Here is a 72,089-nt window from a genome sequence, read left to right on the forward strand (position 1 = left end):
CCCTGATTCAGTTCATGAAACTAAAAATAAATGATATCAAACAATTGAAGAATAAATTGATAATTTAAAATCTCTGTTAACATCTAGAATCCTAGTTTTCAAATGATTCTTTTGTTTCATATTCGTGTACAATAAAATATTCTGAATGATTATCTATAGATTTCTTAAAAGATAAATACTAAATTTAATTGCTTTACAGAAACATACTTTTAAACGACTACATTCTACCACACTGTTGACGATCATTCAATATATTTAATACTAACATTTTATCTATATTTACTACATCCTTCAAAATGTTGATCTTATGCATTGCCTAAATACCAATTTGATCCAAACAAGCCGCATTTAAAATTATTGAGACAATAGATATATCTTTTACCAATAAGGACAACAAAATGTTAAACACAGATTTAATTCCTATTTATGTTGAACCAACATTCACGTAATCTGGCAATATTAAATGTTTATTCTATAGCAAGTTTTGAATAGCTGGCACTACCACAATGTCCAAAACATTTCATGTTAACAAACCCTATGGTCAATAAAATTTGGTACTACTTCATATAAACCTTCAACAATCCAAATTTTATAATCAAAAGAAAGTGACCTGTTATCTATTTGTTCAAATGTCCGAGCTCTGTACCGTAACCTTGGCTCACAAAGAGCTTTGCTTTGTGGCTCTTGTTTGGAATAAAATCCCAAAAAGTTACATGCCAACATACTGCACTCTCTTGCTTGACGTGCAAGCATGAGCGCTCACAAAGCTAAGCTCTGTGGGTACTCATCCTTGTGCACCAAGTAGCTATATTAAATAGTTTCCTGTGAAATCTTTGATAACAATTTTTTTATTTTATTTTAAAAATTTAAAATTTAAATCAACCCAAAATATAATCACACATATACATGAAACATAGGGGTGTGTGAGGTCTCAGAACTTCACATACTCCTCTGACTCATATATATACATACTGAATGACTAACCATATATTAAAGACAGTAATATATTAAAATTTTCACCAAATGCATTCCATTCGTTTCAAATTAATATTGTAGAATAGAGAGAGATTAAGGTAAGGAACTGCCCCCTACCTAAGTAAGAGAAGATGGAATTCTTTGCAACCACGCTTGCTGCCAACATCTCAAACCAGAACAATATCCACACTTCCACAAATACCAATGATGACCTACTCGAGAGCAAATACAAAAAATGCCTGATGATAATCGACAACCATCTTCTGGTGAATAACTCTACCATGCTTAGCTTCAAAAAGAAGTATTCCAAACCAAAAAGCTGAGATTCCTGCTACACCTTACAGGTGTTAATCAAAACTAGAGAAAAATGACCCAAAATTTGGCCAAGTCTCAACAAAATTTCCAACTCCGTATGAACTGGTCAACCACCAACAAATGCCTTAATTACTAATTAAAGCTAAGCTTTATGAAACTGCCACTTACCCTTGCCGTGCATATGGCAATTCCAATTTCACCACCAAAAGACTTGGTATATTATGCTTAACATGTGAAGTCCTTTAGGATTTAAGGGTTATAAATCCCCTTTTTTTAATACTATATATATATATATATATATATATATATATATATATATAAAATATGTTATCATCACAGTTGCGTTGTGATAACAGCTGCAGACTTTAAACAAAAACCCCCATTTAAAAGCAATTGACATAAGAGAATAAACTTAGGGTATATATTTAGTCCCTTAAACAAAAAATGCACACACACACAAATATATATATATATATATATATATATATATATATATATATATATATATATATATATATATATATATATGAATATATGACATACCAACATATTGAGAGGAAATACCAAGTACATGGATTCAAAATCTTTACACATTGTAAATTAAATTCAACACAAGCCAAAGGATTTTTATCATGAATAAAACTTACTAAAGTTCTGCAAATGTTCAATATAAAGCATATTAACATTAATACTGTTACATTGAATTTAAATCATGATAATCATAATCAGTATGCTGATATGAAATAAAATATGGAAGCTACAACCATAAAATCTATGCTTAAATTAAAAACTTTTCAATAGTTAAACCAATCATATTTTACCTGAAGTCTAAACAAAACAATATTGTTTAAACTTGAAACATCAGATATTAATTCCAAATACATCAGAAAATTGTCAGATTCATAAGTGTGTCTTCCAAAGCTCAAAATAGAGTATTTTTGAAACAGAAAAGCTTGCTTAGCACCAATCACATGTCCCAAGGACATTAATAAAACCAAGTTCTACAGAAATAAAACATGACGTCTGAAAGGAAATTATAAAAACAAAGTTCTAATATGCAGAAAAATCGAAGTAGTGGTCAGGCATGACAATAATTTAGTTCTTCACAAGATAGGTATACATAAAATAATTGATTTGATACTGTAACCCACACTTGATCTGATCAAACATCAAATCTCACATCACATTAGGCTTGCAAAATAGTTTGCATCACATCTACAACATTTAATGACTTCATACAACTTCACAATAACTATGTAATATAAGATCTCTACTTATACCTTGCACAATTACAAAAATATGCTTAGTTAGCCTTCATGTGTTCACACACTTGAAATAATATAAAATAATGTCCATAAATTTGTCTCACCATAACTTAGTATTTATTTCATGATCAAAATAATTCTTAAGGCCGTACAATTCTGTTGACTGATATGCTCTATTCTGCTCTGTTAAATACCCACACTAGTATTTCAATCATATCTTGTGCCATACGATCCGTACACATCTATACACTTAACCACATCATCATGATAGTGTCACAAATATTTCCTTAAATACACATAAGATAACTCTCAATGAGTCATCCATGTGCTTAAGATCTATTCTTTGTAATGTTGCAAACTATTTAACACTTAGACAATTTTCTATCTCTAAATGCATAAATGAAATGTTGAATACATGTCGCAATAAATGAAAACCATCAAGAAATCTATCTGACCATATTGCCAACAATCTCCCCCTTTCGCATTGATGGCAACTTTTTGGTAAAAATGTTAAGTTCCAAAAAGATGTCATACATATCAAAGAAACAAAAATAAAGTAACTACAAAAATTGCCTTCAAAACCTAACAATTTTATTCATCTTTTGATGGATTATACAATCTTTATCACTCCTTTACATTGATACATACATAAGCTCCCCCTTACATAGACATTTATATTTATATAATTTTCTCTACATGATATTCCCCCTTTGACATTGGTGTCAAAACTATATCATAAAACTTGCTGCCTGTTGATGATCAGTTCATCAATTTGGATATACAATCTACAAAATCAGTCTTCAGCCTATCTAAGTCCTTCTTCCAATTTCCTTGGATTGTATTTGATATAATAATGAGTGTACAAAGTTCATAAGATGCCACTTTAACTGAGCTCAAGTTAGTATAGGAAAAATTGTCATAGGATGTCTTATTCGCAAGACATTCCTCCAACTGCCTTTGCAAAATGACAACCTTGGGTGTTAAATATTCTTTGAGAATAGAGAATATCCTTATTACCTTGTATTTGTCAGACTCAATGCCTCTAATAGCATTGTGTATCTTCACAATTTCATTTTTAGATTATTCAATTTAGACATTTGGTTGTTGCAATCTAGTAGTGAGTATCTGAAGCTCACTCATATGGCCTTTGATCTTTGCATCAAAATCTGATAAGTAATTGTAAAGACACTATGCACTATCCATACAACTTCTTACCTTCATCCAATCTCTTCCTTTTCTCCTTTAGACATACATCTAAGGTTTTCATATCATTCCTAAGATTTGTACATATTGTGTCAAATAATGATGCATCGTGTTGTGTCTGCACTTGTGTTGTTGCTACTTTAGCTAAAGTTGTGAACTCCTTATCAAAGGTCTTCACCAACTCTTTTGCCTTAACCTACAAGTCTATATATACTATAGCTATGGAAACTATCTTCTACATCCACTCCAAGATTTTAGCAAGAGTCTTCTCCAAAGACTTTATAGATTTGTTTTTCTCAGACAACTTGGTCAAGGTGCTCATCAACTCTTTCTGATCTTCATCATCAGAAGGAATAGGTACTATTGTTGATGTTCCAACTACTGATACTATTGAAGGTACAATAGCTTTTCTTTCTTCTTTGCCTCAGCCTCTTTCGTCGTATCCTCTTCTTTCTTCCTCTTTTCGTCTTCTTCTTCCTTCTTTTTTCCTTCCTCTTCTTTCTTCTTCTTCTCTTCTGCTTTCTTTTTCTCCTCCTTTTCTTCTTTCTATTTCTTATCTTCTTCTAATTTTTTCTTCTTCTCCTATTCTTCTTTCTTCTTTTGTTTAATTTATTTTCTTTTCTTATCTTCTTCCTCATCATCCAAGCTACTATACACACTGATATTGCCAACAATAGATTGGCCAAATGCTATAAAGGGATTTTCTTTGATATCTACTGTTATGTGCATACTATCAACTTGCATGGATTTAGTACCCATAACAATTTGAGATGGTGAAAGTGCTTGATGTGTCTTCTCTTTGTTTTCTTCTACATATACATACATTGGACTCACAACTTTGGTCTGCACACACACCTTAGGTATCAAGGACATATATTTTACTATAGCCTTCTTTATCTCTTGCCTAACTTCCTCATAATTGCCTCCCATCAGAAGAATTGCTCTTCTTTTGTTCCTTAGCAAGGGCTCAATACCCTTCAAAACTCTATATGATTCCTCTTTTGATCCAACATCACATAAATTGTTTATAGATGTGGTCGTCATGTTTAGATCTTCCTCAAATAATCTTTTCTTCCTATTTACCAACCTATTAAATAGGTCTTTAGGAATCTTATTTTTTATACTCTCAAACCTTTTATTCTTCAAGATCATATTTCTTATAACTACTTTCTCTAATTGTCTTCTATCCCTATTACTATACATACTATAAAATTTATTTAACTGAACAAAATTATCATCATTAATAATCTATATATTCAGATTTTCTACCTTAGGTTTCGATGTTTTCTTGCTTGCTACAATGCTTGCTTCCTGCGCATCTTGTTCAATAGGTTTTTCTTTAGCATCATCATCTAAACTCTCAGAAATATTTATCTGCATGGTCTTTCTCCTCTTTTTGGGTCCACAGGCACTTTTCTTGACCCTTTTCTTCACTTGTTGTGTAGGTTCTTGCTTAAGCTTCACCAATTTACCAGACTTCCTCTTCACACAAGGTGCTTCCACCTCTGCCTAACACCTTGTCTATTAATGTTTAGCTCTTACTAATTACACTTGCACAACTAATGCATAAGGTGCAATAGGAGCTTGTGCACAAGGTTGTGCCACAATTACTCTTTCTAAAGGTCCTACCACAACAATGAGAGTTGCTACCAACACTTTAGTTTGACCACTAGCCTTCATCTCCAATGTAATTCCCTTAATCTCATTAAACTCTTCCCTCATCATGCCAGATTCCTTGAGAATGGAATTTATCTCCTTTTCAACCTTTTTCTTTCTCTCTTTGCTATGAAGTTTACATTGAACTATCCTTGACCTCTCATCATTGGTTCCCCATGTGGGACATTCTGTATCTTGCTCAGATTCGAGTATGATCTGTGCATACCCTTCTATCAACTCTATGCTTATCTCATAGCCCAGAGGCTCAATTAATTTCACTCTGGGAATGAATACTTCCATGTAGGTGTTATTAGTCTCCACCATGAAGCATAAATCATCCTTGTATTTCTCCACCATAGAAGGAGGTATCCTATACCTCAGGTTCATTTCTAATTGAAAACTCTTCATCATTTTATCTATGTCATTATCTCTAACATTTTCAAGCTTTGATCTATTGAATTGACTCACTAAATTCATTGCACGCTTGTTTCTATCCCATTTAATCAATCTAGGAAACTATCTTGTAACGTAGAAACATAAGTAAGTCAATAGGGACTCAAATCTAAACACTGCACTCTTCGTTTTCTTAATCTTTGCAATGTTGTCCAATAATTGCAATCTGATAATGTCACAAAAATTCACTTTCATTCCTTCAACAACCATCACATATGTCACATGAATAAATCTAGCTAGTATAGAGTTAACCCTTGATCCATGGTTCAACTTGAACCCTAATATCTTGGTTAACAATTTTACTCCTTTATCTTGAATGGGATTAACTTTCATGTTCCTTTGGTCAAACTTCATTTTTAGGTTTGTCTCAACCATTTTCCTAACATTCTTCTCATTAATAGGATTGCAACCTTTATTGCTTAATCCCGTGACCTTGTGAATTAGGTCATTGTCAATGACAACACATCACCTAACCAAAACATATCATCATGTACCCTACTCAATATGATTCAAGTCCATTCACGATTATCAAATTCTATATAAAACATATACTTCATCAGATTCAAAATTTCTAGCTGGGAAAACTCATATTTTAGGGATAAAATCATTATTGCACATCTTTCATAAATTTTTATGAATCTCCTCAATACCTATACTCTCAGTTTTGCAACGTATATAACTTTTGATATCTTCTACATGTAACACATTTTCTAAAACTTGCAAAAATGCACCTAAAGGATCATCCAATAAAGAAACAAATGAGTGTTTCTTAAACTCATACCTTGGTTTATCACTAACATCATACACTCTCTGACTAGCCATAGCTCTATAATCTATAAATACTTGAGTAAAATGGATTCAATATTTCGTAAAATACCTCAAATTTGTGATTTAGGGCTTTTGCAACTTTCATCTTCTTAAACTTAACTTAACTCTTCAATTTGCTGTCAAATCACTCTTCAATTTTCTCATGAAACTTCACATGAATAAATGGTACACTTAATATTTCTTACGATCCTTAAATCATTTCAAATCATAGTGCACATTAAATGGATATCTACTGTAGATTCAAAATATTGTCTCTATTTACCAATGACCTTAATATTTTAACAATTTCTACTTATTGCAGTCATATTAAGTCTTACGCACTGGACCATAGCCTCTTCTCTATGCCTTCTACCTTTTTTTTAATTGTGTAACCTCTAACTCACTCTCTAACATTAGTTTTGACCAACCGATGCTCTGTCTTTGGTAGAACAACTCAATTTAGGTAGGATGAACCATAAACAATCTATGGCTTCAACTTCCCATCATGTGCACCAAAGAACTATTCCTCCAACACTGTGCAAGAGCTTTTAGGATTAAAAACTTTCGCAAATTCTTCCTTGAACTCATCAACATGTTCTTCAACTTCTTCTTTCTAAATGTTATGACTTCCATCATCATTCATTATGTTATCTTTGTTGTTGTTCCTTCTATGATTAGGATTCATGTTAAGGTTCCTTCTATCCATTCTAAAGAATTTTACTATGTTTCCAAAGTTATTACATAACTGACATACATGTGCATTCATTGTAGGATTCTCTAGATTGGCACACCCTATCACATCTCTTTAGAAAAAGGGGAAGAAGTATGAGTGGATAGAGCTTTTCAAGAGCTCAAGAGAGCCCTTGTGAGTGCACCGATTCTTGCAGTACCGGATCCTTTTGTGGATTTTGTCAGAAGAGTTTTGATAGAAACAAAAATTAAAAGTTTCTATCAAAACTTTATAGTTTCTATCGAAACAAATTATAGCCTTAGTTTCGGTCAAAACTAAAATATTTTGTTAATTTTGATCGAAACTAAACAAGAAGTTTTGATTGAAACTTTTTCTTAGTTTTGATCGAAACTAAGAAAAATGATGCTTTAAAAAATAGATCGTGCCAAACCCTAAGCCGTGCAAGATAAAAGGGGGCCCAAGCTTTTGTCCAGTCATTATTTCGATCGAAACAAGAAGACTGACTAGCATCCATCCCATCAACTATTCGAAAAAGGTACAAAATACTTGTTTTTTCCCTTCTTATGTTGTTTCAGTTAAAATTTATGTTTTTAGTATTTAAATATATGTTTCTTTGTACATTTTATTGTTTTTTATGTATGCACTTTATATATGTGTGTGTGTGTGTGTGTGTGTGTGTGTGTATACACATGTATAATGTGTATATAAATGCATATATATGTATGATATGTATATGCATATATATATATATATATGTGCATATACACATGATATGTACATATATATATACATACACACACACACATGATATGTATATCTACACATATCACATGTGTGTGTATGCATATATATGTATATATCCTAATGCTATCACTCACCATAATTCCAACCATAACACTAAATCATTTTCCTAATTGTAACATTAATTTTAACCATATCCTAAAACCTAAACCTAACCTAGGTAACTATAACTATATCTCTAACCTAAGGATGACCCTATATATAACTATATCTTCAACCAAAAATCTAATGTTAACATTATGTATGAAACAAATCCTAACCTCAACTCTAGACCCTTCCTATAATATTTATCTTAACCCTTAGGCTAACCTTAACCATAAATAAACCCATATACATTGTGAATTTTAGATGTGTTAGATTGAGAGTTTTGAGCTTATTACCATGATGTTTGATCTTTCCTCAACATATCAAATATTTTTAGATAGATATAGACATTTTCATGATAAACATTGCATGTACTACAAATCTTGGCTTCATTAATGAGTATGATTACATTAAGATGCCCTCTTGATTCAGTCATCACCACTATATTTTTAATATATTTGATATGAAATAAAACTATATAAAATAATAGATAATATATTAATATTACTTTCTTTTATTTCTTTAATATGTACCTTGTGCATTTTGTATGTCTTATTAGATGAGGCAAGGATGTGCTTGCCTCTTTGGATACTTATTGATTGAGAGGGAGTTCAAATTTATGAAATGATATCATTACATTAATGTTTGAGAGTATATATACCACTTTACACCAATTTCATTACTCTTGTCATATTATCTTGTTAGTCTTCTTCACACTAGATTGGATGATCTTTTACATCATGAAAGATTTTGGGAAAGTATAAAGTTTCTTTGTGCTAGGGTGGAAATGTAGTCTAGCAATATTCTCATTCTTATTGTGTTGAGTGAAACAAGTGTTTAGAGGTCCTATCTAGATGGTCTTCTTTGATAAATTTTGATTTCAATATATTCAACCCATTGATCTATTATAAATATGTATATATGCATACTAATTTTAGCCTAGTGGAAGGCTCTTGTAGTATTCTTTATGTGGAATGTGATTCAATTTATCTCTTGTTTGGTCTATTTTTCACTCAAGGTAAAAATTGATGTATTCGATAAGATAGTCAAAATCTTCTAACAATTTTTTAACTATTGTATTCAATAGGTTGGTTGATTTTTTTATTGATTATTGATGTATCATCTCTTATTTGAATATGTAGTCCATTATTGATTTTACTTAATTGTGCTTATTTATTGTTGACTTGCAACTTTGTATGCAACTTGTGTTTGTGTTAGAATTTTAAATCTTGTGTCATGTTAGATCTTATAGTGGGACAAGTAAATGATTGGGTCTTGCCTCCTAGTACCATCCTTGCTCAAGTCTTTTATGTCACTCTACTCATATGTGAAATAGGTGGATGACTACCTGTCACTTTTCTCTTCTTATAGTTCTTGCTTAGACATTTGATCTCACTATGAATCCAATGATGCATGGAGTAAGTAGATGATCTAGGATCCCCTCTTCTTTCTATTATTGTTCTTTCCAAGGCCCACTATATGACTCTGGATCCCATGATGTATAGAGAAAGTAGATGACCAAACTCTCCTCCTTCAATTATTGTTCTTGCTTAGGCCTCTAATGTCATTGTGGATATCCTAATGCACAAAGCAAGAAGATGATACAACCACCTCCTCCAATCATAGTTATTTCTTAGGCCCATAATGTCACTCTAGACTCCATGGTGTATGAAGTAAGTGAGTGATATGATAATCTCCTCTCATTATTATTCTCACTTGATCTTGATGTTATTTTTTATCTTGTTGATAAATGAGGCAAGTTGGGCAACATGACTCCCTCCTCCTTCAACTAGTATTCTTGTTGTAGTCTTAACCTTTTGTACCTTCATATTGTTCTAAATCCTTCTCTATTTAGATTTTAAAGATATTTTTTCATCCATATTATCTAAATATATAATATTATATTTTAATAAGTTTTATTTATATATACCTAATACCTCCCAAAAAACTCTAAATGGTATGACTTGATCCACTTGTGATGATGTATTATCTATATTTGTTGGCACTGAAAAATGTGTGTTGCACCACTCAACCACATCATGAGAATTATTAATGTGATATCCTTTATAGTCCATTTGATACTTTCTTAAAGCACATTTGATACAAGCTCCTGCACCATCATGCTCACCCTTTCCATGTCCACTCTCAAAAAAAACTCCAAATGTGTGGTATATTAAGGTATCAATGATATCTACATAATGCATAAAATGGTCTAGCTGATTTAAATTGTGCTGCACATCCATCTGACCATACAAAATGTTTTTCAAATATTCAAAAAATGTCTTAAAACAATGTTCCACAAAATGTGTGTCATGTTCTTTGTCGTCACTAATGTAAAAGTGATACTCTTTTTTAATGACTCATGCTTGATCTGTACTTTCCACACCATCTAGATCAATTTGTGCATGTTGATAAGACAGTTGAACCATAATAGCAACCTGCTCTGTATAGTAGTATTATGCTTGAAGTTTTTTTTGAGATACGAAAGAGTAATTCTCTGCAAATTCAACAACAGATAGAATTGTTCCGAGTGGGAAAGTTTCTCTTAGTGTTTGAAATTTTTTTGCTTTCCACTTAGCAAAAAATGCATGGTGTATATATGGTTGAATCAATTTATGAAAATTTGACATAAATTCTCCTATTGATATCTCATCCTCTACATATTCTAACCTTGTTGATTCTTTTCTAGCTTTTGTTTCTGACTTTATGTACTTATATCTCTTACATTTTACCATCTTTGTTGTATTAGTATCTTCTTATCTCAAAGGAAATTTAGTCAAGTTACCACATTTTTCACAAGTTCCTCTTATGCAATCTATTTCACCTATTGCACAATCATTTGGTTTGTCAGATAAGATTGATGTTATGAATTGACTTGGTCATTTAGGAAAAGTATTTTGAGAAGTTCCACCACTTTCTTCTATCATCTTTTGAAACCCTTCATAGTACAGATCAAATTCAACATGATATCAACAACAACATGTTTAAAAAGATTTATTTATCTTCACAAAATAGGGCTTCAATCTTTCAAACATTGTTTGTCCAATCTTTATGTTAGGATTTAAATTACAAAATGAGAGATACAATTCATATTGAGTGACATCCAACCAATGTTTTGCATGTTGAATATATTCCTTAGGCCTAATCCTCTGCTTGATGATATCTCTTCTATTTGGTGAAGGATGAGTATTATCAATCCAAAATTGAACAACTAAGTTCTTAACTATTTCCCCAATCCTGTCAGATCGAGGAGCTCTACACATTAGTACCCAATTGCCTTCTAATGTACTATCATTCAAATTGTTTCTCCTTTTCAGATAATGTAGTACTGTCTTTTGACTATACCCAAAATGAGATGATAATGAAGAGATCTATCTATTTTGGAATGTTTTCTTATTTAAAATAGATGTCAGTATCACTCTTCGTGCAATGGATTTATCTGCAGATCTAGTTTTTTTCCCAATGGAATGTAACCCTTCCTTAAAACTTTCAACAATATCTTTTTCTAGTTTAGAAGTCCTTGTCTTTTTTATACTTGTATCTATACCCAATAGTCTCAGTGGCTCTTTTAATTCATCTTTAAGAAGTGAAATTAATAATAGCTAAGTTTTCTCCACTATTGATAGATTCTCAAATTGTGCAATTATGTCTTTAGACTTTTTATTCAATTTCCTCTTCGTAGTATGTGTAGGTTGATTACCATATTCTCTCAATTTTTCCACATCCATTTCAATTAAATGATCTATGTTTCTATGATTAATTTTTCTCTTCAATCTTTGAGCTAGATTAACATTCTCATTTGTTGTTTAATCTCAGGCTGCACAAAAAAAAATGAAACAAAGTCTTAAGATACAATCTCTTTAGGGGACATATATGTATACATATATACATGTTTAACTTGAGTGAAATATTATGTACTTGATTAAATTATCTAACCTTCAGATGGTCCTTCTTTAATATCCATTGCTTCATCTTCAATTTCCTCATGTCCAACATTTTCATCATCTACTAGAGTTGCACGTGCACAATATTACAAATAAAATGAAGTAAATTTATAAGGGGAAATATTTCTCGCTAAATTTAAAAACTAAAGATATAAAGTTTGATAAAGACCTAGAAATCTAGAGAGATCTATATTATATACTTGCAAGAGATGCACATGTACCTGTTTAAACTTGGGATGAACCTTCTCCAATGTCGGTAGGTTGTCCTAGTTGACTACGTCCTAAATAAATTCATTTATTTAAATTTAATCATAATCTAATAAACCTTAATGGACTATAAATTATTAACATAATTGAATAAACAAGGTAATTCCCATGCTAAATAAATTCATAATTTAAATTTATTCCTAATGTAATATTTACCCTAAGGACTAAATATGGACATAATTGAATGAACCCTAATGGCCTAAATATGAACATAATTTCAAATAAATTCTTAATATTAAGTTAATAGTAATTCTAATTTAAGATAAATACCATATTCCTAATTGGATTTAAACCCTAATCCTAACTAAATAAACTAATTAAATACATTGGAAAAAAGATTGTGCATGTGTACCTGATCTAAGATAGTATTCTACCAGCATTTTTCGACAATTTTCATCTTCTTGTTCCTTAGTTCTTCTTCATGCATATTTACTTATTCTTTTATCTTTATTGCCCATGTCATAAATTCTTCCTCCAAAATTTGAAAATAGGTTGAGGTTTGTCAAATATTTCTTTCTTCCCAATTCAAAAGCCAATAACTTGATTTCACATAAATGTAAATTGAAAAAAATGAAACTCATATTTATATAATTTTTTTTTTCTTTAAAAAAACAACCTTATTAGCTGACTAGGGAAAAACCCCTAGGGGCTGATTAGAGAAACACCCCTAGTGGCGGACTATGCAAGATCCCATGCTATCTTTCCTTAGATATTAACCAATAGGGGTAGTCCTTATGCATGATGGACGACCTATTTCCTTCAAGTCTAGGAAGTTGAAGACTCATGAACTCAATTACCCTACTCATGACCTAGAGCTTGCAGCAGTGGTTCATGCTTTAGTGAGGTGGTGGCACTTCCTTCTAGGTCATAGATTTGAGCTTCATTCTAACCACCAAAGCTTGTAGTACATATTTACTCAGCCAAACCTTAATGCTAGGCAAAGAAGGTGGATGGAGTTCCTTTGTGAGTACAATTTTGATGTTCATTACATTAAGGGAAAGGAGAATGTGGTTGTAGATGCTTTAAGTAGACGATGTCATGAGCTTTCATCTGTGACTACTTGCACTGACTTGAGAGAGCGGATCTTACAACACTTACTAACAGATGAGCTTTATGCAAAAGTATGTTAGATAGTGCATTCTCAGAGACACTTGGAAGGGAAGTATTCAAAGAATTCCTTGGAGTTTGATGGACTTTTGCATCATAGAGGACATATGTATGTACCTTCCATTAGGGGTTTGTGCAAGCTCATTATACTTGAGGCTCATAGAGCACCTTATGCAGTGCACCCTGGTGTTAATAAGTTGCATGTAGATCTAAGAAAATTATGTCACTGGCCAGGCATGAGAGTACAAATTGCTAGCATAGTTGCAAAATGCCTCAAGTGTCAGAGGGTGAAGGTAGAGCACCATCATCCTAGTGGGCTTCTTTAGCCTCATGAGATTGTAGAGTGGAAGTGGGATGCTATATCTATGGATTTCATTGTTGGTCTTCCCATGTCATCTTGCCTCCATGATGCCATTTTGGTGACAGTTGACACATTGACCAAGGTTACCCATTTCTCACCCATGCGTACTACATACATAGCACAAGACATAGCTTAGGTGTTCTTGCAGGAAATTGTCAGACTTCATGGCATTCCTCATAAGATCATCTCTGATAGAGACTCATTGTTCACTTCATCCTTCTGGAGAGAGTTGCAGGTAGCTTTGGGCACTAGGCTCAATTTTAGTACAATGTACCATCCTCAGACTGATGGTTAGACTAAGTGAGTGAATCAAGTTTTGGAGGACATGCTACGTATGTAAGTGATGGACCATCAAGTCAAATGGGAGGAATACCTACATCTTGTTGAGTTTTCTTATAACAATGGGCACCATTCCTGAATAGGTATGCCACCTTATGAGGCCTTGTATGGAAGACTGTGTAGGACTCCCTTGAGTTGGGATAGGATCAAGGATCGAGTATCTATTGGTCCTCAGTTAGTAAAGGAGATGGAGCAACAAGTGATCCTGATTAGACAGTGCCTAAGAGAGGCACAAGATAGGTAGAAGAAGTATGCCGATGCAAAGAGGATAGCTCAAGATTTTTAGGTTGGAGATAGAGTTTTCTTGAGGGTGTGACCACACAAGAGTCTGATTCGATTAAAAAATGGCTCTAAGTTGGCACCTTGGTTCATTGGACCATTCAAGATCCTAGAGAGGATAGGACTAGCTGCTTACCATTTAGCTTTGCCACCTAGCCTGTCACACATCCATGATGTGTTTCACATTTTTGTACTTAGAGGATAAATTTATGATGAGTCTCATATTATAGATTGGAATTCTTTGTAGTTGGAGATGGATAGGCAGCTAGCACTAGAGCCTATCCATATTATTGCTCGATGGACCATAGCACTTCGAGGTTGAGAGCTAGACCAGGTTAGGGTCTAGTGGGATTGTTATGATGAGGTCACAACTTCATGGGAGGATGCAACATAAATGTGATCTTAGTACCCTTGTCTTTTTGATGAACTCTAGGAGGAAGTTCATGCCTAGGAGGGTAGGATGTGAGGCCTCACCATGACCTATCTTAGCATAGTGATATTTTATTATTATTATTTTGATACTCATGACTTGATATGTTGAGACACTATCGGATACTTTGAACATATTATATTATTTAATGTTGTATGATGTTTTACTTTCAGATATTTGATTTTGTCATTTAATGTTTTATGAACATGTATACTGATGAAGTAAGTGAATCAAAAGTAGCACTTTGCGTATGCAATTTTGATGATTAAGTATATGAGTAGAACAAGGTTAACAATTGATTATTTGAAATTGGATGTTTTAATTTAGGTGATTTTCCTAATACATTATATAAATATATGCATGTGACTTTCTTGAGCTATTGACATATGCAATGAGTGTGCAGGAAATCTTAGCTGAGAAACCTAATGGAGAAATGAAATTGAACCGCATGTACCATTTGTGGAAACCTTGTTGTTTGTATTTTTATTTGCATCATGAGTTGTATGAATGTATCTTTCCGTGATCAGTAAATGTTAATGTTTCATAACAATGTTCTTATAGTGTCACTTAACACTCGTGAATTATATATGCATTCCAGCATGCTAGTTAGGGTTAACCGAGTAACCTATAGACCTAACTCAGATTAAGTTAGTGACTTTTTTTGCTAATTAGTTTTTAATCAAAATTAATTACCCCTAATCTAGATTAGTGTTATTCTACTTTTTGAAAGTTGTTAGTTTGTCCTAAAGTTTCCTAGCATTTGTTAGGTTCCAAATCAATCCCTAAGGCCTAGAATCATGAAATCTTAATACCCAAGGGGTATGGGTATGGGTTGGGGGAATTTTCCACCCCCCTAGCCCCTTTTGTTGACTTTTATGGTCACTCAAAAATCCAATTTTTTCTTTGTTGCGAAAATTGATTGATTTCATCATGGGTTGGAAACTTTAACTCCACCTTGAGATTAACCTTAGGTCTAGTTGAGTTAGAATCCCCTATAACTTTTGGGAAAGTGGGGGGAGTTATTTATTTTAGAGGTGGTTGAGTTATGATCTTATTTAGAGGCAATTTTGAGGAGGTTTGGGTTGTTCACCCAACCTCTAGTTTTAGAGGGATTTTCAGTATTGAAGGAGAAGAAGAGGAAAGATAGCTCTTCTCAAACTTGTCATTGCCATCACCTTTTTTCTTGAAGGTAGGAATACTTTACCTCATTTTGTTTTCATGTTTGCTTCATATTCTAGTTTCATTTTTTATGTATGTATGTGTGTGTGTTGAGTGTGTTGGGAGGGAATGAAAATAGGTTTTCTTCAATGTTTTTCCTTTGTGTTTGTTTTGAATTTTGAAGTTTTCTTTTTATGGGTGTTTTGGCATTACTCACCCTTGGATATGGTAGAAGTGGCCATTTCGAGAAAGGTCTTCAGTTGGACTCCAACAGTGTAGAGTCTCTTCTCAGGATGAGAAGAGGGAGAGAGGGTAGAGTGTTATGGGCCTCTACCTATTAGCACAAACCACGTATGAATTTTGGCATATAAGAATGGAAGAACAAAAGTTTTTGAGTTATAGCCCTGATTGGGCACCTATTTTGGTGTTGTGCCTGACATCTCCTATTGGAAAAATCCACCTTCTCCCTAGTTTTGGTTCAATGTCAAACCTATTGTGAAAAGCTTGTATGGGAATGAATGTCTAATTTTGTCTCCTTGTTTGTTTGTTTGGCACCTAGTCAGTTTTCGTTCTCTCCATGATCTCAGTGATGCATTGCAAAAATTGAAATGGGTCTCTTGTTAAGGGGCATAAAGGAAATTTAAATTGATTGTTGAAATTCAGTTATGTTTAGGATTGAAATCTTGTGTAAAATGTATTTTAAACTTTTTTGTTGTAGTGGCAATGATGTTGGGTTTTCTTCCTGGTTCTTTCCTGATGGAGCCTTTGAATCAGGGGGTCAATAAAATAATGATTGAGTAGTATCATTATATTCGAGGTTTTCATACTTTCAGTTATATGTATGTGTATCAAAAAAATGAGATAAAATGATGATGTGTGATTATGAAAATTTCAAAGTTTAAATGTTTTAAGGAAAAAAAAAATTATGTTATGTTTGGAACGTTAATTCATTTTGTGATTATAGGGGAATAAGATCAATCTTGCAATGTTGTTAAAATGAATTATTCAATTTCTTGGTTTAAATAAGTATTTAGCAAATTCTACTAGAATGTTAAAAAAAAAAATATTACTCCCTTGTTACAAAATAGATTGCATTGAAAATTCTATACTTACACAAAATTAGGACAAAAAATAAAAATAAAAAAGATTTCCAAGAGCCAAAATAGCCTCTAGATTTTATATGGAAGAAAGTTTTGTTACTTTCTTGCAACAGAGCATCAAAAGATTCCTTGCAATATCCTTTTTTGGTATAATTGTTAAATTATATAATAAAATAAATATAACCAAACTAAACAAAAATATATACATATTAAACTAAAACAAATATCCTATTACCAACTTTTCTTTATGTAATAACTCCACCCTACTTGTTCTAGGTGCCATTGAATTTGTAGGAATATGGAGTTTTAAACTAAAATTTTAGTCAATGTCTTAAATGCAATTAAACTTTGCCCATTTCTTGATTTGACCTGGGCACTCAAATCTCTTTTGTCCTCCACTCTATGGGAATTCCCTACAAGCCAAAAAAAAAAGTCTTTGGTTCATGTGCCATAACTGCCCCTATCAGTCGATTTAGCCAATGTAAATTGCGGGGGGGGGGGGGGGGGGGGGGCGCGTTGGTTTAACATTTGATTTGACATGAGTCTTTTAACAACTCATGTTCCTACCCATGCGAATTTGGGATGGAGCTATTTTAAAAAGTTGATTTACTTTTCAATTATTCTCTTTACAAGTTCTTGGTCTACGTGAAGGAGTCTTGGCCAGCGTGGAGAGTATGTGGGGAAAGCTTTGGCTTTACAAAGGGATGTACGTGTAGGTTAGTATTTAGGATTTAATTTTTGTTTGTTGTTAGTAAAAGAGTTAGTGTTAGGTTAGTTTAGGTTAGAATTTATTTTGAATAAAGTTTTTTTTAAGATTAGAATGTTATTTAGTTTTAGGATTTGTTTTATTAAATATTATTAGTTTTCATTTCAAGATAGTTAGTCATTTAAAATAAGTTTTTAATTTAGTTGTTTAGATAAGCAATTTTTTTAAAATTGCAATTTAATTTAAATATTTCTTTTTAAATAATAAGTAATGAATATGTTTTAATTATTAGCTCACTTTAATATTAAGAATTTAACTTGGTTTTGAATATTTTAGTTTTTTTTAATGTCTTAACAATTTTAATTGATTTATTTTTTAAATTGTAGTTAGTATTTTGTTAATTTAAGTATGTTAGATTAATAAAGAGTTGAATATTAGAATTCGTTAGTTGTAGTGAATGTCTAGATTAGTCAATAATGGTATTATGTTTTATTTAAAATAAATTAGAGTTTTAAACTAAAATTGTAATTAGAATTAAGTTTCATTATGGGCGAAATGTTAAAATTTATTAGTTCTTTTAATTTCAATTGTTACGAAATAAATAGATCTATAATCATTTAAATTATTAATTGAATAATTTAAATATATTGTTCATTGATATATTAAAATGAAATTAAAAAAATGAAGAAATCATTCTAATAACGAATGTTCATATTTAACAATATTTTTCTACCTGTTGATTTTAAACCTTAATGGAGAGTCAAGTCATTGATAGGATTACTCAACATTGTCATGCAATATATTTGTGCTTTAACTATGTTAACTTATCAACTTAGTGGATTTAAGTATTATTAACTTAAAAAATATATAATTAATTTTACATGTGTTTTTGCCCTCTGTATTTTTAGGCATGACATTTTGGTATCACAGCTCGTGTTTCAACACTAGAAACCTTAAACCATTGTGCTTCTGAAACATAAACTAAATGTTAAATTGTGCAGGATGCCTCCCATTACATGTAGCAACTGATGTGGTAGAGGTCATAGTGTGAGAGGTGGTAGAGCGCGACAGGATGATGGATCACCACCACCACCACCACTGAACTTGAATCAGGACATTTTGGATACCCTTTAGACTTTGATTGGTGTAGTCCAATAGAGGGTACTACCTGTACTACAGTCAGGACAATAGATTCCCATAATGGAAGCAGAGGGACCCAGAGGAGGTAGGGTTGGAGACAGAGAGAGGAGTAGGAGTCCCTCACTAAGGCAAGCAGAGGGATAGGGCAAGCATGAGGGTGAGTCGATACATCAGAGAGGACCACCAGTGGATAGACCTCCTAGGCATATAGGAGATGATATCAGGGAGTTGATATGACTCAGGCCACCATTCTTTACCGGTTCCACTAAAGGAATAGTAGCATAGGCCTGGATATAGAGCCTATAGCGGTGCTTTGGATTACATCCTTATGGGAGTAGTTTAAAGGCACGTTTAGCAGTCCATCAGTTGAGAGGAGATGCCTCCAGTTGGTGGCATCAAGAGGAGAATATAGGGGGAGTGCGGATGGATACCCTTACATGGGAGTCATTCTTAGAGAGATTCTAAGAGAGGTACCTATTAGAGCACTTTAGATAGAAGCAGATAGAGGAGTTTCATTCTCTATGTCAGAGGGGTCTTACAGTAGCTCAGTATTAGAGCAAGTTTTTGAAGCTCCTTCCTTATGTTGAATACATGAAGGGCAAGAAACTATGAGTTCATTGCTTTATCATCGGTCTAAATTTCTCACTTTAGGGTCTAGTTCGTTTGGTCTTCCCTACCACCTTCAGACAGGTAGTGGAGATATCACTAGTTGCTGAGGATACTCAAGGTAGACATGAGTTTCAGGATTGGTCTCAGAATTGAAACTCAACCTAGCATAAACCTCCTTGGAAAGGGAATCAAAACTTTACAGCAGGGTCCTCTAAGGGCCAATAGACTTAGCAGTAGAAACCACAATAGTAGCAACAAAAAACTTCACAGGGTTATTAGGGCTTCAAGCCCAAGCAGTGGCAGTCACAGGGTCCCAAATAGGATCAAACGGTACATGCCCCATAGTCATAGTCAGTGAAGACTCAATAGTCTTCTAGGGGTGGATATAATGGATCTAGCAGGTCAAGAGGCCCATAGCAGTCTAGATCATAGGGTGCACGATCTTATACTCGAGGACCATGCTACTCTTGTGGTGGCATGGGTCATATAGCTAGAGAGTGTCCGTAGGGATAAGCATCTGGTGGTCAGAGAGGGGCTTTTTCAGAGCTAACAGTTGGAGACATGGGCAGATCCCATAGAGTTTTTGTAGCAGTTAACAACCACCAGGCTAAGCATCAGGCCACAGTTATCAAAATAAATAGATCTGTAATCATTTAAATTATTAATCAAATAATTTAAATATACTATTCATTGATATATTAAAATGAAATAAAACAAATGTTAAAATCATTCTAATAACAAATGTTCATATTTAATGATATTTTTCTACGCATTGATTATAAACCTTAATGGAGAGTCAAGTCATTGATAGGATTACCCATCGTTGTCATGCAATATATCTATGCTTTAACTATGTTAACTTATCGACTTAGTGGATTTAAGTATTATTAAGTTTAAAAAAATAAAATAATAATAATTAATTTTACATGTGTTTTTGCCCTCGGTATTTTTGGGCATGACAAGCATCTACCTCTGAATTTATGTCTTACTTCTTTTGGTAGATCAACTTGCTCTATTTTCTTAGATTCATCATGTTTAACTGCCAAATCAATTAACTTAATTTCCTTTGATACTTCAATAGAAGTGCTTGATTCTACTTTTCTTAGATCAAATTCCTTAGGGGATTCAGTAACTGGATCTGGTTCTCTCCTAATTTCAACTTTCTTGGCTGATTTCTCTCCAATCAGATATCCAAGTCTTGTCTTGTCATAAGAAGGTCTCTGATAAAATATCTACTGATCTATCTTCTCTTTGTTGGAATAAATTTTCTCTAACTTTTGTTTAGCTTGTGTCAATTCTCCTTTCATAGTAATGTTGTACTTTTCTAACTCAATATGTTCAATCTTAATAGTATCTAATTCATATGTAACTTAACTGGGATCTAAGATCTACATTATTGAGTTTTAGTCCTATTTCACTAATGCCACCATTTTTCTTAAGACTTAACCTAAGCTCAACTATTTTCAGTTCATGTTTCAAAATCTCTTTTTCTTTCTAAAGATCTCCTACTTCATCATTGTCACTAGTCCACACAATTGGTTCCTTACTAAATTTCAAATCATTAATCTCATCTTTTAGTTTGCTAATGTACACTTTAGCATCTTTTATCTATCTTTCAAGGTGTCTCTTTCTTCTATAAGAAGGTCAATCTGCTTAAGAGCTTCTTCAAGATTCTTCTTCAACTATTCCATATTCACTGGGATCTTACTTAAGCTATTAAGCCTCTTCAAAGTAACTGTTCTCTGATATCAATTGTTAGAAATAGATAATACTGAGGGGGAGGGTTTGAATCAATATTCTACAAAATTTTGCACACAACTATATATTGTTAATTACTTTATTACTCAAAACTTAAAGTAAACCAACAATTCTGAATAGTAAATATAACCATGCACATATATAACTCATAACACCATTATTTTTGACTAGGGAAACCTTGTCCAAGGGAAAACCCCAGTAGGGATGATATCCACTAGATGATTCACTAAATAATATGATCCTATTAAGGATATTGACCCTGTTAGGAGTCTATGAAACACATATAGTGTCTCAAGTCCCTGTTAGGAGACTAGGCCTTGTTAGAAGCCTTAACTAGGTTAGGAGTTGGTAGAACAAATACAATGTATGCAAGAATAGCCCATTGACCTAACATGCAATTATAAAATTTCATTCTTCACAAGATAGGTATACATACAATACTTTCTTTGCTATTGTAGCCCATACTTTCTTTGATCAAACATCAAATCTCCTATCACATAAGGCTTGAAAATTAGTTTGCATCACATCTACAACATTTCACAACTTCACACAACTTCACAATAATTGTGCAATATAAGATCTCTAGTTATACCTTGCACCATTAAAAAACTCTACTCAATCAGCCTTCATGTGTTCACATGCTTGACATAATATAAAATAATGTCCATAAAATAGGCTCACCATAACTTGGTAATTATTTTGTAACAAAAATATTTCCTAAGGCTATACAACTTTTTAAACTAATATGCTCTATTTTATTCCCACACTAGTATTTCAATCATATCTTGCATCGTACTATCTGTACACATCTACACACTTAACCACATCTTCATGATAGTGTTATGAAGCTTTTCTTAATATGCATAAGCTAACTCTCAATGAGTCATTCATAATCTTAATATTTGTTCTTTGTACTACTACAAACTATCTAACAATTAGACAATTTTCTATCTCTAAATGCATAAATGAAATGCTGAATACTGTTACCATCAATGACAACCATCAAGACATCTATCTAACCATATTTCCAACACCATAGAACCTTCAAGATGTACTCTTTGTTGAACCAATCCTTTCATAAATTTTAACTGCCTCTCAACTGTCCTTATTGAACTATTTTGTATAGGTCCACACAATTCAATCTACTCAACTTGATTTATGAGGTAGTGTTCTTGAGCATTGAAAAAAGTTGAAGGTAAACACTTTTTCATTTCACACATAAGTTTTGGAATTTTTCTCTTCCAATATATTATATCTTTTTTATCAATGTCTTTAGATGATAACCACCTAAAAGAGATTAAATACACAAGAACATATAAACAAGATTTCAGATTAAAAAATACAATAAATTACATAAAAAGTAAAGCAAGTGATAAATATATGATGCATGAGCATCTTGGGTGTAAGGGTAATCTTGCATCACCCAAAAATATTTTCTTTTTAGTCTTTTTCTATTTTACTAAGGACTAGTAGATAGGGTGGTTACTATTTCTAGGAGCTTACTATTTTTAGTAAGTTTTTCATACGAGCTCAAAATGTTCTAATTTTCTACATGAAGGTTTATTTTAGAATTATAAGCCTACCATAAAAATATCATTTCTCTAGCTTAAGTATCAGAGAAGTTATTACAGATTTTTGGTGGAAAATTTAGGATAAAAATCTTCAGGCTCACCGTTGGAGGCCATAGAGTGCTCAAATGAGGTTTGAAAACTCAATAGAGGGTGCTTGCACAATTTCAAGCCTATAGATAAGGATCTAAGATTTTTGAAAAGTGGTTATAATAGCCAATCAGAGAAACAGTTTGAGAGTTATGGCCTTCCATAGTTGGGTTAAGCAAATTTTTTAAAATAATTGTCAAAGATGTATTTGGCTGACTCTATATGTATTGTTAGGGTCTATCAGCCTTAGGTATTAATTTTGAATGTCTAGAAACTTCTTGGATGACATAAAACTACCTATTTAAGAAAAGCCCAAACATTGTCTAGAACAGCTTTAGGTGTAGTTCGTAGCTTAGTCTTGCAGATTACTATAATGAAGGTACCCATGTGGGTTAGCATTTTGTACATGTGAATTTTTTAATTCCACATTTGTGGCAATAATAATAAGTCCATATTTTTTTCTCACATTTGCTGTTGTTTCTTAGTTTCTGTTATGGGTTTATGGTATTAAGGGTAGCACCCTTCATCAAGTGGTATTAGAGCTAGAGTTCTTGAGTGTGTAGAAAGATCGCCAACTATGAGGAAGTTCACACAAGGATTGTACTTTGGGCTGAGCATGTAGATATATCACCAATTATGAGGTAGTTTGCACTAGGGTTTTAGCAAAAGCATGAAAATGCCTTCACGAAGAGAGTGTGGCAGAAGAGATGTAGGTGTTACACCTGAGGGTTTTAGAGCCCTCCAAAGGAAAATGCAAGCATTGAAAGAACAAATTCATAGAGAAATAAATCTTCCCATAAGAGATGAAAATGAGGATGAGGATGAAGTAGAAGAAAATGCCAAAGCAGAGCTAGTTCTAAACCTAGAAGAAGAGAGGCTCTTTAAGGCCATCTCCAAGATTGGAAAAAGACCTAAGTTTGAAGTTCCCACATTTTTCAAAAATATTAACCTAGAGGAGATGATTGATTGGATCAATGAAATGGAAGAGTACTTTGAGTATGAAGATATTGAGGATCCTAATAGGGTCAAGTTTGTGAAGAGAAGATTGAAGAGACATGCAAAGATCAGGTGGCAGGAGGTTCATTGGAGCAAAATAGAGAGGGAAAGGATAAAATCATCAAATAGGATCTAATGATAGCTAAACTAAAGTGACAATTCATTCTTGTGGATTATAAGGTTGATCTATTGAAGATAATATAAGGGTTAAAGCAAGTGAGAAAATATATTCAAGAGTATACCGAAGAGTAATACTGAGTTATCATTAGAAGCAACCTTCCAAAAGATGATAAGGATAAAGTGACCCGTTATCTTAATGGGTTAAGGCCAAGTATTCACGATGAGCTACATTTGGTTTAGAAAAATAGTATTGAGGAGGCATACTAGTTTTCCCTAAGAGTTGAGGAGAAACTAAGAAAATTTTTTAACAAGAAGAATAGTAGAAGAGATCGTGGTGGAAGATCTAGCGGACGATCTTATGGAGGGCATAATGAGGATTAGAAGAATAAGGATGAGGCTTAATGTAGTAGTTAGAACCAAAGGGGAAACAATTCTAGTCATTTCCATAATTAAAAAAATAGAGATTAGAGAGGAAGAGGCAAAGGATAAGGATGTGGAAGAGGAGGCTTCTGTGGGAAATGTTTTTAATGCAGAGAGGAAGGGCATAGAGAATTTGAATGTTCCTAGCACCAAGGAAGGATAGATCAAAGAATAGAAGGCCAAGATAGAGTTACACATGTTAATAAATATGCCAGATCATCAAATTCTAAAGATGCCAAAAGAGTAGAAGTCCTAATTAACATAAGAGTCTCACTGATTGGTGAGAATGAACCTAATCAAACAAGGAGCTTTTTTTGCACAAGGTGTAGATGTGAAGATAGTGATGTGATCATTGATGGTGGAAGTACAAACAATTTGGTGTTAGAAATGATGGTCACAAAGTTGAAGCTGAAGAGATAGAAACACCTGCATCCATATCATATTGCTTGGGTGCAAGATGACCACAAGGTCATGGTTAATGAGCAATGCTTAGTGAAGTTCAAGATTGGAAGCTACCGAGATGAGGTACTATGTGATATCATACCTATGGACATATATCATATATTGTTGGGTAGGCCATGGTAGTTTGACAGGCATGTCATATATGAAGCAGTTGAAGGATAAATAAGAAAATGTATGTGATATAGCCAAAATATGTTTTGTTGATGGAAATGATTTTCTAAAAGGTACAAAGCATAAGCACATGTGTTTTTCTATAATTCCAAAATATAGTAAAGAAGAAGTAGAGGAGGTACCTACAAAAGTTACATATATGCTGGGAGAGTTTTCTAATATTATATTAGATGCCTGATGGATTGCCCCCAATGAGGAAGATTAGTCACTAGATGGATTTGGTTCTAAGAGCCAGTTTTCCAAACAAGGTAGGGAACTGAATGACACTAGCAGAAAGTGAAGAGTTGAATAGACAAGTTCATGAGTTGTTACAAAAGGGGTTGATTTCAAAGACTCTAAGTCAATGTGTTGTACTAGCCATATTAGTACCAAAGAAGAATGAATAATGGAGGATGTGCATAGATTTTCATATTATCAACAAGATCAAAATCAAGTACATATTTTCATTGCCAAGGATGGATGATATTATGAACTATTTGAGTGGGACTAAGTATTTCACAAAGATAGATTTGAAGAGTGGATACCATCAAATTCACATCGGAGAAGGTGATTAGTGGAAGACTACTTTCAAGATAAAAGAAGGACTATATGAGTGGTTAGTCATGCCTTTTGATCCTACCAATGCATCAAGCACTTTCATGTAGCTCATGAATGAGGTACTAAAGAAGTTTCTGGGTAAGTTTGTCATTGTTTTCCTAGATCATAGTTTTATCATTATTAAGATAGTGGAGGAGCATTTGATTCATATTCACAAGGTGTTTGATAAGTTGAGGGAAGAAAAGTTGCTGATAAACTTGAAGAAGTGTAGTTTTGTAAAGAAGGAGTTGGTGTACCTGAGATTTGGAGTCTCAGTAGAAGGTCTGAAAATGGACTCAGAGAAAGTGAAGGCTATCCTTGGATGACCTACTCTAAGAAGTGTGAAAAAGGTGAGTTCTTTTCATGGACTAGCAATTTTTTATAGAAAGTTCATAAGATGTTTTAGCAATATTTGTGGACCCCTGACTAAAACAATGAGAGGGGATAGGAAAAAATTGAAGTGGATTGTAGGAGCAGATAAGAGTTTTAATATGTTGAAATAGAAAGTTATTGAGCATCCTATTTTAGTACTTCCAGATTTTAACAAGGTGTTTCAAGTAGACTATGATGATAGTGGTAGTGCAATAGGAGCTATTTTAGCCACGAACCTACACTTGTTGCTTATTTTAGTGAGAAATTGAATGACACAAAAATAAAATATTTTATTTATGATAGAGAATTTTATGCTATAGTTCAAGCATTGAACAAGTGGAGACATTATCTTCTTCCTAAGGAGTTTGTTTTGTGTATTGATAATCAAGCTTTGCAATATTTGAATAGTCAAGAAAAATTAAACCAAAGGCATCTGAAATGGGTTGTGTTTTTGTAGAGTTATACATTTATTTTGAAACAAAGGAGTAGGAAGTCTAAAAAAGTTATAGATGATCCTAGTAGAAGACAACTTTTGCTGACAAAAATGTAGATAGAAGTGGTTGGGTTCAAGGAACTCAGTAATTTGTATCCAAATGATCCTAATTTTGGTGAAGCATGGAAGGCTTCTACAAAACCTGTTACACTTGATAGGACAAAGTGGTTGGATTTCATGATCCAAGATAGTATGTTGTTCAAAGGAAGCCAATTGTGCATTCCAAGAAGTTCAATGAGAGAGAATATCATCAAAGAGAAGCATAGAGGAGGATTTCTTGGAAAATTTGGTAGAGATAATACCACTGTTTTGGTTATTGAGAATTATTACTAGCCACAGTTGTAGGAAAATGTGAAGTTTATACAAAGTTGTAGAATATGTCAAATGAAAAAAGGAGTGAAACAGAATACAAGGTTGTATCAATCATTACCTATATCAGAGAAGCCATGGGAGTATGTCAGCATGGAGTTTGTTCTTGGATTACCAAGGACACAGTGAGGGCATGATTCTCTTTTTGTGGTGGTTGACAAAGTTTCAAAAATGGCACATTTCATTCCTTGCAAGAAGACTAGTGATGCTATTCATGTGGCAAGGTTGTGTTTGAGAGAAGTGGTGAGACTACATGGTCTGTCAAAGAGTGTAGTTTCAGATTAAGATACCAAATTTGTTGGGTATTTTAGGCATACATTGTGGAAGAAATTGAAGATGGAGTTGGAGTTCATTTCATCACATCATCCACAAAAAAATAGAAAGGCATAAGTGGTGAATAGGAGTTTGGGAAACTTTCTTAGATGTTTGGTTGGAGAAAAACCAAAAGGATGGGATGTAATTTTACCATAGGAAGAATTTGCATATAATAATTCTATCAATAGGAGTACTTGTAAGTCACCATTCCAGATTGTATATGGGAGTAGTCCTAGAAATGCTTCTAAATTGCACTAGTTGGATAAAGGAGAGATAAGTAATGCTAAAGCATCGTGAACATTTTAAGAACATCCATGAGGAGGTGAGGAAGCACATCATAAAAATAAATACATAATGTAAGGCTAAGGCATATGTGAAAAGGAGGTATAGGAAATTTTAGGTTGGAGATGAAGTCATAGTTCATTTGAGAAAGGAGCATTTTCTAGTGGGAACATGTAATAAGTTGAAGATGAATAAGTTTGGATGGTATAAGATAGTAAAAAGACATGATTCTAGAAATGCTTATGAAGTGGAGTTGCCTGCTAAATGGAATATTTCACTAGTATTTAATATTTCAAATTTGATAGAGTATTAAGAAGAAGGTGGTGGAGATGAAGTTGTAGAAGCACAATGGAGTATTCCAATAGCTAGTTTAGTTACAAAAAAGATTGAGAAGATATTGGACAGTTGTGTTGGAAAAATTAAAAGGAACATAACTCATGAGGAATATCTAGTCAAATGGAAAGGGAGGCCAATAGAGGATTCATCATGGCTAGCAAGGGAGGAGGTTAACCATCTTGGTTTTCCTCTAAACACCTGAGATGTGATAGAGTCACTTCTCAAATTATCCTAGGTGTCTGATGTAGGAGCATCCTGGGTTTGAGGGCAATCTTGCATCACCCAAAAATATTTTCTTTTTAGTCTTTTTTATTTTAATAGGGACTAATAGATAGGGTGGTTATTATTTCTGGGAGTTCACTATTTTTAATAAGTTTTTCATACAAGCTCAAAATGTTCTAATTTTCTACATGAAGGTTTATTTTAAAATTATAAGCCTACCTTAAAAGTCTCATTCCTCTAGCTTAAGTATCAGAGAAGTTATTGCTGATTTTTGGAAGAAAATTTAGGAGAAAAATCTCCAGGCTCACTATTGGAGGCCTTAGAGTGCCCGGATGAAGTCTAAAAACTCAATGGAAGGGTGCTTGCACAATTTTGAACTTGTAGATCACGAGTTGACATTCCCAAAAAATTGTTATAATAGCCAATTGGAGCAATGATTTGAGAGTTATGGCCATCCAAAGTTGGGCTACCTAAAATTTCTAAAACAATTGTCAAAGATGTATTTGGCCGACTCTATATGTTTTGTTAGAGTCTATCGGCCTTAGGTATTAAGTTTGAATGTCTAGAACCTTCCTAGGTGACATAAAATTGCCTATTTAAGAAAAGCCCAAATATTCTTTAGAACAACTCTGGATGTGGTTCACAACTTAGTCTTGCAGATTACTGTAATGAAGGTGCCCATGTGGGTTAGCATATTGTACTTGTGAATTTTGTAATTTTTCATTTTTTGCAATAATAAGTCGATATTTTGTTCTTGCATTTTCTGTTGTTTCTTAGTTTCTATTATGAATTTACTGTATTAAGGGGAGCACCCTTCATCAATATAATATATGTACAACAAATCTAAGAAATATCACTTCTAACCTCATGTATTTTTAAAGATCATATATAACTTGTTTAATATTATTGTCAAATTGGTGTGGGAGGGATAGAGGTAAGACATACTGCAATCATTACAAAATAATTTTTTCAATAAATTATTAAATAATACAATAGATAGTACATGCAATTTTATAATATATTGTAAATAGAGAACATGACTTGCCTTGATGAAGGTATGCCAATCATGTGTTTTCAACCCTAGCCCAAAATCACCTTTCTTTGATAGAAGACTATTTATATTTGCAACAAATCCTATGGGAATTTTTTTTTATGACTTCTTTTAATGCATCACTTTGCTGCTTTGTTAATAACCAAGGAAGGGCACTCTTATTTATGCGGTCTCCATTGCTATTTGTTTCAATGACAATATTCAGTGCATGATTGGATTCATGAATCTCACAAAATTTTTTGGAAAATTTTCTCTATCATGCCTTCCATCCAATATTTTCCATAGTGTCTCTATTACATTCTTTCTAATATGCATAGTATCAAACAAATGCATGATTGAGAGATCCTTGTAGTATGATAACCTACTCAATTGAGTAGGATAACTTTTTATTCCTCTAAGAAGTTGGTAATTGATGTCTTGACGACCTTCATGAGCATCAATTACATCATTACTAAATAAAAGACAATATCAAAATATAAATTTTAAACTTTAGACCAAAAATTGGATATTACCTTGGCAATTTAGTTGATCGTATTCCAACTTCCATAGATGAGATGTCATTCTTCATGGCCTTGATGTTGTCTCTTCTTTCCCATTAAAAAGATATTTTCATAATTCAAATACTCATGATTATTGTGGAGAAAGTGCCTCAACTCATTGAACACCTACTTTCCTAAACTTCTTGAATGATGAGATTTCATCTTCAAACCACAAATTGGACATGTGAATTTTTCCTTTGTCTGAAGACCTAAAAGATCATGTACAAATATCATGCACAACTTAAACATACAAAAATAATGTGTAAGCACTATAACAAACCAAAAATGAGTTAGCCCAGGGGCATCATCATGTATTGTCTATACAAGCATTGCATTGAATTGAAATTGTCTTTTTCCTATTGTTCTAGAGATGTCATACATAGTGACCCCATTCTTTAACTTCAACAACTCATCAATAAGGGATTCAATATACACATTCATATCCTTAACTTGGTACTTACCTAGTAATTGAATGAACATAAACATTACATAAAATATTATGACCATTTTGATGCACTGTTTATAAATTAATTTAGATAACTATTAAATGAAAAATACCTAGTACAATCATTAACAACATTATGTGCTCCCTCTTTATGGAGATCTAAGGAGGAATTCTATTGTTAATAACAAAAACAAGACACACTAAGTAAACAGATCTCATATCTCCAAATGAATTGACACTGTCCACAACCAATGCAAGCTTGAGATTTTGAGGTTATTATTTAAAGAATGGTAATGTTTTTTCTATCTCTTTAAACGTAGAACCATCCATAGGGGCATTTTCATAATGTCATATTGACCTCTATTGTGTGCATGGTAATCCATAAATTGCACCAAGCTAGTTCAACTGAATAATTGTTCAAGATGTGGAATAATGGGAATGTATTGAAGAACCTTGTGAGACACCTTTTGTTGGAATTATGATATATTTGTCATTAGTTACAACACCTTATTCGATTCTAAATGCTTACCAAGCTCATCACTTAGTCTATAGTTCATACCAAGCATTCCTTTGGAAACTAAGCATATGGGCAGTTCAGCAATATTTACCAAGTTCATAATGGTTACAGAGCAGAACAGTGTTCTCCAAGTAGTTAGTGGTCACCGAGCTTCGTAGTGTTTACCAAGTTCTCAGTGTTCACTGAGTCATCAGTTGAAATCAGTGTTTATTGAGTGATCAAGGTAAATGAAGAACTCAGTGTTTACCGAGTGATCAAGATAAATGAAGGACTTAGTGTTTACCGAGTGATCAAGGTAAATGAAAGAATCAGTGTTTACCAAGTGAAGAAGGTTATCAGTGGATTCAGTTTTTACCGAGTAACACAATATTGATCGAGTCACCAATGGTTACCAAGTTCCAAACTACTTAGAGTGATTAGTATGGACCGTGCCTCTACTCTTACTGAATGCATGACGATGCAATGTATTGTAGTGGATGCCGAGTATCAGAAGGTCACCGAGTCAGCTTGAGGAACCTGAGTTTTCTACTATCTGGCCGACTCAGTAATATTTTGTTCACTTGTGTTTGGCTGACCTTGCCAGTGTAAATATTAGAATGGTATATATGTAATGTATTATATCATTTTTAAAAAGATGATGAAAATGTTGTGTATCATTGTATGGTGTTGTATTGCAATATTTTGAGAAGAATAAAAGCAAATCAACAACAAAATAGAGGAATACATCAAGGTCAATATAGATGCAAAAAAATTATATCTATCACATCAAGTGATCAGTGCATAAAGAATCTTATTAGTAATCAGTTGTAACCAGATCCACTACTTCATCCTAATAGGTGAATCAGTTTGTAAATCCTTTAACAGGGTAGACTTAACAGTCTTTTGTAAATCTCCTAATAGAGTGCATACTTTATTGTATGTTTGTAAATCCTCTAACAAGGTGGATCTAGCAATCCTACTTGCCCCTAATAGGGTAGATCACCAGAAGTGATCATTGTAAGCCTTAACATGCTAACTTTACACTGTAGTATTGAAGTTTTGTGGGCATCATCCCCACCCCAGTTTTACTTTCTAATTGGAAGGTTTCTAGGTCATCAAATTAGTGTGTTCATGTGTTATGAATGTTTATCTTTTCATGCATATAGTAGATTAGATGGATGAATGGTGAATATATTATTGACTTGAAGTTTTAGAGTTACTGTTTCACCCCTCCCCTCTTAGTAACCTTGTTAGTCTTGATTATTTCCAACAATTGGTATCAGAGAATTATGGTTCATAGGATAAAGTTTGACATCTTGAGCAAAGATCAAGGACAATGGAGATATTCAGACTTGACAAATCTATTGAGAATGAAAAGTTAGATTTGGAAATGGCCATGGCTCAACTCAAAGAAGCAAAGGAGCATCTTTCTCAATCTCTAAAAAGAAGAAAGGAACTTGCAAGACAAATGAATGATCATCAGTATGTTGAAGAAAAGATTGAAGACCTTTTACCATCAAGCAACTCAAATAAAGCTAATGAAGAAATCAAGGAACTCCAAGCAAAGAATGGTTCTCTACAGGAAGAAGTAAGAAAGCTTAAAAGAGAACAAGAAATCTAATCCATTAGCCTATGTGAAGTTTTGGAATAGAGAAACAAGGCAAATGAAGACATAGAGGTAAGAAATAATCAATCCATTCAGCATGAAAATCTTATAGGTCAACTATCTAATGCAAATGAAGAAATTGTGAATTTAAGATCTGAGAATGAAAGTTTTAGAAATGATTTAATCACTGAAAGACAAATCAATGCAAGCTATAAAGTGATCTAAGATCTGAAAGAAAAATCAATGAAAGTTTGGAAAATGACTTAAATATTGAAAAGCAAGTCAATTAAAGGATGATAAAATCTCAAATAGATGTGGATTAATTGAATCAGCAAAATGAGTAGAATCTTCATAGACAAAAAGGCAAAGCAGGCCTTGGATACAATGAAGAATGTGAATCTTCCAAACAAGGTGCCCAAAGGAATCAAAGAACCACTTGCAATCACTATGGAAAGATAGGTCATACATCTAACAGATGTTGGAGCAATGGTAAAGGGAAATTCAATGGTAAATGCTACAATTGCAATCAGCATGGTCACAAAGCCAATGAATGCAAAGAGAAACCAAAATTTGAAGGCAAATGTCACAAATGCAAGAAACAAGGTCACAAGGCATCTGAGTACAGATCTAAATCATTCAATCTAACAAAAAAAATTGTCAAAACATTATTTGGTTGGGACTACAATACTTGGTATAGATGTCACTATTGTGGAGAATATGGACACATTGGAGTAAACTGTACAAGGCATCACCTAAGGAAGAAAGATACTACCATAAGATGTTATAAATGTACTAAACTTGGTCATATATCCAAGAATTGCATGAACATAGGAACAGTTGAAGATGAAAAGAAAGCCAGAGTTGATAACATTCAAAAATAGATGAGACAATAGTGGATTCCTAAATCTACCGAACCAGAAAGTTCAAATGATGGCAATGTCACTCAAGAAGTGGGTGACTCCACCATTTCTAATTAGATCCATCAAGAAGGATTAGGGACTGCACCTTCAAGCTATATCCTAAGTAGTTCCAGAATGAAGGAGTGCAAATGACAAATTAGTATTTTAGATACAAGACATAGTTCACTGTGATGCATCTACCGAGCAAGGTTGGTCCCAGACTTAACCTAGCTAGGTTGGGAATATGAAAGGTTTTGTTTGTTCACCGAGTTTCAAGGTTTACTAAGTAAATCAGTGACTATCTGACAAACCCTAGGTCATCTCAGCTACCTTTGTACTTAAGCATTAATGGAAAATTTTTCATCAAAAGGGCAAAATTTGATCTCATTTTTCATCGCGAATTTAGAATATATAGAGTGAAGATATTTCCAAGAGCACACAAGTGAGTTCAAGCGATTTGAAGTGATTTTCTAGTGAAGAATTTTTTTTACAAAATCGTTCACTCACCAAAAAATAATGGCATCTGCGAGCACAACAGTAGCAAGGCGAAGAGGGGCTTTGAAATGCTTGTGAAGGGAGTTGAATGGAAAGCACCTAGCTTCAAGCTTGTTCTCCCCATAGCTGAATCGCTTGACCCGCATGGAGCTCAATCATGAATTCCACCAAAGGTACTCCTTGTTAATGATATTATTACTCATTTTAAGTGCAATATTCAAGAAATTGGTACATTAGAAATGGATAGTTCCCTAGCCGAGTTATGTGTGGATGGAACTCTCAAACCCAAGAACAAGCATCTAGAATCCAAAGGTTTGACCCATATCTCACACTTGCCAAGGAAATTTCAAATGAAATGGATAAGATAGATTTTAAGCCATGTGCATAATGGTCAGTTGTGGTTAGAGCAACCTGTCATGATAACAAAAAGATGATTCATAAGATAATGGGTTTACCTATGTTAAGAAAATGCAAAACCAGTAAAACCCTAAGTCGGGATAAACTTCAGAAGTTAACCCTAGCTGAATGGGATGGCAGAGGACTAAAACTTAAGAATGTATCAGATACAGAGCTAAGATTTGGAATTCATTTAATTGCATATAAGATGTATAGTTCTAGCAGATTGAATAGTGTTCCCTGTGAACCTATGGACTTAGCATATAAGGTTGTGAAGAAGAATATGGAATTTGACCTGGCAGATGTACTGTTCAAACAATTCAACAAAAATATGGATACCATAAGGACTTCAAAGAGAAACCCTTGTAAATTTGGTTCTTTGTTAACTTGTTTATTTTTCTATATGCAAAATTTTTTCCCTTCTAATGGTATAGTAGCATGGAGAAAGGATGTTCCAATTTTGTATCAGATTAATGAATTCATTACAGAAATGGGCAAAATTTTTGATAAAGTAATGGATATCTATTTTGAAGATTTCAAAGAGAGAATGAGCAATAGGTTTAGAATTCCCCCTAAGCTTGTTGAGGACTACAAAGATGATGTATGCTTCATTGTTGACTGTGACAAAGTGTATATATCGGCAGTCATACCCTGAGTGGCATGGGTAAAACCATTGCTTTATGAGCTGAATATTGATGAAGCAAGAGATGTAATTGAGGCACTGATGAATGAGCTAGCTATTCCCAATATTCCAGCATTCGGTACCTATGATGAGGCAAAAGAAAGAATTGAACTTGAAATCAAGCTGCTTCAGGCAATTAACAAAGGAAAGATGAAAATTGCTAAGTTAAAAACTAATACTGGCCCTCTTATGCTTATCGAAGGAAAAGATGAAGATGTAGAAGAAGAAGAATCTGAAAGAGAGGAATCAGAAAAGGAGGCAAAGCCTGTGAAGAAGAAAGGTAGGGTAATCATTACCAAACCTCAGGTAGTATTTTCAAGGAGAACAAGGAAAGGTAATAAGGAAAGTGAAGTTGTGTTTAACAAGCCTCCTCTCACATTTGAAGATAGGTTAAAACAACTTAGAATTGGTGTAGGAATCAGCAACTTTAAAGCCTTAAAGTATGAATCAAGGACTCCTGCTGAGCAAAAGGAAATTGAAGATCTGGTAATGGAGAAGTTGGGAACTTGGAAATTCTCCCCAGACCAATTTGTCTCCCAAATTCCTGCAATATTGTTTGATAAAATAAAGGTAAGATGGGAGATCACCGAGCAAATTGTTAGAGACATTTTTTAATAGAAATTGAGAGAACTGGTACCTAGCCTGACAGATGCAGAAATCAAAAAGGCAATGAAGGATCAAGAAGGAAGAATGAATATGAGATTCAATACATGTCTCATATTGTTAAAGAATATAGAACTAGTTGTTAAGAATGCAATGGATGTTTGGAATGATACTTATAAACTGCATAAGCCAAGTGATGAACCTGTTGAAATCAAGGATGATGACAGTGATGATATGGATGATGAGCAAGGTAATGATTCCATCTCCATGGATGTAAGTGATGAAGATCTCTAGCAATTATTGAAGGAGAAGGAAGAAGAAGAAAAGGAGGAAGAAGCAGTTGAGGTGAAGGATGACCTAGTGAAAATTGCAACAGCAGTCATTGCATCTCTTCCTCACACTCCACCAAAATTTGTTACTATAGAGACAACTTTCACTAGTGAGATTGTGACCACTATAGCCACATCAATTGCTCAATCTTCACCAATCTCCTCCTAGCTCTAGGTATTCCCAATGCAAGTGCCAAACACTTCACCTACCGAGCTGCAGGCAACTTCTTCAGTCATCGAGTCATCCACTGTAGCAGCAAGCACACAAGGTATACCAAATCCTCCTGCAGTATGTACAATAAGTTTTCCAGTTTGCTCTCCAATTATGTCAACATCAGCTACATTAGCACCAATTTTTGCACTAGTACGTTCTCCAATTGTGAATATTCTGGTATGTACATCAATTTTGAGAGGTATATATTTTTTGGATACAGTTAGCACTTCTCTCAGTCTTCCTTTAGTTGGTCCTATTCTAGTTTTGATAGCTAGTCTAGCCTCATCAACCATTGTCTTTGTTTTCAAAGGAAAAGATGTTAGCACTGAAGAAAAACCAAAGACTCCATTAAAATTTTTGCTTATAGGCAAGACAGTGGATGAGGATGTAGACTTGGATAAAGAAATTGTCATTCCCAAGATAGATTCAAATACTGCTTCAGTTGATGAACTAAGACTGCTTAGTCATCGAATAGAACTAAAGGCAAAGTAGAAACAACTAAGGAATGAGAGAGATAGAGAGTTTAATATTATTGAAGGAGCAAAGAATATTATTATAGAGGCTATAGGTGTTGATTTTGATAATTCTCAACACATTTCGTTACAATTAGAAGAGGCAATTAATAAATTCAATGAGGATATCTCTGGTCAAGAAAAGTTGATGGAGAAGGCAGAAAAGAAGTTTGATAATAAGGTGCTTGAGCACATTGCTCAGCATATAGCAATAAATCAGGTTGAATTAACCACAGTTTTGGCCAACATTGAAAATTCTTTTAATAATGTAACATCTCTTTTTGCTAAGCTTTGTGATGTTACCGAGTATACTAAGGAGATAAGAGGGAAATTGAATAAGATAGATGAGGATCTGAAAGCAAGTGCACAAAAGCTAAAGCTTGAACGCAATTCAAGCTCATCTCATCACCTCAGAATCAAATTTTTGTCAGAGAAGCAGGCAGAGTTGCTTAGAGAAGAAGGAAGGATTTGGTCTACATTGTTAGATATCCAAAACATGATTCTTCCTATCATGGACACAATGCAAAAACATTTTGCATACTCCAAAACATTAATCCATGACAACAATTTCTTTGTTGCAGACCATGTGATTGAACTTTCTACAGAAGTTCAAGTAGCTCTATCCACATGCAAAATCTTGCAAGAGAATTGGGATAAGACTCTGCAACTCATTCTCAAGGTACATTCTAAGTTTATCTCACATTTTGGTGTCTCTATGTAAATACATTATTTTATTCTTTGGCATTATTGTCAAAAAGGGGGAGAAAGAGATACTCAGAAAGAGATATTGGTAAGATCAATGTACAAAAGGGACAAAGAGATACTATGAATAAAAGTCATATAACTCATGTAAATACCTTGTGTATATTGTATGGGGGAGTTTCATGTAAGGAAGCCATGTATATTCAATAGAATCAGACGTTAGTGTGTCAGATGTTGTATATAAGTTTTGGCTCATAAGTATTTTTGTCACTAATGCCAAAGGGAGAGATTGTTGGAATTATGATATATTTGTCATTAGTTACAACACTTATTCAATTCTAAATTCTTACCAAGCTCATCACTCAGTCTACAGTTTATACCGAGCATCAGTAGTGTTTACCAAGTTCATAATGGTTACTGAGCAGAACAGTGTTCTCCAAGCAGTTAGTGGTCACTGAGCTTCGCAGTGTTTACCAAGTTCTCAGTGTTCACTGAGTCATCAGTTGAAATCAATGTTTACTGAGTGATCAAGGTAAATGAAGGACTCAGTGTTTACTGAGTGATCAAGGTAAATGAAGGAATTAGCATTTACTGAGTGATCAAGGTAAATGAAGGAATAGGTGTTTACCAAGTGAAGAAGGTTATCAATGGATTCAATTTTTACTGAGTAACACAATATTCACTGAGTCACCAATAGTTACCGAATTCCAAACTACTTAGAGTGATTAGTATGGACCGTGCCTCTACTCTTACTGAGTGCATGACGATGCAATGTATTGTAGTGGATGCCGAGTATCAGAAGGTCACTGAGTCAGCTTGAGGAACCCAAGTTTTCTACTATCTGGCTGACTGACTAATGTTTTTTTCACTTTTGTTTGGCCGACCTTGCCAGTGTAAATATTAGAATGGTATATATGTAATGTATTATATCATTTTTAAAAAGATGATGAAAATGTTGTGTATCATTGTATGGTGTTGTATTGCAATATTTTGAGAAGAATAAAAGTGAATCAACAGCAGAATAGAGGAATACAACAAGGTCAACATAGATGCAAAAAAGTTATATCTATCACATCAAGTGATCAGTGCATAAAGGATCTTATCAGCGATCAGTTGTAACTAGATCCACTGCTTCATCCTTATAGGTGAATTAGTTTGTAAATCCTTTAACAGGGTAGACTTAACAGTCTTTTGTAAATCTCCTAATAGAGTGCATACTTTATTGTATGTTTGTAAATCCTCTAACAAGGTGGATATAGCAATCCTACTTGCTCCTAACAGGGCAGATCACTAGAATTGATCATTGTAAGTCTTAACAGACCAACTTTATACTACAGTATTGAAGTTTTGTGGGCATCGTCCCCACCCCAATTTTACTTTCTAATTGGAAGGTTTCTGGGTCTTCAAATCAGTGTGTTCATGTGTTATGAATGTTTATCTTTTCATGCATACAGTAGATTAGATGGATGAATGGTGAATATGTTATTGACTTGAAGTTTTAGAGTTATTGATTCACCCCTCCCCTCTTAGTAACCTTGTTAGTCTTGATTATTTCCAATACCTTTTTTATTATTTGATCTAACTAATATCTACTAATATGAAAATTAGGACATTTTGTTGAAAATTCATGTTATTTATGATATAGAATGTGATCATTGAGACATGCATGTATTGTCTAATACTTCATTCCAATTTGATTCATAATGGTAGATAATTCTCGATACAAACGAGGCAAAATGTTTGATGGTGGTAACAAAAACTCACCTATCAACCTACAACAAAAATTTGAACTATTAATATAATGAATATTAATGCTATGCTAACATTGAAGATGAAAAAAATGACATACCTTAGCATATGTGACATTGGATAAACCATTCATAACCTTTGAGTTCACCAATAATACTATAGAAGAGAGAAGCTTTTTTTGGGAGACTTGGTATAGGGGCTTGTATGCATTTTCAAGTATAGGTATCCAAAGACCATCTTCATCATCATTATAAGATGCATAGTACTATCATCATGAGCATCTTCATCAGCTATTCCAATTCCATCTTCTTCAATCATGTCCTCTGGCACATTATCATCTTCTCCCTTGGGAGTGTTATCCTTAGCTTGGATATTCACACCTCCATGTCCTCCAGTTGGAAATCCACATTCACCAATCAACAAAACTTGTGGCTCACTTTAACTTGATTAGGTTTCCTACAATGACTATGGGTAGTTGTGATTAGAATTATTTGATTCTTTAAGTCCTTACACATTTTGTAAGGACAATTACATTTATCAATTTTTTTTTGAAACTAAGACCACAATCTAGCAATTGTCTCATTATTTTGTTTTGGGTTCGTATTGCTAGGCCTGGTCTTTCTTCAAAAGAAAATATATTCAAAAAATTATTGCACACATTGTACTTAATGTTTATATATGCACAAATTCTTTTGAAAGAAAAATTTGGTGTAATTAATGTGTATATCTACAAAAATATTGGACATGTTTTACTTAATTTTTATATCTACAAATATGGTTTTGAAAGAAAAAATTAGTCTAATTAATGTGTATATCTACAAAAATATTGGACATGTTGTACTTAATGTTTATATCTATGCATATGGTTTTGAAAGAAATATTTGGTCACCGAGATCAAATTCACCCATATTATAATCAATGATAAGTTGTCCACATACAATGCTCTTTGTTAATATCCTCCTTTGTGTCACTTCATTCTTAATTCTTCTTGAAGATGTAAATTCTTAAATATGTTTTATTTCATTAGTTTCTGAACTTCATCATTAAAACATGTAATTCTTGGTTTTTGAGTGCTTTGGTGTTCAATAATGGAAAACATGTTTGTGTTAGATTGTGGTGACTGATAAGGAAAGTACTGTACATACTTCATAATTAGTGGGGTTTTGAATTTTTTTTTAGGTACTATTTGCCAATCATTTTGGTACTAGTCGCCATTCATAGATTCACCACTAAAGTTATGGCTAATTATGGCCAACATGTTATAACCCTAAAGCGGTTTAATACTTGTATAAAAGGGTTTAGGGTTGGGTATTTTTCATTATTTGTGATGCAAAATTGGTTCTTGTGGCAGTATTGAGCTATAAGGGATTATGGATTGTAATCAAGTTGTAATCACTAGATTTTAATAAGATCGGACTTGCTATTTGGTGGACATAGCCCAGGGATTAGGTGAACCATGTTAAATCTTGGTGCCTTGTGTTTATTTCTGTGTGATCTATTATTTTCTGTTATTGGTTATATTTGCATGTAGTTTTTATTTCTGTCTGTGGTTTATCCTAACAAGTGGTATCAGATTGAGGTTGTCTTTTAGTTATCCTCTGCAAGAAAGTCTCACAGTTGAGTGGGAGTGATGGCAAATGAGGGTAAGCTGAGGGTTGACAGGTTTAATGGGCAAAACATCCAATTATGGAAGATGAAAATGGAAGACTATCTATATCAGAAGGATTGATGGAAGCCTTTGGAAGGCAAAGCCAAGAATTAGGGAACTATGTCAGAGGCTGAATGGGATCTTTTGGACAGAAAGGCACTCGAAAGCATTCGGTTATGCTTGGCACCATCGGTGGCATTTAATATTAAAAAAGAAAATACGACAGAAGATTTGATGAAAATCCTAGCGACACTGTATGAAAAGCCCCCCACTTCAAACAAGGTATTTCTCATGAAGCATTTATTTAATATGAAAATGGCAGAAGGTGGATCTGTTGCAGATCATTTAAATGAGTTTAATACTATTACTAATTAGTTATCTTTTGTGGGTATCAATTTTGATGAAGAAATTAGGGCTCTCTTGATTTTGTGTTCTTTGCCTGAAAGCTGGAATGGCTTAGTAATGGTAGTGAGTAATTCTATTCTTGGATCTAGTACCCTAAAACATGATGATGTGATCGGTGTTGTTTTGAGTGAGGAAACTCGTAGGAAATCCTTAGGTGGATCTACATCAGGAAGTGCTTTGAATGCACAAAGAAGGGGTAGAACAATTGAAAGAGGAAGTAACTCTAGAAATAGTGGGAAATCAAGAGGAAAGTCAAAGGGGAGGAGGTCTCAATCGAGAGGACCAAATGATTGCTGCTACTGTGGGAAACTAGGGCACAAAAAGAAAGATTGTTGGAATCGAAAGAAAAGTGAAGGAGATAAATTAGATGGAGACAAGGAGGAAAATGTGGTAAGTAAAAAATCTGAAGAGGATGCTTTGCTTCTATCTTTAGAGAGTGTTGATGATTCATGGGTTTTAGATTCTGGTGCTTCATTTCATGCTACACCTGATAGAGGTATTTCATTGATTATGTCCAAGGGGATTTTGGGCTTGTTTATTTGGGGGATAATGAACCTTGTCAGATTGTTGGAAAGGGAAAGATTAAGATTAATTTGTAGAATGGGAATCATTGGCTACTACATGAGGTAAGACATGTTCCAAGGCTGAGTAGAAATTTAATTTCAGCCGGGCAACTCGGTGATGAGGGTTGTGTAGATACTTTTAATGATAAAAATTGGAAGGTTTCAAAAGGTTCCCTTGTAGTAGAAAAAGGTGTGAATGTAGGCACCTTATATCTTTGTACAAGTCATATTGTTCCTACTACTTTGATTGTTTCAGAGAAAAATGAATGTTCAGGAATAATTGCTGCAGTTGAGCAAGGAGAACAAATAGTTGTTGTAGATTCTAATACAATACTATGGCACAACAGACTTGGGCACATGAGTGAGAAAGGTATGAAAATACTTCATTCAAAGAAAGTTTTATTAGGTCTGCAATGTGTTAATATGGATTTTTGTGAAAGTTGTGTGTATGGAAAACAAAAGAGAGTATGTTTTGTAAAGACTAGGAAGGAAAATAAAAAGGAGAAATTAGAGCTTGTGCATACAGATGTATGGGGACTAGCTCAGGTATCTTCACTTGGTGGCTCTCATTATTATGTTACATTTATTGATGATGCAACTAGAAAAGTATGGTTTTATTTCCTTAGGCATAAATTTGATGTATTTCAAACTTTTAAGAAATGGAAATGCTTGGTTGAAAATGAGACTGGTAAGAAATCAAAATGTCTCAGATCTGATAATGGTGGTGAGTATTGTAGTCATGAATTTGAAGATTATTGCTCCACTAATGGTATTTGTAGACAGAAAACTATTCCAAGGACTCCACAGGAAAATGGAGTGGCTGAATGCATGAACAAGACTATAATGGAGTGTGCAAGGAGCATGAGGTTGCATGCTAGGTTTCCCTTACACATGTGGATGGAGGCTATCTATATTGAAATATATTTGATTAATAGAGGTCCCTCTACTCCTTTGGGCTGTGGTATTCTAGAGGAAGCATGGACTGGTAAGAAGGTGAGTTATTCTTTTCTCAAGACCTTCGGTTGTGAAGCTTTTACTCATATAGACTCTGAAAATAGAACCAAGCTAGAAGCTAAATCAAAGAAATGTGTCTTTGTTGGATATGGCATTAATGAATTTGGTTATAGGCTTTGGGATTTTGAAAATCTTCAAAGTTGTTGGAAGTTGGGATGTCATATTCAATGAGAAAGTATTGTACAAAGATCTGTTGTAGCAACATAAGAAGAAAGAAAATGATTATGTAGTGCTGGATGATACTTCAAAAGCTAATGTTCTAGCCATTCCTCATGATGTGAACCAACTATAAAAACAAAAAACACACACACTAGTGAATGTTAGACAATGAACAAGGCAAATTAGACCTCCACAAAGATTTTCTCCCTCTTCGTATTCTATTTTACTTACTGATGCTGGTGAACCTGAAAGTTATGATGAAGCTGTGTAGGTGGATACTAAGATTCAGTGAGAGTCTGCAATGAAAGATGAAATGGATTCTTTGCTATAGAATAAGACATGGGATCTATGCAAGTTGCCTACAGGTAAAAAGTCTTTACAGAATAAGTGGGTTTACAGGTTGAAATATGAGGAAGGAGGTAAGAAAAGATTTAAGGCCAGGTTAGTTGTAAAAGGATTTGCATAGAAAAAGGGAATTGATTTTGATGAGATATTTTCTCTTGTTGTTAAAATGACTTCTATCCGTACTGTTTTAAGTCTTGTGGCTACTGAAGATTTTCATTTAGAGAAGTTGGATGTTAAAACAAACTTTCTTCATGGTGATTTGGATGAATAAATATATATGGCCCAGCCACAGGGATTTGAGGTCAAAGGTAAGGAGAACTTAGTGTGCAAATTGAAGAAAAGTTTATATGGCTTGAAGCAAGCACCTCGGCAATGGTATCTAAAAATTGATAGGTTTATGCATGAGCATGGCTATAACAAGTGTCATTTAGATTATTGTGTTTGTTTTAAGAGGTTGGATGATGATAGCTACATTATTTTATGTCTATATGTTGATGATATGCTTGTAGCTGGGTCTAACATGGATCATATTAAGGGGCTGAAATTCCAGTTAGCACATGCATTTGCTATGAAGGATTTGGGGGCAGCAAAAAAAATCCTTGGTATGAAGATTTGTAGAGATAGGAAGAAAAGAACATTGACGCTATCTCAAGCTGATTATGTTGAGAAGGTGTTGCAATGCTTCTCTATGGAGAATGCTAAAGCTGTCAGCACACCTTTACCTATCATTTGAAATTGACTAAGGAGATGTGTCCCAAGACACAGGAAAAGGAGGATAAGATGTCCAAGGTACCCTATGCTTCAGCTGTAGGAAGCTTGATGTATGCTATGGTACGCACTAGGCCAGATATTGCAATGTAGTGGGAGTCGTTAGCAGGTATATGAGTCATCCGAGATTTGAGCATTGGAATGCTATCAAGTGGATTCTCCGTTATTTGAGAGGAACATCCAATAAGTGTTTACACTTTGGGGGCTCTACTACTAATTTAAAGGGCTATGTTGACTCAGATTTGGTAGGAGATATTGATACCGGGCGGAGTACTACAGGTTATATCTTTACTGTTGGTGGGGCAGCTGTGAGTTGGGTTTCTAGGTTACAAAAGATTAATGCTCTATCCACTATAGAGGCAGAGTATGTTGCTGCTATAGAGGCATCCAAGGAGATGATATGACTTTAGTTCTTCTTGAAAGAATTGGGACATCCTCAGAAGGATAATTATTTGTTCACAGATAGTCAGAGTGCCATTCATCTTGCTAAGAATTCAGCTCTGCATTCTAAGACCAAACACATACAGTTGCAATACCATTTCATTCGATCAATTTTGGAGGATGGATAGTTAAAGCTAAAGAAGATACATACTAATGAAAATCCAATAGATATGTTGACAAAGGTTGTAACAAGGGAGAAGCTGAACTCCTTTTTAGCTTCGGTTGGTCTTTTAGACTGAACATGAATAAAAGAATAGCAAAGTCCAGGGTGGTTTGATCCAGTGGGAACCCCATGTGGTAGTGGTATTGCTATAGGATCAGTTTCCAAGTGGGAGATTGTTGTTTAGTGTGGAGCTTGATCAGTCCCCAAGTGGGAGATTGTTAGATTGTGGTGATTGATCAGGAAAGTACTGTACATACTTCATAATTAGTGGGGTTTTGAATTTTTTTTTTGGGTACTATTTGCCAATCATTTTGGTACTATTCACCATTTGCAGATTTTCCACTAAAGTTATGGCTAATTATGGCCGACATGTTATAACCCTAAAGTGGTTTAAAACTTGTATAAAAGGGTTTAGGGTTGGGTATTTTTCATTATGTTGTGATGCGAAATTGGTTCTTGCGGTGGTATTGAGCTGTAAGGAATTACAAATTGTAATAAGGTTGTAATAAATGGATTGCAATAAGATCGGACTTGCTGTTTGGCAGACATAGCCTAGGGATTAGGTGAACCACGTTAAATCTTGGTGCCTTGTGTTAATTTATGTGTGATCTATTATTTTCTGTTATTGGTTATATTTGCATGTAGTTTTTATTTCTGTCCGTGGTTTATCCTAACAGTTTGTTTCACCTTAGACATGCATTTCCTACCATTCCTAAAGGTTTGGGATTAGTTGGTGCCCATTAGTATCAAAAATGCAAAAAGTTGTCATATTTGACAAGAAAATTGCAAATATGCAAAAATGCAATTTTGGAAAAGTTGGCAAAAATATCTTTTTGGCCTCCCAATGTTCATAACCATCAAAAGCCAATTTTAACTTATTGGATGAAGGTATTTAAGATTCATTGTGTCCATTTCATAACTGATCATCAAGTTGTATGGAATAATCAACATTTTATGAAGGGAAAAACCTATTTTTGGAGAAAATTTGTTTTGTACAACTTTGTATGGATTGGTACGTATAGATGATGCACATGTGAAGTTGGATGCCTATTTTACCTTTCATTTATAATTCAAGTGGTATAATTTTCTTTAGTTTCGAGGTAGTTATAGCAAATTTTCTAAAAATGGGTCTGAGACCCTCATTTCAAGGGTTTGAAGCCAAGAAATGACCATAACTTGCAATTTCACCATTGGAAATTGATGCCCTTTAGTCAAATGTAAGTAGGTAGGATGAATTTTGAGACTTTCAAGGCTGAGGATAGGTAAATACCATTAGCCACTTCAAACTTGATACCCTAGGCTAAATATGACTATGTATTTAGCCTTAGAAGGCATTGTTTGAACAAGTAATCAATAAGGGAAGATTGTGGGTCAGATTTTCTAGATGGAACAATTCATTCTTTATCTATAGGAGGTCACCAAACTAATAGATCAGTTTTATGCACCCAATGGAGCTAGTTCTAACAAGCCCTAGCCTAACTTCTAACTTATAAAATAAAATCTAGAAAATCCTAAAATTGGAAGTAATTATAGTTTGGACTATAGTAAGAGTTGTCAAAAAAACTCATATTTGGAGAGTTGTTTCCTATAAAATAGGATCCAAAAATTCCTATAAATATGTTGAACAAAAAATGTGTGGGTGCTTGTGTGTGTGTGTGTGTGTGTGTGTGTGTGAGAGAGAGAGAGAGAGAGAGAGAGAGAGAGAGAGAGAGAGAGAGAGAGAGAGAGAGAGAGAGAGAGAGAGAGAGATTTTGAAAATTTATGTTTGGTTCTTTCTAAATTTCTATCAAGAAGATGAGTCTTAGAGATTATTATCTATTGGTGAGATTGGTTTTTTTGTATTTGGTTCTGAACTCTCTTTTTCTAGAACTGTTTAGCAACCTCAAAGTAGCTATATTTGATCCCAAGCTCTCTTTTTCCAAAACTATTTAGGAACCTCAAAGTAGTTGTATTTGATCGCAAGCTCTCTTTTGCTAGAATTGTTCAACAACCTCAAAGTGAATAATTAGGGTACTGAAGTAGGAGGTATGAGGTCTATGTATTCTATGTGTCAAAAAAAATCCATCCTATTGACCAACACTACTTTTATTGGAGAGTGAAAGGGATTTTTGCATAGCTAAAAGGATACTTTTCACTCTGAAATGTAGATCCTAAAAAAGAATTGGCATAAAATGATAAGATAGGGTGATAAGAAAACAAGACATGACTCTCTAAGACAACCTTATTGGAAAGTAGGCTAGAAGTAAAATTAAATAGAGTATCTCATGCTCAAAGTAATAGGTGCTACTTTTGATCTAAACCAGGTAGTTGAATTGAAACCTTAGCTAAGTTATTCAAAGAATGTAAAAATAATGGAAAAGAACAACCACATTTAAAGCCTCAAATAAAAGCACAACCCTACAAAATAAGCATAGTATGCCACAGTGCTTTCATTGTTGAAATGAGAACCAAGCAATAAGATACTATAAAAATTAAAATATTTACATAATTTCTTGTGTTTATCCATAAATTCTTAGAAGGTAATGTAAATAATCTCCCATAACTCATTCATCTCTCTACTTCTAGCATCACTACAAGTATGATATAATTCTAATATTCAACTATTCTTCAATTGAAAGAGTCTCAAACACAATTCAATTTAAGAAGCTTCACAATTAGAATTATAAGAGTTAGAGTCATGACAACATTAACTACTCACTTGACATAGATTCTTCATATAATAATGATGAGCTTAATATTAGAAACACTTTATACAAACTTCACAAAAAATCAAAGTATGGTCCAATCACAACCTTAACATAATATTGGAAATAGCATATCAATGCCCATCAAATTCAAACATGGTCTGATATTGTCTACTATATTGTTTTTCAGATCTTCTACATACTTTCATTTTGTAGTTTTTTCTAGTTGACCTTTTCTTGTATATGCACTTTTTTTCTCTGATGAAATAAGTATTAATATTAAAAATGATTTTCAAAATATAAATATATCAATTAAAAAGGTGAGTAAATCTAGGCATTGATATAGCAAGTGAGAAACTTAATCATCATATCCAAAGAGAGCTAAAACACCAGTAGTAGAAGGCAAGTCACTGTCATCTAGTTGTCAGCTAAAGTAATTTATAAAAAAATCAATTTAGAATATGATCTTGGGGGTTTATTTACCTAGCATCAATATCTTCAAGAATAATTTATTTTAAAATCTCTTCTTTATATGTACTACAAATGTCTATGGATAGCCATTAAAAAAAATCAAGTATATTGATAGGTAGAGTGGAAGAACTTAGAGGGTACCAATGATCCACGAGTCAAAGAGAAAGGAGATGTAGTGGTGATTAAGATGATGAATAAGAAATATGAAAAACCAGCTAAGCTTGTGGGTATTATTAGGAATAGGATCACTAAAGTCTAAAGGGAGAAGAGAAGAAATTTAATTTGAGGTTTAAGAGGCAAATGAGATGGAGGAGAAGTATTTGAATTAGTATAATTGTCATTTATTAGTGAGCTAAATAGTGATACTTTCATGAAGAACATATTTGAAATAAGTTGAGAAAAATACATTAAAAGATGTGCAAGGGAAAGCTAGAGCTAACTTCTATGTTAAAAAAACAAATTCCTAAAAAAAAATAGCCTTCATTGTAGACTAATAATATCTAAAGAACTCTATTTCCTTCAAAAATATATCCTGAGGTGAACCTTTAGATAGATCAAAATCTAATCAAATTTGAGCATAGAAGGTATAGAAACAATTGTATGAGATGAAATCTACCTTTATAAAAATCCTAACAACCTTTATGAAATTGGCACTGGGTCTTGTTCTCTATCAATTAAATCAATAGCTTCAACCATTGGTAATAAAAATACTAGATATGGTCCATTTTTCATATAGGCACCTAGAACTGAATATGCATATTGCTCATGCAATTGGTTGTAAAAGATATGCATTGACATAATTGAATATGATTCAAGTGTTGCCAGCCAATTGGCAACAACTACTAGATACTTCTGTGAGAGAAATTATCAACATGGATATCTCTAATATATTTATTTAAACAATTGAGATTGCTTTACAATCATCTTAGCTATATAGGGGTTATTTTAGCAGATGCTAGTGTTATTCTTATAGTCACCAAAGTTTAACTTTTGTCATGTTATCATTGTTTTATGCATTTATCTACGAAGGAATGAGTTATTGTTTAATCATATTTATATCATTAATTTATATTGTTATTCATTTAGTTAAATCATATTTTCCTATTTATTCAAATGCTATTAATTATTTGTTTTCAATAAATATAATTTTATTTTTCATTTCATTAACTAATTTATTTAAAGAATCTTTCATATATGATTATGATATTGATCATGTTGATTGAATCTATGGTAGATGATTATAGTATAATCCAAACATGAATGAAGTTCCCATCCTTGTTCATGACAGTCAAGTGACTTCATTTTTGCCAAGATCTTATCATTGATAAGTAAACTCAAAAGAATCTCAATGCCCACTCTTTAGAAATCTATAATCACAAATGTAGATAGTAAAATCACTTTCTATTCTTCAATTTTGAGTTGCATGCCTTACAAATTTTCAGGTGTTTCGAGTGCCTCTTCAAACAATCCTTGAGACTCAATAGCTTCCTTGTACACAATTGTATCTTTAAAGTCTTCTACATCAAAATTATATGTCCTAACTACTACTCCACAAGAAACAATCTAGAAAAAGAAGAGACCAATCTCATTTGTTATTGAACACAAATCATAATCCCACAAATTTATAGGCATATTTAAAGAGCGCAAGAAAATTATATTGCTTGAAATCCTTCTGCTATTAAACATAGATGAAATCTTTTTGAACTTTGATCTTCTCCTACATTGCAAGATAAATTTCTTCGAATGCCTTCTCAAACAACAACATGATCATAAAAGCAACACTATACTACTGAAGCAAAGTAGTGGGGGTTCCCTAAGATTATATAGGGTGCTGCTGGTGCATCTTGTGGTAGAAAATTTGTGCATTGAAAACCTAACACTCACTATCTCGATGCTACCCATCCCACCTCTGCTCCCAGCTTAAAAATTCATACAAATGTAAAAAAAATTTAAATTATACATAGAGACTATAATAGAAATATATGTGGCAAGGTTCACAACCCAATCATATAATCATTTTCAATGCATTAAAAGAATAAGCTAAAACAAATCCAATTGGAGGCACCTAACCAAATATATGAGAGCAACTATGGGTAATGAATAGAGAGGAGGTGAGAGTGAATATGGTTGGTCCATAAGGAATAATTTCATTAAGGCACCTTAAATGTTCCATTAAAACTTGACCACATAAATGCTACTCGAGGTTTCATGCATTTTTTTACAGTGTCATTCAGTTACATTAATATCTCAAATCCTAATTACCAAAATATTTGATGATCTTGCTAGGCATAATAATTTGGAGTGTCATTCACTTTCATTCAAAATCCTACAACTTATAACCTACATTCAAAATGGCATGAGGTTGATGATTTACCAGAGAAAAGAGCTCGATCCCTCGTCCTATGCCCATGATTGATTAGATCATAGTGAAAATCAAACCTCCTATGCACTTTTTTTTGTTTTGTTTTTTTTTATAATTCATTTTGGTAAAAAATTTTACCAAAAAAACTCATGTTGGTCAAATTTTTTACCAGCTCAAGAACTTAACAAAAAAAAAATGTTAAAATCAAATGGAAAATGACATAAGGTTGAAAATTAACACCAAATCTACTAATGCCTATTAGGAGATTCCAAACTTGTTTGTAGTTTTGCCAACCCTGTTAGGAATTGTGGAAGATAGATGGACCCACTATCAAAATAGCTTCAAGGGCAAGACCAATGAACCCATTGTCCAAATGATTGTCATATTATTCCTTGCAGACTAAAATAATTGAAATGTACTTCCTATCTCTTTCTCTATCCTATCAAATAGACCTCTACTCTGTCATGTCCCCTAATTTGAGTAATATAATTAAATTATTATGAATACATAAATATATTATTTCTTAATGTTATAATATATTAAAAGAAATATTGAGATATTATTAATGGTTTAATATATTATAAAAGAATAAATAATAATATTGATAAAATGTTATTAAGGTAATAAGGTAATATTAAATCAAATAATAATATTTTTATAAAATAATACTACATTCTAATTATATAATAATATCATATCATGTTATAATATATCAATGCACTATATTAATAAGTATTATAATCTAATTATATATATATAATGATATTATTAAAAAAAAAAAATTATAATTATATTAATGATGTTAGAATAACTAATAATATTATCTTAAAGAATATTATTACCCAAATTATTATATTTTGAAAGATATAAATATTAATTAGCATAATATAAGCAAATATAATGTTAACATTTATTTTTTAATTAAGAGTGATTGAAAATATAACCTAAATATTAAATATAATTATATTAAGTATCAAAATATATTAATTATAATCATTATAATTAATTTGTAGCATATTATAAATAAATTCAAATATTATATGTGATTACAATCTAATGATTGTAATGTTCCCATTTCTATAATAGAATTTAATAATCAATATAAAAATAAGATAATAATATCCTATGAAATAAGTAATAATTTTCTAATGAATAGTATAAATACATAACCAAAATAATTTGTCATTGATCTATTATACAAAGTGAAACATTATCATAACAATAATAAAAATAATTATTCTTATAATGATAATAACAATAAGATTATAAATCAACCTATGATATGAATATAAATCAATTTGATTAGGGCCAAAATCATTTTAATAAAGGAGATAACAATTATATCCGAGGAGTTATAATACACATCTAATGACCTTGGACATAAGCGAATCACTGAATTTGCTTCTTATTGACCATCACCAAGAGATCAATATGTGTAATAATAGAAATTGATGTGAATTGGTCGATAATTGCAATTAATGGATAACCAATATATAACTATTTATGTTAGGATGCATATCTAATCAAATTGCTTACATCTCTAATCCATGAATAGGGGTGTGTCTTTTCCAACTTGTCAATTCATCTTCACCTGAAGATATAACTAGTCAATCCCATATTTTAACAAAAATCATCAGATCAGAAGAAAGGAGAAATATAAAGAGAAATAAAGAGGAATCATTCGCAGTCAGGGAGCAAAAAGGAGAAGATATATTTACAATAAGGTTATAAACCCTAATGTCCCAAAAAGGGACATTACAATTGGTATCAGAGCTTGGATCCTGCCATCCTGTAAGTTGTGAAATTAATAACAAAGTGATGCAGAATGATTAGCAAAAAGTACACAGCTTACGATATATGATTCAGTCAACAAATAGAATGCAGGGACAATAAAAAATTTCAAAGCCAGAATTGAGAAATAACCGTACTGCATTTGTTTTGACTTCTACATCATGATAATGCCATTATAATATGTAGACTATCAAATGAAATCCATAAATTTCCTCAAACATTGAAAACGTGTTGCTTACCAAGCATTCACTAAGGCTTGATCATCCAATCAAGTGAGCTTCACTTCTCGAAAGAGAAACTAATGTCTTCACGCTGGAATAGTTATAGAACCTAATGTAAAAATATCATAATTGATAATTCCACCAAGACCTATGTCCAAATTCCATACAAAAATGAGCTACTTTTACTTTTTACATTGATTTCACATTTTATCGACTTGAACATTTTAAAGCATTTCACGAGTACCTTGAAAATGGATAAAATTATATATATGTAAGATGATGAAACAGAGATTAGTAAATCATATTCTAAAAATAAAAAAGACATTCATAGATCAAATCTAAAAGAAACCTAATCCTCTCTAACATCGTATTATAGCCATCTGATATTAGGGATTCTTTAACCATGAGATTTTCATCTAAACTTGTAGGTTTCACACAAATACATATCGGAGCCTTGGTCTTGCCAGCCTGAGGTTCATTACAAATGGTAACCCCCTTTATTTGGCAATATTGGAATGTAGAATCTTTCAAATTAAATAGACTCGCATAGATATTGATCTGCTCCTTATCTCTTCTCTGACTGTGTCTTTGTATCTTCTTCAAATCTGGAAACTTTATCTCAACCAACATATTTTTCACTGCCACATCATTATTAAAAGATAATCGAAGTGCTGTGATAAATATATCCTCAGACCAAGAATAAAGGAAGTTGAATACATCTGCATCAGTAGTTATAGTCAGTACTATATATCCAAGTTTCAAAATAGTGAAGGAGTCCAACTAGTAATTTAAAATCAGCGATAATAATAAACTTGGACAAATACACCATCAATTGCAGAAATCATTCCTAGTTAGAATTCAATCCTTCTTGAGGGTATAGAAGAATGAGAAAGGAAGGAGTAAGACTAATGTAAGGTCAAACAAGGGCTATTACTCCCATATTTCATTAACGTATAAGTTTTTCAGGAGAAGAATAAGGATAAGAGACAAAGAAATAATAGAGTATAATCAGTATGTCAAATAAATACTAATTTCCCACTCGTGCCCATTATGGAAAGGAAACAATATAATAAGAAAAGAGTAGAATACTAAATTTAGACCTGTAGTTTGGAGTCTAGAAAATGACATTTTGAAGAATATCTGGACATTGTTCCATATGTTATTAAGTGCAATATCAAGAGGAGGGTCGTCTTAGTATTCCTTTTAGTATTCACATCAATATTTGACTTTGCAAAAACATAATACAATTGTCAACTTAACTCTATAAACACTCAATATCAAATAGAAAGATGAATGGGGAATCAAGATGAAATATGATGCATAGTTATAAGAAGGAAATCATGTATCGAACATACAGAGACAATCACCACCATTCTACATTCAAACATTTCTCTAATTGGCAACTCAGGCTGCAGGGACCAATTCCAAACATCAAAATGCACCAACCCTAAAAATGATGAAAAATGGTCATCTCAATTTTATTGGTTCAAATATGTCTGGTATAAATTTAAGGGACCACTGAAAGGCTTACAAATTGGTGTGATAACAAAACATTGATCCAAATCAACTCAATCATCGGGTCTTTCGTATTCTACTGCTTACACATATTACTCTTCTGAATAGTGGTTGGATCTTTTCTAAACATTATTTCATAGATACCTATTGTCCTATATGATACAGTAGCACATGTACAACCCACTATTGTACAACAACTAAAGAAGACTAATGAAGAGGAGGTAAATATAGTAGAAGGTAAATCATCTAATCTTCTAGCCAAAAGAAAATTAGAGAGACTCACTACAGTGAAACAAGAGGCCGAGTCAACTAGCAAGAAAAGTACCAAACAATTATCAAGTGGCCCTAGAAAGAGAGAAAGACATTGTAGATGGTTGAATCAAATGAGTCAAATGAATCTAAAGATGAAGAAGAAGCAATGGATAGACCTATAGAGAAAGTAGTTGGAGAAGCAAGGACAACCATTAGGAAGAATTCTTGGAAGCCAAAGGTAGAGAACTTAAATATGGAAATCATTAATAATGACAATTTCATTTAATTGAATAAGTTTTATAGTAAGTATAGCAATATGGACATAATATAGTTAGAGAATGCAATAGTAAGAAATGTGATTTTGAAGAATAAAAGATTTGAAGATGAACAAAGACATATACTAGAGGACCTATATAATAGGTTGATAAATAGGAGAAGAAAAGTTATAGGTGAGGATAAGAAGATAAAAGAGAAAATGATCAAGAAGTTTTGTAAAGTCAATAGTGGCAAAGACATGCATGACATAATGAAGGGTATTGAGCCCTTACTAAGAAATAAAAGAAGAATTATTCTTTTGATGGGAGGTAATTATGAAGAAGTAAAAAAAGAGACAAAAGAATCCATTTTCAAATACATGGCTTCTATACCTAAAGTCAAAGAACTGAGCATGAAGTTAGGGGGAGCAATCCCTATGTCTATTGAGCATAGTACACCAACAATGGTAGTAATGGAAGCTAAGGAAACTTAGATGATAGATCTATCTTCATAGATCTATGTTGGGACTGAGACCATGCAAATTGGTGCCACAAGTGTGATAGTATACATCATAGAAGATCCTTTCAAGGATATTGGGCTTAACATTGTTGGCAATGTCATTGATTACTTGATGGGGACACAACCCAAGCAGTAAATGGACACAATAGGAAAGGAAAATTTTTATTAACTATAAAAATATGCTAGTACACTTAGTGCAAAGAAAATAGACTTCAAAACAGGCCCTATGGGCTTACAATAGCATAAAACTGGAAATAGTTTCTTCTCCCAGTACCTTCTGTCAAACTCCACTCTGAATTGCCTTTTACAATGCCAGAAATGTTCTTAAATAGACCTCAAAAGGTTAAGGATGAGGAATACATTCTAGAAAGTGCTAGTTAGCATCCACCGACCAAATAGAAGGCTCTAGAAGTCACATTAGAAGTTAGCACAAAATTAGAAGAATCCAAAAATGGTAACAGAACTTCCAGGAGGCATAACTTTTGAACCATAGCTTTGATTAACAAACCGTTTACATTTCTGGGAAGCTCTCAAAGTTCTCTATAGCCCTATGGAATAGCTTTGCTCATCCCCCATTTTTTGGCCCTGTTAAATGTTATTTAATACCCCTAACCTGACTTTGAAGCACTCTTAGCATGTCTCCAAAAAGCAAAAAATTGCGATAACTTTCAAACCGTGGGGCCTTTTGACCTAATTCTTTTTTTGGAATGGTCTAAATTACAATGAAAATCATCCAACTAATTTACACCTTTTGATTCACCAAAATTATGGCTCAATTTCGTACTCTTATTTTTCTAGCATTTACACATATCCCAAGGTGATTAAATACTCTAACCCAGAACACTAATAGTGGAACTGTAAGAGTTGGAACCTTTATTTGACCCAAATGGGTATCCAAAAATGAAAACACATGAAACAATAACTAAGTCTAAGTACATTTTTTTTAGGTGACACAGGATTGCCCTTATACCTCTAGATGCTCCTGCATTAGACACCCAGGGTAGATTGAAAAGTGACCCTGTCACTTTATGGATGGTAGAGGAAATCCCAAATGGGAAACCTCAGCTGCTGATATCCAAGTTGAGTCCTCTATCGATCATCCTTTCCACTTGACTAGATACTCTTCATTCTACCTATTTTTGGTACTCCTACCCACATGATGATCTAGAATGTCTTCTATCTCCTCCTTCTTAGAAGCAAGAATTGGACGTGGCTCTAACATCGGCTCCTCATCTGCACCATCATCATGATACTCGGTTAAGTCTGCAATGTTGAAAATAGGAGAAATGTAAATACCATCTGGTAACTCCACCTCATATGCATTTCCTAAGTCATGTTTCTTTAGAATTTTCCAGGGACCAAATTTCTTCATTTTCAGCTTGTTGTAAGTATAGGTTAGAAATCTTTCTTTTCTTAAGTGTACCATGACTAGATCCCCTACTTGGAATTCCTTATGTCTTCTCCTTTGATCAGCCCTAGCTTTATACTCTTGATTCATCTTGGTAAGGTGTTCCTGAACCTCCTCATGTAGATGCTTGATATGTTCAGCAAATTCTTCAACTTCAACACTTGTCCTCTTCCCTTGCTCTATCTTCCTTAATTCTGGTGCAATCCTTGGGCTGCTTCCATATACAATTTGGAATGGTGATCTACTAGTACTCCTATTTATAGAGTTATTGTAAGCAAACTCTACTTGTGGTAGAATCAAATCCCACCCCTTGGGCTTATCCCCAACTAAACATCTCAAAAAATTGCCCAGACTTCTGTTTACCACTTTTGTTTGGCCGTTAGTCTGTGGGTGATGTGTGGAACTGAATTTCAAGTCTGTTCTCAACTTCTTCCATAATGTTCTCCAGAAATACCCCACAAATTTAGTATCTCTGTCAGAAACTATACTCCTTGGGAGACCATGTAGTCTTACCACCTCTCTGAAAAACAAGTCTGTAATATGGACACCATCATGAGTTTTGTGGCATGGAATGAAATGTGCCATTTTGGAGAACCTATCAACCACCACAAATATTGAGTCATTACCCCTTTGTGTGCTTCACAATCCACAAACAAAATTCATACTTATGTCCTCCCATGGCTTTGATGGAATAGGCAATGGCTGATATAGTCCAGTATTGTGACTAAATCCCTAGTCAACTTGACAAATCTAACAACTCTGTACAAACTTCTTCACATCCTATGAAATCTGAGGCCAAAAATAATGTTCTCTAAGAATGGAAATGGTCTTATCTTGACCAAAATGTCCTACCATCCCTCCACTATGTTTCTCCTTAATCAGATTTTCCCTCATGGAACTCCTTGGAATGCATAATTGACTGCCCTTGAATAACATACCATCCTAAATCAGATAGTCTAACCACTTAGTTCTGTCTATAGCAACAGGTTCTTTACAAGCTTTCCATGCTTCAGCAAAATCAAGATCCTTAGGGTATAGATTCTTGAGTTCATCAAACCCAACTATTTCAACCTACATTACTGTAAGCAACAACTATCTTCTACTTAGTGCATTTACAACCCTATTATATTTTCCACTTCTATGCTTCAACACAAATGTATAGCTCTACAAGAACTCTACCCACTTCATATGCCTCTGATTCAATTTACCTTGGCTATTTAGGTACTATAATTCCTAGTGGTCAGTATATAAAATTAATTCCTTTGGCAACAAATAATGCCTCCATTTCTTTAAGGCTTGAACTATTGCATAGAACTCTTGATCATAAATAGAATACTTCTTTTTTAGATCATTCAATTTTTCACTAAAATATGCAATAGGCTTACCTTCTTGGCTTAATACAACTCCAATAGCACTGCCACTAGCATCACAATCCACCTAGAACACCTTTCTAAAATCTAGAAGTGCCAACACAGGTTGTTCTGTCACCTTCTTCTTTAGCAATTCAAAACTTGTCACAGTTGCTGCAGTCCATTTGAACACTTTTCTATCCCCTCTTATTGTGTCAATTAGGGGTGCACATATGCCACTGAAATTCTTAATGAACTTCCTATAAAAACTAACCAGACCATGAAATGATCTTACCTCAGTAGCAGACCTTGGAGTAGGCCATTCCAAGATGGATTTTACCTTCTCTAGATCCATTTTGAGACCTTCAAGTGATATAACAAACCCCAAGTAGACTAACTCCCTTTTCGCAAAGATACACTTCTTCAAATTAATTAATAGTTTCTCTTCCTTTAACCTTTCAAGGACACTATGAATATGCAATAAATTTTCTTCCAAAGTCTTGCTAAAAATTAAAATATCATCCAAATAGACAATACAATTTTTTCCCAAGAACTTCTTAAGTACCTCATTCATAAGCCGCATGAAGGTGCTTGGGGCATTCGTCAATCCAAAGGGCATGACTAACCACTCATAAAGACCCTCCTTGGTCTTGAAGGAAATTTTCCACTCATTTCCTTCTCATATCCATATCTGGTGATAGCCACTCTTGAGATCTATCTTTGTGAAGTATTGAGCTACACTCAAGCAGTCCATAAGATCATCCATTCTTGGAAAAGGAAACCAATACATGATGGTTATCGTATTTATAGCTCGAGAGTCTGTACATATCCTCCACTCTCCATCATTCTTTGGTGCCAGTACTATAGGTACTACACATGGACTTAGGCTCTCCTGAATCAAGCCCTTCCTCAATAGCTCCTAAACCTATCTATTTAGCTCCTCAGTTTCAGTAGGAGTCATCTTGTAAGCAGCCTTGTTAGGAAAACTAGCTCTTGGGATTAAATCTATCTAATGACTAGTTTGCCTTACCGGTGGAAATCCTTCTGGAACATTATCAGAGATGATATCTCCAAACTCACCTAGTAAATCTAAAACTTCAAGTGGTATTTCACTACTACCTTCTTTATCTTTCATAGGGATCAAAGCATAGCACATACATTGATGTTTCATGTGCCGTCTAAAAACTTCCTTCCATCAACAAGAAAAATCCTAACACTGTTGCATACCTTTTCACCTTCCTTTTTCATGGGCTTCAGTTTGTGGTGAACTCCATCCTTTGTTAGAGAGTATGTGTTTGCATTACCATCATATACTACATGCCTATCAAACTTCCATGGTCTACCCAACAATAGATGGTAAACATCCATTGGAATAACATCACAGAGAACTTCATCATGGTAACTCCCAATTTTGAATTTCACTAAACATTGTTCACTTACCAGGACCTTGTGATTATCTTTCACCCAAGCAATCCGATAGGGCTGGGGGTGTTTCTCCCTCTTGAGCTTCAATTTAGAGACCATCTCCTCTGATACAAAGTTATCAGTGATACCACCATCAATGATCACATCACAACATTTATCCTCACACTTGCACCTAGTATTGAATAAACTCCTCCTTTGTCCTAGTTCAATCTCACCACTTAGTAGGAACCTTTCATTTACTAAAGTCTGTCCTATTTCTACATCCACTGAATGTGATGATTGTGCATCCTCATCCACATGAGAAACCCTAGCTTGACCCTTAGCTCTCCTATTTGTCCTTCCTTGTCGTTGAGTGTATTCAAAGGCATGATGACCTTCTTCATTGCAATGGAAATAGGTACCACAAAAGCCTCCTCTTCCTTGTCCACATCCTCTACCTCTTCCTCTCTTATTTTCAAATTCTTGATCACGGGAGTGGTTGAAACCCTCATTCCTATGGTTCCTTCTTGTACCCACATCTTCATTTTTCTTTTGGGTTTCATTTCAGGCTCTAGATGACCTACCACTAGCCCTTCCTCCTTGACCATTCCCTCTTTGTCTTCCTTCAAACCCCTTATTTAGCTTCTCTTTAACTCATAGGGCAAACTAGTATGCCTCTTCAATGCTGGTCATTCTTACCAGACTTAATTCCTCTTGGATGCTAGGTTGCAACCTACTGATATAAAAAGCAACCATCTCCTTATTTGCTTCTACTTGCCCTACTCTAATCAAAAGTTAGTAAAACTCCTCTATATATTCTTGGACTTATTTTCCTGCTTGCTTTAACTCATGCATCTTCTTAAACAAATCAAGCTCATAATCAACATGAATGAATTGCTTCTTCAATTTGTCCACCATACGATCCCACCTTGTGATCTTCTCCTTTCCTCTTCTATTTATTTCCAATTAAACCTCTTGCCACAAGGTTTTGGCATGGCCTTTCAGTTTGGCCTTTACAAAATTAACCCTATCTGGATCCCTGATATCCTTATACTCAAAGTACTCTTCCAGTTCATTAATCCAATCAATCAACCCATCTGGTTTCAGATTTCCTGAAAATACACCCACATCAATTATAGGTCTTTTCCCAAACTTAGTAATGTCCCTAAAAAGCCTTTTATCTGCCTGATTTATAACTTCCCCATCAAATTCCCCTTCTGGTCCAATTTCTTCTTCTTCAATGTCATCCTCACTTTTGTCGCCTGCGGCAACATTTGTTCCTCTACGGAGCTCCTCCTGCAATGCTTGTACCTGCCTTTGGAGGGCTCTAACCTACTCAAGATTAATAGCTCTAGTCCTTCCACCACACTCTCTTCATGGAGGCATCTTCTTAACTCAAACCCACAACCACACAGTCCTGGTGCAACCTACCTCATAGTTGGTGCTCTATCTACACACTCAAGAAAACCAACTCCGGTACCACTTGGTGGGGACACAACCCAAGCACAGAATGGACACAATAGGAAAGGAAAAATTTAATTAACTATAAAAATATGATAGCACACTTAGTGCAGAGAAAATAGACTTCAAAACAGGCCCTATTGGCTTACAATAGCATAAAACTAGAGATAATTTCTTCTCCTAGTACCTTCTCTCAAACTCCACTCTGAACTGCCTTTTACAATGCCATAAATGTTCTTAAATAGGCCCCAGAGGGTTAAGGATTAGGAATACATTCTAGAAAGTGCTAGTTGGCATCTACCGACCAAGTAGAAGGCTCTAGAAGTTGCATTAAAAGTTGGCACAAAATTACAAGAATCTAGAAATGGTAACCAAACTTCCAGGAGGCATAACTTTTGAACTGTAGCTCTGATTGACAAACTGTTTACATTTCTGGGAAGCTCTCGAACCGCTCTATAGTCCTATGGACCAGTTTTTCTTGTCCCCCAATTTTTGGGCCTATTCAAGGTCATTTAATGCCCCTAACCTAAATTTGAAGCATTCTTAAGATGTCTCCAAAAACTGAAAAACTGGGATAACTTTCAAACTGTGGGGCCTTTTGACCTGATTCTTTTTTTGGAATGCTCTAAATTATAATGAAAATCATCCAAAAAATTTATAGCTTCTAGTTCACCAAAATTATGGCTCAATTTCATACTCCTATTTTTTTGGCATTTACACATATCCCAAGGTGATTAAATACTCTAACCCAAAACACTGATAGTGGAACTGTGAGAGTTGGAACCTTTATTTAACCCAAATGGGTATCCATAAATGAAAATACATGAAACAAAAACTAATTCTAAGTACCTTTTTTTTGGGTGACATAAGATTGTCCTTATACCCCTGGATGCTCTTGCATCATTACTCTAGCCTAGATGAGGAGGAAGAGAATAGAAAGAATGAAGAAAAAGAGAAGAAGATGAGAATAGAGAAGAGAGGAAGAAAAAGAAAAAGAAAAGAAAAAGAAAAGAAACACAAAGAAGAAGAAAAGTAGAAAAAGAAAAAAGAAGAGGAGAAAAAGCATAAAGAGGAAGAGAAGAAAAACAAGAAAGAAGAGGACAAGAAGAGGAAAGAAAAAGATTAGAAGAGAAAGAAGGAAAAAGAAGAGAAGAAGAAGAAAGAAGCAAAGAGAAGAAGAAGGAAGACGAAGAGGAGAAGAGTACAAAGGTTGGAAAAATTAAAAGAAAAGAAGATAAGAAGAAGAAATAGGATGAGGAAAAGAGAAGAGAAGAAGAAAAAAAGAAGAAGAGAGTAGAGGAGGATGAGAAGGAAAGTGCACCTAAAAAATCTCTCACCCTAGATGCACTAAATTTTTTAGATGATGATGATAAAAAAGAGTTGATATCATCTATCAACAAGATTATTAGTAAGAACAAATAGGTCAAGTGTTTGCAGAAAACTCATATGGAGGTAATTGAGAAATTGCAAGGAGTCCTGACTATAAAGTCCATTGATCCAAACCCTTAGGATAGAGCTAAGGCTATGATTCAAGCATTTGATGTTGAATTCAAAAATTTAATAGAGATAGTAGCAACTCAAGCACAAGCTAAACATGATGCAAAAATATTTGGAATTATATGTCAAAATATTTGATGCTTGCATCAAGGAGTTAAGAAGGTGCAAACTTGAAGGAAGGACATTATATTCCAAATGTGCCATGTGTTTTATATTCAGCAAGGCTGTTAATGAGGAACTAAGGAGAAAGCATGATGAGATGAAAGCATTGGTAGATCAACTGAGTCAACCTAATGTGAAGATTGCAAAAGTTGAAACACGGGTTAGTAAGACTTGTGATGAAATAAGTCTGATAGAGGTTGGAAAGGAAAGGATTATAAAGAGGTTTTCACTTTTGAGAGAACATTTACCTATGAAGCTAAGCACAATCAAGAAGTAGATAGATGATTTCCTAATATCAAAGGCATCATTTGACAAGTTCATTACTCATATCTGAATGTAGTATAGATAGCATCCTATGGGTACTTGTGTGCTCTTCTGAACATTTCAAAAGGAGTAAAGAAATATTGGGAGACAAACATAAAGAGCATTGCAGTTAGTTTTGATGACTTTATTTCTCACTTGACAACTTGAGAAGAGGTAATAAATCACAATTTGGACATTTAAATAAGTTTTGAAATCTTTGTCATTGATGTCAAAGGGGGAGAAGTACACAAAAAATTGTATAAAGTAATAGTATGTATAAAGAGAAATGTCATTTAGTATTATATTATATTAGAAGATATAAGAAAAAAAGGGTTGTAAATGTAATGATCCACAAAATTTTGTAAAGTTTTGAAGGCCAATTTTGAAAAAGTTCTTTCATATAATTTTTTGGGACTTGGCCAATTTTCCCATATGTTGCCATTAATTCCAAAGGGGCATATTGTTGGAAATATGACTAGATAGGATGAGTTATGGTTTTCATTTATGGTTACATATCATTCTGGTGTAGAAGGTGGGACTTACAGCTAAAGTATCCATGCTTAGAGACAGAAAATTGTCTAAGTGTTAGATAGTTTTGTTATCAGTTTAGAGGAAATCTTAGTATTGTGAATTATATAGTGGTAATCAACATGTGTGCAATTAAGGACATGTAGCATAGAGTATCATGATGATGTAGGTAAGTGTATAGATTAGTATGGATAGTATAGATGAAGTTATAGGTCAACTACTAGTAAAGGCAGTACACACAAAAGAATATAGCACAACAGGATCATATAAATAAAGTGTTGAGGAATTATTTTAGTCACAAAATAATTACTTAATTATTTAGGGATGACATCATAGATTTTTACCCTAAATTAGCATTACACATGAATGCATCAAGCTAACTGCACAAGAGTTTTTGTAAAAGAAAAAAGTATAAGTAAAGTGTCACTACTTGTGAAGTATGTTAATGTGTAGAAGTGTAAATGTAAAGTATACGATGTATATGTGAACTATGTATATGACATGCAAAATTATGTGAGAGATCCATGATGAAAATTCTAATGTAAGATCAGAGCTACATGAAATACAATAGACTAGATATAAGAGGTTTTGGTATCTATCTCATTTTGTATAAGGCACTATATTATATAATTGCATGTTAAGGCAGTGGATCTTCTTGCATACAATTGTATTTGTATTAACAACTCCTCATAGGGTTGAGGCAACTCCTAATAGGGATAGGGATTTTAACAAGGCCTAGTTCTCTAACAAGAACTGAGACACTATATGTAATTCAAATTCTTAAAAGGGTCAATATCATTAACATGATTCTTTTGTTTAGTGGATCATTTTTTGGGTGCCATCTCAGGGTTTCCCTAGTTAACAAAATATGGTGTTATGAGTTCTCTTTGCGTATGGTTTTATTTATTCTCAACATTATTGGTTTACTTTCATATGAATGTTGCAAAATAATCAATAATATGTAGTCGTGGGAAATTTTTTTTAGAATATTGATTAACCACCCTCTCTTAGTATTATCTATTGCTAACAAGTGGTATCAGAACTTGGTCACAAGTTTGAATCTCCTTGGGTAACACTAAGGGGATGGATTTTTAGACTAACTATCAATATTCCCCTTTGAGATTTGTGACACAGCTTAACCACATCATATGTTCTATAAGTCTAGTGGTATTATCTAGCATTGAAAAGTTGATCTTTTGGTGCAATGACAACTCTAGCTTGTACCATATTTGACTTCTTAAAAATCACTCATAAACTGAAGATATAGATATCAATGTTTTAAACAACCCAAAAAAACAATGTGAAGCATGACCTATAAGGTTTATTTATTTATTTTTATTTTTTATAGTGAGGTAATTTCCAATACTAGTACAATTTGGTGGTACATGTGTGACCAATCTGTCTCTCTTTTAAGATACATTTACAAATGAAGCATGACAAATTTTTGGATCTCATACATTGAGAAGGAGGAACATATTAGTCTAGATCTATGATGAATAATGCAATCTAAGTCTACTTTGTAGCTCTTACGATGACTTAGAACAATCATGTTACACCCACCTAATTTAGTAGAGTGCATTGACTTTTCTTTATCAAATTAGGCCCAAAATTCCTTATCTGAATAGTAGTGTGACCAATAGAAATTAAGAACGATATCTAATTTTCAACATTGTAACAACTCACATTATATCTTTAATGGGAATTATTTCAATCATGTAATTTTGATTACCTTTCTACAGTGGTCACATGGAAGATCTACTCCCAATCATTTTATTATGACTTAACATTTCATTGGGAAAGCTAAGGTGAAAAACATGTCACAAGTTTCTTAAATTATTGTCTAATTTATCCGCACTTAAACCTTAATTTGACTAATTTAGTCAAAACTTTATGATCCATGTCACATCCAAAAGTTTCTTGAATATGTATTACTTTCACATTATTTATCAATAATCACCGATACTTATTTACAACCATTTCTCTGTACCCTCTGTAATATCACAAACTTCCATACATTGGAATTGATTTGTCAAAACATTGCATTCCTTCAAATCACTGACTTGTAATCCAAGATTGTTTCTTTTTTTATATCATAAATTATAAGTGATCTAGGTAGTGATTCAAAACCCAAAAATCTTATTAATAAGTGCATGTAATATTCATCAAGTTTGATCTTTGAATGTGATGATTATTGTGTGTCTTTTTCCTTCTTAAATATCGAGTATGATTGTGAAAAGTATGACATAAATTCCATAATCAACTGTTACATAGGGATTATTAACATTAAACTAAAGGGTTGCAAATTAATGTGATCATAGTCATGGACTTATTATGGCTACATGATAACAAGAGATCACACAATAATTTGGAGCCATACAAAGGAAATAGTCAGCCCCAATATTATTAATGATTATTTCAAGGTACATGACTTCACTGTAGAATATGTGATACAAATTTTTTTCCTTGTTACACTTATTATCACATGCATACATCTAAAAATCTTTGTTGAAATACAAAGGAATCGATAGCGATATATCATCACACACTTTCAAGAGGATAGATTTATACATCCTGCATTGAAATTCACACCAAAGATACATAGAGAAACACATAAATCTCTTAAAGTCTCACCACATGCACATAAGATATTGAAAAGTTTCCACCTTAATGGAAACTCATCACCTGCGGACTGAGCATACAACCATAGGTGGATTTATCACCTCATGAACCCAATAAAGTCTCAAACTATAAGCACTTTTAGTGGTGACCTTCGATCTGTCAGTGATCACCTTGCTTGATATTTGTACCTTCAGTTCTTTGCATTCATTTCCAACACACGAGTCTCACTGCAATCTTTAATGTAAATTATGGCTTGATCAAAGACTTTCCCTCTCAATAAGAAACTAAATGACATAATTCCTATTGGCTTCTAAACATCACAACTCAGTTTGATTTGAGTTTTCCATATTTTCAAGAAAGTGTTCCTGCTTTGATACCATGTTAAAGTAAAAGATTACTGTGTATGAAATAATATTGTTGGTGATTTCTATATCTTTCAAAAAAAACAATCTCTCTCCATTTATATTGAGAATAATATTATGAAGAGACATGTCCCTTTAAGGGACATGTATATTCATTAATATTATAATATATAACCTTATAATAGATACATTATAGCTTAATACAATTGTACATAGGTTTATTTATCTAAAGACATAAAACATTAATACTCTTTGATATACTTTCATTGAGTAATGTAGATACCTTTCTCCATTTGATACAATTGTAAGGCAACAAAGAATTTAATCTCTCCAAACATAGACATCTCAAACTCTTGTCTCATTTGATCTACAAATGACTTATGCAATACATCCTTTCCTCCAAATATGATCTCATCTACAAATATCTTAGCCAAAAGTATACCTTTTCTAGATCTAATCTTCATGTAAAGATTTCCATTATCATTTATCTTTGCAAAACCTATCTTCACCAAATATGTATGCAATCTTTCATAGCATGTTCTAGGGGCTTGTTTCAATCCATACAAATATTTGTATAACTGACATACCATGCCACTTTTATTTGGGTCAACAAATCCTTTAGGTTTTTCAATGTAGAATTTTTCTTCCAAAAACCCATTAAAAAAGTAGACTTGCCATCCATCTGTAACACTTTGAATCCTTTGTATGAATAATATGAAAACAAAGTTCTCACTCCTTCCAATCTTGCAATAGGGGAAAATTTTTCCCCATAGTCAATACCTTCTTCTTGTGCATATCCATTACAAACTAACCTTACTTTATTTCTTGTCACTTCACCTTTCTCATTCAACTTGTTTAAGAATACTCACTTTGTCCCAATAACATTTTTGTTTTTTGGTCTAGGTACCAGTGACTAGGTTTTGTTCTTCTATATCTTCTTAATCTCTTTATTCATTTCTTGGATCTAGTGTGCATTACCCAATGCATCCTTCACTTATTTGGATAGTATTTCATAGCTTAGTCTTGTAGATTACTACAATGAAGGCGCCCATGTGGGTTAGCATATTTTACTTGTGAATTCTATAATTTTGCATTTGTGGGGAAAATAAGAAGTTGTTATTTTGTTCTCGCATTCTCTATTGTTTCTTTGTTTCTATTATGAGTTTAAGGTTTTAAGGGGAGCACCCTTCATCAAGTTGTATCAGAGCTAGAGTACTTGAGTGTGTGGCTAGAACATCGACTGTGGAGTAGTTTGCACTAGAACTATGGTCTAGGCTGAGCATGTAGATAGATCATCAATTGTGAGGCATTTTGCACTAGGATTTCAATGAAAGTATGAGAAATGCCTCCATGAAGAGAGTGTGGTGGAAGAGCTATAGGTGTTATGCCTGAGGGTTTTAGAGACCTCCAAAGACAAATGCAAACATTGAAAGGAAAATGTGTAGAGGAATAAATCTTCTTGTAAATGATGAAAGCTAGGATGAGGACAAAGTAGAAGAAAATGCCAAATTAGAGGCAATTCTAAACCCAAAGGAAGAGAGATTTTTTAGGGCCATCTCCAAGATTGGAAAAAGACTAAGTCTGGGGTTCTCACATTTTAGGGAAATCTTAACCTAGAGGAGTTGATTGACTGGATCAATGAACTAGAGGAGTACTTTGAGTATGAAGATATTGAGGATATAAATAGGGTCAAGTTTGAAAAGGAAAAACTAAAGGGACATGCAAAGATCTGCTGGTAGGAGGTACACTTGGAGTGAAATAGAAAGTGAAAGGACAAAATCACCAAATGGGATTAGATGATAGCTAAATTGAAACAATTCATTCCCATGGATTATGAGTTTGATTTGTTGAAGAAGATCTAAGGAATGAAGCAAGTGGGAAAATTTATTCAAGACTATACCAAAGAGTTCTACCAAGTTTTCATTAGAACTAACCATGTAGAAGATGATAATGAGAAATTTTCCTGTTATCTTAATGGTTTAAGGCCAAGCATTCAAGATGAGTTGAGTCTATTTTGAATAAACAGTATTGAGGAGACATACCAATTTTCCCTAGGAGTTGATGAAAAACTAAGCAAGAAGTTTGACAACAAGAATAGAAGAAAGGTTGTGGTGGAAGATCTGGCAGATGATCTTATGGAGGCTGTAATGATGATCACAAGAACAAGGATGAGGCTAGAAGTAGTAGTTAGAACTAGAGGGGAAATAATTCCAATCATTTCCATGATAAAAAATATAGATATCAGAGAGGAAGTGGTAGAGGACAAGGATCTGGAAGAGAAGGCTTTAGAGGGAAATGTTTTCACTCTGGAGAAGAAGGGCATAGAGCATTTGAATGTTCCCAACACCAAGGAAGGGTAGATAAAAGAATAGAAGGCGAAGCCAAATTTATACATGTTGATGAAGATGCCAGATCATTGAATTTTGAAGATGTTGAAAGAGAAGTCCTAGTTAACAGAAGAGTCCTACTAAGTGGTGAGAATGAACCTAATCAAAGAAGGAGCTTGTTTTGCACAAGGTGTAGATGTGAAGATAAGTGTTGTGCCATGATCATTGATGGTGGAAGCCCTGACAATCTGGTGTCAGAAATGATGGTCACCAAGTTGAAGCTAAAAGGACAGAAACAACTGCATCCATACCATATTGCTTGGGTAAAAGATTACCACAAGGTCATGGTCAATGAACAATGCTTAGTGAAGTTTAAGATTGGAAGTTACAAGGATGAGGTACTTTGTGATATCACACCTATGGACATATGTCATATGTTTTTGGGTAGGATGTGATAGTTTGATAGGCATGATGTACATGATGGGTGAGCAAATACCTACACCCTAACCAAGGAAGAAGTGAAACATAAGTTGAAGCCATTGAAGGAGAAAGAAGAAAAGGTATGTAGTGCTGCCAAAATATGTTTTGTTCATGAAAAAGAGTTTCTGAAAGGTATGAAGCATGAGCATATGTGTTTTTCTATAATTCCAAAAGATAGTAAAGAAGAAAAAGAGGAGGTATCTATAGAAGTTGCAGATATGTTGGGAGAGTTTTCTGATATTGTATCAAATAAAGTACCTAATGAATTGTCCCCAATGAGGAAGATTATTCACAAGATGGATTTGGTTCTAGGAGCCAGTTTTGCAAACAAGGCATCGTATAGAATGACATTAGAAGAAAGTGAAGTGTTGAATAGACAAGTTCATGAGTTTTTGTAGAAGGATTTGATTTGAGAGAGTCTAAGTCCATGTGCTATACCAACCCTATTAGCACCAAAGAAGAATGTAGAATGGAGGATGTGCACATATTCTCATACTATCAAAAAGATCACAATCAAGTATCAATTTCCATTGCCATGGATGGATGATATTATGGGCTATTTGAGGGGAGCTGAGTATTTCACAAAGATAGATGTGAAGGGTGGGGTACCATCATTAAATTCATATTAGAGAAGGAGATGAATAGAAGACTACTTTCAAGACCAAAGAAGGACTGTACAAGTGGTTAATCATGCCTTTTTGGCTAAACAATGCATTGAGCACTTTCATGAGGCTCATGAATGAGGTACTGAAGGAGTTTCTAGTTATATTTGTCATTGTTTACCTAGATGATATTTTTGTCTTTAGTTAGACATTGGAGGAGTATTTGATCCACATTCACAAGGTGTTTGATAAGTTGAGGGAAGAAAAGTTGTTGATAAACCTAAAGAAGTGTAGTTTTGTAAAGAAGGAGTTGGTTTGCTTGGGAATTGTAATCATAGTAGAAGGTCTAAAAATGGACCCAAAGAAAGTGAAGGCTATCCTTGAATGGTCCACTCTAAAGAGTATGACAAAGGTAAGATCTTTTGATGGACTGGCTAGTTTTTATAGAAAGTTTGGAAGAGGTTTTAGCAATATTTGTGGACCCTTGACTGAAACAATGAGAGGGGATAGAAAAGAATTTAAGTGGACTGTAGGAGCAGATAAGAGTTTTAATCTATTGAAATAGAAAGTTACCGAGTAGCCTATTTTAGCACTTTCTAATTTTAGCAAGGTGTTTCAAGAAGACTGTGATGCTAGTGGTACTAAAATCGGAGCTATTATTAGCCAAGAAGGTAGACCCGTTGCTTAATTTAGTGAGAAATTAAATGATGCCAAAAGAAAATATTTTGTATATGATTAGGAATTTTATGCTATAGTTTAAGCATTGAAGAAGTGGAGACACTATCTTCTTCCTAAAAAGTTTTTTTTGTGTATTGATCAACAAGCTTTGAAGTATTTGAATAGTCAAGGAAAATTAAATCAAAGGCATTTGAAGTGGGTTGATTTTTTACAAAGTTATACATTTTTTTTGAATCACAGGAGTGGGAAGTCTAACAAAGTTGCAGACACTCTTAGTAGGAGACAAATTTTACTGACAAAAATGTAGATAGAGGTGGTTGGGTTCAAGGAACTTAGTACTTGCTATCCAGATGATCCTAATTTTGGTGAAGCATGGAAAGATTGTACTGAACCTATTACACTTGACATGAAAAAGTGGTTGAATTTCATGATCCAGGATAGTATGTTGTTCAAAGGAAGCCAATTGTGCATTCCTATAAGTTCAATGAGAGAGAATCTCATCAAGGAGAAGCATGGTGGAGGATTGGCTGGACATTTTGGCAGAGATAAAACCATTGCTTTGGTTGCTAAGAATTATTACTGGCCATAGTTGTAGCAAGATGCAAAGAAGTTTACATCGAGGTGCAGAGTATGTTAGATGGAAAAAGGAGTGAAGTAGAATATAGGGTTGTATCAGCCATTACCTTTACCAAAGAAGCTATGGGAAGATGTCAACATGGATTTTGTTCTTGGATTATTGAGGACTTAGTCCAGGTATGATTCTGTTTTTGTGGTGGTTGGAAAGTTTTTAAAGGTGACATATTTAATTCCTTGTAGGAAGACTAGTGACGTTGTTCATGTAGCAATATTATTTTTCAGAGGAGTGGTGAGACTACATTGTCTACCAAAGAGTATAGTTTGAGATCAAGATACTAAATTTGTTGGGTATTTTTGGCATACATAGTGGAAGAAATTTAATATGGAGTTGAAGTTTAGTTCATTGCATCATCCATAGACTGATGGATAGACATAAGTTATGAATTGTAGTTTGAGAAACTTGTTGAGATGTTTGGTTGGAGACAAGCCAAAAGGATGGGATATGATTTTAGCACAAGAAAAATTTGCATATAATAATTCTATGAACAAGAGTACTAGTAAATCACCATTCTAGATTGTACATGGGAGTAGTCCCAAGAATACTTTTGAATTGAAGCAATTGGATAAAGGAGAGATAAGTAGTGTTGTAGAACGAGAATTTGCTAAACATTTGAAGAACATCCATGAGGAGGTGAGGAAGCACATCATAGAGATGAATACATAGTATAAGGCTAAGGCTGATGTAAAAAGGAGGTATAAGGAATTTTAGATTGGAGATGAAGTCATGGTTCATTTGAGAAAGGAGCATTTTCTAGTGGGTACATATAATAAGTTGAAGATGAAGAAATTTGGACTGTGCACAATAGTGAAAAGGCATGATTCTGGAAATGCTTATAAAGTGTATTTTCCTATAGAATTGAATATTTTACTAGTATTTAACATTTTATATTTGATAGAGTATTATGAAGGAGGTGATGGAGATGATGTTGCAAAAGCACATCAGAGTATTCTAGTAGCTAGTTTGATTGTAAAGGAGATTGAGGAGATATTGGACAACTGTGTTGGAAAAAGTACGAGGAAAAAAACTTATGAGGAATACTTAGTCAAATGGAAAGGGAGGACAGTAGAGGATTCATCATGGCTAGCAAGGGACGAGGTTATCTATATTGGTTTTCCTCTGAACACCTGAGATGTGATGGAGTCACTTCTAAAAGTACCCTAGGTGTTTAATGCAGGAGCATCCTAGGTGTAAGAGAAATCTTGCATCACCCAAAAATATTTTCTTTTCAATATTTTCTATTTTAATAAGGACTAGTAGACAGGGTGGTTACTATTTATGGGAACTTGCTATTTTTAGTAAGTTTGTCATATGAGCTCAAAATGTTCTGATTTTCTACATGAAGGTTCATTTTAGAGTTTTACACCTACCATAAAAATCTCATTGCTCCACCTTAAGTATCAAAAATTTTATTGTGGATTTTCGGTGAAATTTTTTGTAGAGAAATCTTCAGGCTCATCATTGGATGCCTTAGAGTGCTTGAAAACTCGATGGAAAGGCACTACTACGGTTCCAAGACTATAGATCAAGAGTTGGAATTTTCTAAAAGTGGTTATAATAGCCAATCAGAGCAATAGTTTGAGAGTTATGGCCTTCAAAAGTTGGGCTACTTGAGATATCTAAATTAATTGTCAAAGATGTATCTGGCTGATCCTATATGTTTTGTTAGGGTTTTTCATCCCTAGGTATTAAGTTTCAATTTCTAGAAGCTTACTAGGTGGCATGAAATTGCCTATTTAAG

This window comes from Cupressus sempervirens, chromosome 10 (genome assembly GCF_028749045.1).
Source record: "Cupressus sempervirens isolate cs-2001-9-10 chromosome 10, ASM2874904v1, whole genome shotgun sequence".
NCBI lineage: Eukaryota > Viridiplantae > Streptophyta > Pinopsida > Cupressales > Cupressaceae > Cupressus > Cupressus sempervirens.